Below are 71,021 nucleotides of genomic sequence, written 5' to 3'. Positions count from 1 at the left end.
GGCATTTGAGTTAGTGGAGCTCTTGTTGTTTGTAATCCACGCAAAGCAGTGAAAATACGGCAGCCCCCCCAAAAAAAGCCAGCTCATTTACGGAAACGCTGCGACAGGGAATGAAAATATTGCTCATTGTGTTGACACGCGTCTGGCATCTTTGTGTCACATGCAATAAATAAAGCATCCATTATGTTGCCCGGAATAAGGTGGTGATTGTTTTTTTTGAGACCGGGCACATGGCCATAAATAAAAAAGCTGGCTAAAGAGCTGACCCCGGGACTCAAAACTGAATGGACGGGAGGGTAATTTATTTTTTCTTAGCAAAATGAACCGCAGTAAATTGCCTGTAGCGGGTGTGGGCATGAATTTAAACAAAAACAGGAGATATTCCTGAACTTCAGCCAAGAAAGCCTGTCTTGGCATTCGAGGCGTCTTCACTTTATCTGAGTTTACACGCTATAGGCATGATGGTGTGTCTGCTATAACGTCAGTCTCCCCAGAGAGTGAAGGGAAACATTGCAGCTCCAGGCCTTGTAAATGAGGGGTTTGAAGGAAGTAACCATGTGAAACGCAGATGATGAAAATCTATACAACTCCGTGAGGCACAGCTAACAGGGGTTGCCTTCGCAAAATGGAGGGAATGGAGGTGCAGAGCTATTTCCTGGTAATGGAGAGAGGGCAAAAGTCAACAGAGTGGGAAATGATTTGTGCTCCACACACTCCACCCCCCACACACACCATCCCCAAGATCCTATTTGGGTTTACCAATGCTTTTTTTTTTTTGCTTTTTTTTTTTACTTCCATGGACTGACGTAATACACACGTGTTTGGTTTTTTTTGCTCACTGTCTACACGGTGAGCACCTCCACCACCAAATACAGTCACGGCGGTGGCTTCAAGACAGCAGAGGATACATGCTGCTTCTGTGACAGCCCGTAAAATCAAAACAGATCTACAAGATACGGTAAGCTCCAGGCACAGTTTAGAGAGAGGAGAAATAAATCAGATGTCTTCGGGAAGATTTATTGCAAATCCTCCATTTTTTTTTTTTTTTCATCATCATCTCAAAAATCAGTGGAATGGCCCTGCCAGCTCAAAATATGAAGCTAAATTGAGAGGCAAGTTTGAACTCCTGTGATAATTGATTTTCTGGAAATGGAACAACTCAATAATCCCCTGTGGATAGTACAAAGCAATATTATGCAAAGATTTATTATCAAGTGTTATTTTGCTGTGGGGTGGATTGCAAATAGACAGCTGCTGTGTTAGTTATTTGGCCAACCAAGCAAAGAGCCGAATTAGATGTTCCAAGTGAAACACTGAGATTTCCTCATAATAATTGCCACTTTGGCTGGCGCGTCTTCATCTCATTTCACTATTAGACAATAGATCGTGGAAGTCGGAGAAGAGGATGACTGCTCACCCAGAGGGCTTGTGTTGTGATGTGCATTGTGTGAACTCAGCGAAAAAAAGGCAAAGAATTGACCTTCTTTTCAAGTTATTGATTATCCTCCATTCTCTTCTCATCATGGGAGACATGTGTGTGGGTGTGTTTCATTGACGTGCAGTCTACTCGGCGGGGGGCTTACCTTGTCCGCCATGATCATGGACGATCCTCCATGGATCCCAAGGATGGGTATCAACGTCTGGGAGGAAATAAAATCCAAAATCTGGGCAATGGCTTCCTGGTCGGTGCCGTCCCCAAACACGACCCCGTGGATCTTGGTGCCCGACATGAGGTCGCACATGTGGGTGATGATGCTCTTTGGGTCCGTCTCGTTCACCAGCAGGGTAACCACGTTGACGTCGATGGGGTCATCCTTGCTCCACAGGGCCCGGATATCCCTGTCGGAGATGTAGCGCGTGCGTCCCAGGATCACTGCAATGTTCAGTATGGGCACCTTCTCCGCCTCATGAGACAGGCTGATCAGGGCCAAGAGGGCTGGAAGGGTCAGAAGTGCCAACTTGGAGAACCCCATAGTGGACCGCTTCATCCCCTGTGGAGCGGAGCGCAGCGCATACACACACACACACACACACACACACACACACACACACACACACACACATAGACGCACATACACACATACAAACATTAATGGTCGAGGTATCACAATATTTCACTCAAGCAGACACTACCATCATCGACCCAATATGCCTTTGACCTGATAAATATTTGAAAGTAAGTTGCCTGTGCAGGTCGTCGCTATTAATAGCGTTTGAAATGTACATAGTAACAAGTGAAAATCTTCACTTCAGTGACATCAAAAATGACCATTCTTGATGCAGACATGATCATCTGACCCATTCTCCACATCATACTGCAGTGGCGAAACCCAGACGGCTCATTTAAGGCATTTTAAGACCATTTCGTGTTTAGTGGCACTTTTTAATTCACTATCTGGCATATAGGGATTGCATTTGGCCTGTAGGGTATGTGGCCTCTTTCAGCGAATGGTTGGTGTTTCTACACGCGTGTATCTCACGGAGGAACTTGGGCAATGAACGACTGGTAATGAGCCCGATGACGAAGATCCTACGTGACATTACGTCTGAGCAGCAACCAGAGCAGAAGAGAGGAGCGTTGACATCATCTCTTTCCGAGCCCTCCGCTGGAGAGTGGGAATGGACCGGGGAGGGAGCGGTGTGTTACAGGCAAGCAGGGCAGCCTAGATGTTTACAGGGGCAAGCAAGTGGAATGTACTGTAAATCAAGGCATGAATAATTGCAAAAGCACAGCATATGGCACAGAGGCAGTTGGGGCCTCATGTCAAGGGATTCCAGGATCCTTCTTACAGTACATACCTTCTGTGTCTTTTTTTTCTCCTGATGGATTATTTCAGTTAAGAGTGCTGTGCTCTGATTTGGATGGAAATTTGCTGTTGTAATTGTAGGTCTAGCCCATTATTTTACTATAGAATAGGCTATAGATTGGGTTCACTTCGTGGCTAAATCATAATATGACGACAACAAAAAGGTTGCTTCTCATCTCTGAACGACCACTGCCATGTAAGAGTGTAGCCTACCTTACCTACATAAAGCTATATATCTTCATTTGCCACACAGTATAAACTGTCCTACTTTTAGACGAGGTAAACGCCAAACACCTGAGTTTAAACCCCCATTGTCGGCAGTAAACTGGCATGGATTTTGTGCACTTGTGGTGACAATAAATCATAATTCAGCTGCGCCAACTATTGAACGCTTCGCCCCTTTCCACCTGTCTCTCTCTCTCTCTCTCTCTCTCTCTCTCTCTCTCTCTCTCACACACACACACACACACACACACACACACACACACACACAGCCCCATGTGACGTGTGTGTGTGTGTGTGGTTTCATGCGCGCGCGTCTAGGTGCGTGTGTGGTGCTACGAGGTAAATGCATCCTGTGGGCTAGTTATGGTTCTCTAAAAAAAAGGTTTCGGGAAGCTTTTGGAGCAGATATACGCAGACAAGCTATTTTTAAAACGATCAGATGTTGAATCTGCGCTACTACAACGTGACCGCATTCAGCGCATGGAAGAAAACCTTTGGACGTAAATTCGTTGTGATTCCTCATTAACTTCTCTCAAACGATCATTATACAAGTGCGACCCCTAACGGTCTCGTCTTCGCGTTGTCACCCCCTACTGAAATATTGCGCCCAGTTACATTTCAGGGCATTTCTTCAATGTCACAAAACGTGCTTCAATATTTTGTATTTCACACAGTTAGATGTACGCGTGCTTTTTACAAACATAAGGTTTGTGTTGGGGTTTTTTTGGCAATGAAATGTGTATAGTGGATCTAAAACAACATTAATGCGTTTTGCGAGATCTTCGCTGCACAGCTGCCGGGATATTAAAGTACCAAAGTTGATCAACAAATGGAGAGAAAATGGTTAATGGCAAATGGTTAATGCTTTATAAATACACAAAGCAAAATATGTGGGCTACATTTTCTGTGCTTAGTCCTCGTAATCTAGACCACACGATTCACTCAGAACAGAAACCCACGTTTCTACCGCTGTAGTTCGTCGGTCCTCACATAGGATAATACTGCACCCAGAAACCCCGGCAGCATGCAGGGCAGAGTGACTGAACCAAGCTCTGAGATTTGGCGCTCACATGATCATGACACGGGTTTTCTCTGAGGTAAAATGTGCTGTTTAATGTTAAATAAGAAACGCAATGCTAAACCGCCGCATTGAATGAGTATGCGTAAAAGGACGAGAACCTATTGGGGAGTCAAATGAATAGTTGTGTGGAATAGGTTACCATTTCAGACAGTGAAAAAAAATAATGTCCATAATGCAGACAGCACCAGATCAAGGAATGTATGTTATGTTCAGTTGACGATTTAAATTTGAAGTACATGAGACTAAAACATAGATCGTGGCGCGTCGTGCTGGAACAGTATCCACATTTTATGTTTTGATGTATTTTCCATCATCCCGTACTTTGGAGAGTGCGTAAAAAGGGACCTTGCCGCGGAAAAAAAAGACGTGTTAAATAAATAGATATACTTACAACATCCCCCTTCCACAAAGATGCAGAACTGATGTTTGAGATGACATTGTAACAGTCCTCCTCTCGCCAGCCTTTTTGGAAATATGGGTTAAAAAAAATCCCACCGATGGATGCCCTAACTTCAACCCCAGCCACAAAATCACATTAATCCAATCGTTTTCATTTTCTTGGCGTTATCCACGACAATTCCTTGGACAAGCATCGTGATTCCCAAGACAAGCAGGAGATTTGCAGACCACGGTGCCAATGAAATCCACGAGAAATTGCGAATATGTTGTTCTGCTGCAGGAGTGCAGGACAGAGCCAAACAGCCCTTGTTCCACTCTGCGTTCCTCGTAGCTTCTTCGGAACTGAGGGGTTCCGTCAGTAACACATCCTTAAGGTGAAAATGAGAATTACACCCTATTTCAGAGCAAGGCACCTCCTGAGAACATCATAATTCGAGCATTTCAGTGCGATAAAAATGTCATTCCAACCTGGTAAAACTTTTGATATGGTGAATGTTTTTAGACGGTGGTCGTCAACATTATCTAAATGCCACGATAAATGCCACTTCTTCAAACTTGTCAATTTGTTAAAGGTCGAAAAAAATGTAACCATGTATTAGAGGTATAAAAGAACAATGAGATAACAATTAACTTGAAATTACCTCGTTGTCAGATGTGCTTTGTTGCAGTGTAATTCCTCGGCATTGTCTGTCAGTAATCTGAACCATTTCGGGTTGGGATTGCCTTTCGGTGACGTAGAATCATTTGAAATTCCACATGCCACCGCCAAACCTTACTGCAGAATCCACTGTTCTATGCAGTTCACTTTTGATCTGTAGGCTACTCTGGAAAGACGTCAGTTCGACAAGCTTAGCTTATCCATATTTGACCATGTTTGTCTGCGCGTCAATTCTCATTTTTAGGAACAAGATTTTGTCCTGCTGAATGTATCTGAAATAGCCCAATCGTGCCGTTTACTTTAAAAGAAATGCTACATGAGTTATATTCAAAACATTAGCGTAAGGAATTATTGATCAACCATTAAAGTAGCTATGCCTAGCCTATGTCTCTTGATGGGTAGCCTAAATGCCTTCAAACAACAGTCTTTGTCCGTTCAAAGACAATTTGTCTTGACTCGAGATACATCTGCTATGATACATCACGATGTCGCTGTTCTTTCAGCACCACTTTGTGCGTCAGACACGCAAACTAGAAGAGATCAAAGACTAGGCTACTGTTCAGTTAAACATCTGTGAATATCTAGAATAACGTGCTTAAAAGGGACTTGATTAGCCTACACGTTAGCAGTGCACCGAAAGAGTTATCAGAATAAAGATTGGGCTACGAGTGGTTTTCTGAAAGAAAGCCTGAGGATACAGGCAAAAGCGATAAAATTGATAGAAAACCTTTAAAAATATATATATCGTTCACTTTTTTGCGTGAGGGTCCACTCATTAACGCACATCTGGGTGTAGAATGTTTTCCCTTCCTGTCTGTGTTGGCATAGTTCAGAACGGGACAAATTTGGCAAGAATCCAGAATGACCAGAGGGGTGATTAGAGTTGTGAAAGCCTGGCTAACCAATTGCAAAATGCTGGTTATAGAATTGGGTATCTATAATTATAATATGAAAGATAGTTGAGATAAAAGGCTATGCAGTAAATCAGAAATAACAGATAGTGCTTAGAGCCAGCAGCTGGCTGTTCTACCAGTTCCACCACCATTATCGATATCCCCCATTTAGCATATCAGTTTTTATTTCTTCGTATGTTTATGTGTTAATGTTGTTTATGTGAAATGGGCCAGTAAAGAGTGGATTCTGGAATCCATGATTCCAATGGAATTGAAATCTGTGATGCCAACTCACCTAAAAGAGAGGACTTGCATTATGTAACAGTTAACCTTGATACCTGTAAGCCATTACCTCTCAGACACACATACTGTAGGCTACACTGCATGCTGGCATCCTGTGCAGATCACAGAACACACCGGCTGATTACTGTTTTGAGTCTTTTAGCCTGCATGCTCATGCACACATGCCCAACTTCTCTTGAACCGACTCATGTCATTCCTTATGATACACCAAACTGAACAGAGTCACCTATAATTTCACACAATTTCCTTTATCGATAGTTGTGTATTCTGGACGCAGGAATGGAATGCACAACACAATTTAAAATGTCAGTAATATTCCACCTTCGCTTTGCAGTGGAAAATAATTTTCCCCACACAGATAGCCTGTCCCCAAGTGACAAGCTCAGGAGCAGAGCCAGTGGTGGCTGTCCTCTCCAGTCCATCACCTCATGTCAACAAGCCAGGAAGATCAGGTGTGTGTGTGTGTGTGTGTGTGTGTGTGTGTGTGTGCACCTTCCGCTCTGCACACACATGCAGACAGCCTCATGCGTGTGTGTATGTGTGTGTGTGTGTGTGTGTGTGTGTGTGTGTGTGAGAGAGAGAGAGAGTTCATGTGCACACATGCATATGTGTGTGTGTGTGTGTGTGTCAATAGGTGTGTTTGCACACACTCAGACACTGGCGGCACGCATACACAAATTTGTGCGCACTCACACAAACACAAATGCACACAGACATACACAGACATACACACACACAAACACATACACACGCACGCACACGCATACTCAAACGCACTCGAACACACGCACAAACACTTATACACACATACACATGTATACACCCAAACCCACACACACACACACATACACAAACATCTATACACTTATATACACACACATATACACATACACACACAAACCCACACTCATCCCTACTTTCCTGCTCTCTTTCTCTTTCCCTCACTCTCTCTCGGTTTCTGCCCCTTAACCCACATTGCATAAATACATTGGGCAGATCAAGCTAAACAACTCAAGCAATCATTCGAGCCCAAACCAAGGATCTCTCGGCTCGCCCAAGGGGATTTGTATTCCCTGCCAACATGTATGCGCTGGGGAGGAGAGCAGGCTTTAATGTCAGGAGGGAACACTGGCTGTGGTGTCACATCTCTTGGAACTAATGAGAAGTGAGGGGCCTCTCTCTCAGGCCTAAGAAACTAAACATTCTGCACCAGGCTGGGTGACTGGAGATGAGGTAACAGGACTTAACAAGATTCCCTCTTTTCTCACAGATCCACACGGAATGATGATCCTTCCCCCTCACATCCATCCATCTATCTATCTATCTATCTATCTATCTATCTATCTATCTATCTATCTATCTATCTATCTGTCTGTCTGTCTGTCTGTCTATTGTGTGTGCACATGCACATTTTTGTTTGTGTATTTGTGTTGTGTGCAACAGCAACAGGATAGCAAAATCACACAACAATAATACCATAACAATACTTTACTGAAAAAATGTCACCAGCCTCTGTGTAATATAATGTAGACACATTATTCTATGTATACCCTGCGTTATTCTATGTTGATGCCGATGATGCTTAAAGTTGTATGAAAAATCATTAGTGATAAGCTGATACCAACATGCACTATCATAATGGCTAGTGAGAAATTCTTGGCCATTACGGTTATAAGGTGACCCTGTTGTTCAGTGTAGCCACTGTTGCTATGTGTGTAATATCAGCAATTGAGCAGATTGTCCATGGTCTGAAGATACTGTAGGTGATTACGTGCTCACTCAGACATTGAATATCTGGACCTTTTCATGTTTTAAATAATTCTCGCAAAGTCTTTAAATATGCCCAATTAGAGGTAAGTACAGTACATAGGTCTTTTGTTTTTCTGTTGAAGTACCTCATGTCCCTTACTCTAAATGTGCTCACCTAAAATCCGGGCTTGCACAACGCCCCTGGATATGACATCCATTTGTCCACTTTCCAGTTAATAATTAACCTGCTCTCGAGCATCTTTTATTTGGTTGACACTGGGTAAATTATCACCTTGTTCACGTCACAACATAATTGTGTTACATTTGATGTGTGAGCTGTCTTCAAGTTTGACATACAGACTCGACCATAAACACTATGGAATATTATTTGACTGCCTGAACTCTGGCTATCACTGAATAAAGATTTTTCATTATGTGACAGCCATCTCACACGATATGGTCCCAGTATGTCTTTAAAAAAATCAGGCGTAAATAGATGTGACTGTGTCACCATAGTTACGACCATCTTACCAGTTTATGTTAAACTGTTGCGTTGGGGGAATTCTAAGAACCAGACTGCCCTTCACTTTGAATGAAAGGGGTACCCTCTACATTGACAAGTGACACCAAGGGGTCCTGACCACGCAGCCATATGTGGCAAATTGGGAGCGAGACTGTGTATGTGATCCAGGAACATTTGACACTTAGAAGTTGTCACACTTAGAAGTTCTTCAACTACACACATTATACACACAGTTTCTTACGATACTGAATATGGCACAGTATCTATCTCAATTAATTCATTAAGTTTGTGTTTAAACCGAGCCGTTAATGACGAGAGCTGAGAGGAAGGGGAGCAGAAAAGGGAAGAGGAGGATTATGTTCATCATGAACCTCTGGCTATGGTGAGAAAAACAACATTGTTCCTAAAGAACCCTTACTTTTATTCCTAAGAAACTATGCCTTCATTTACCCAAAAATGTCATGTTAAAGTCACTTATTGAGTGTATCGGTATGGGGATGAAGCACTTCCAGGTTAAGAGGGCCATACTGCCCTCTGTGACAGAGTAGGTCAGGCTTGAGTCATGTGAAGAGCAAGTTTGAGGTTCACCTCTATGGACAATGTGGCAGATGTGGCCCCAGGTGTCAGAGTCATTGTTCTTCTAAATAATGCCCTTTGTTCATAGGATCAAAAGGTTCCTGTATATAGGTTCACCTGCTTCTCTCAGACAGTCTGGGTGCATTAGTGAGATCCTGATGCATCATAGAGGAAACCTTTCCTTGCCATTTAGCCTCAGAGATGGACAAAGTTTAGTTTAGGTCGTTGGGGCGAGCCTCTTCATGTCAACAGTGATTAGGCCGCTGACAACCGTCACCTCCAACAGATGCTTCATGTAGGCCATGACAAGTAGCCATGAAGCTGCATGGGCCCGTGTTCTCCAGCCATGATGGGCCCCACCCCATTTGGCCTATCAGAAAACTCACACAATCATAGATATATATAGGCTATATATGTCTATGCACACAATCATATTGTCATCATATATTCATAGGTACATCATTATTACGCCAAGTTATTGTTCTCCAAGTAATGAAGAAATACTAGTCAGGTCAAGTGAAGGAGCATTCCTCCTCAAAGCCTATGCTGGAATCATTGCTCATAACAAACATTAATTTAAGTGATAGCTAGCATCTTGTAGCCTAATATTCACTTAGTAGTGCAATAGCTCCAGACTAAAAGTAAACACTGTGAAATAGCGTAATTCCAAATGGAAATCTGGATCAGAGAAAAAAATATATCTTTTGCCTTGTGGAAGGGGATGAAGGGGCTTGTTCAATCCAAGCAAATGTGAGGGGTTAGTGTCATACTCGTCTGCATTGAAAGTTAGAGTGTATTTTTTGCAGAAGAGTTCTTTTCTCTAGCATTAGGCCTACATAGGCCTAATGTTCAGTCGCCTTAGTGCTTCAAAGAGGGGAATCATCAATTAGTGAACAAGAAAAGATTCACTACAACTGTCCGTGTTGGCCTACCACAGGGTGGCGCTTCATCTCCCAAGGATCCACAAATTAACATCTGGATATTCTTCATGCAGCAGGAGTTGTATTTCACAAATATTTACGCAACTATTATGTAATTCTTGGTATATTATCTCTACCACCACCATGTTTTTTTAATTAATTTATTTATTCTTAACGTAAACTGAGCCCACTACGAGTAGCCTAAAAAAACGGATTTATTTTAAGAATCTGCAGACCCCGCCCCCCCAGATATCAGACCAACTCTTGTGAAGAAATTGCCCACGCTGTGCGAGTCCACAGATTTCCAGTCATCAGTCAAATGAGCGGTAAATTCAATTGTTTTTCAGAAAAAGGTATTTGTTGTAGGTGAGAGACTGTGCATATTAACCATGTCTGTTACAAGAAAAAAGTGTAAGTAGCCTACTTGTGTGATAACGTGTGGCTAACGGTTAGCTCGCCATGCTAGCTAGCCCCTACATTGAGAGCAGTTTGTTGTTAGTTAGATATCATGCTAGTCTACCTCTCTGTCTGCTGGTTTACTGTTGTGGATTAGGGCTACAGCGTTAGATTCTCCTTATGTTTATGTTTGATCCGTATATTCATTATGTGTGCACATGCTGTATCTAGCTCCACATGTTGGAAGATATTAGGGATAGTAGACACCGTTGATTACCATGTTGACGACTTCCTCGCTCTATGGTCTTTGTTCATTAGAGTTCATTACTAACTTCGAACAACTACCGGTCTGTGTTGCTAGTGTTGCTGTGTTGTAGAATTTGCCCAGGAGTGTCAGAAAGCACGCTAGTCATGAAGCATTAGCACAACTAAGTTTGTCACCGTTGTTGGGATGCGCCAGAGTTTATGGCATTTAACCCATGGCACGTTACTCCCTATCTGGTTAAACCATTATTTTACTTTGGAGCATGTTGAGACATAGCCCTAGCACTGGCAGGAAGTGTCAAACCTAAGCTATGTCAACACCAGAGGCAGCCTTTGACAATCTAATTTATTATTTTCCAAAGGTTAACTAGTATTCATCCAATGTAGAACTAGCCTGGCATAGCCATACGTAAGCTTCCGCTCAATTTTCATTTCCCTTCACCTCTGTACGATATTAGTACGAGGGTATGGTACAACCAGGCTAATGTAGAACTGACACTCCTGTAACACTGCATTAGTGTCCTGTCACTGGTAAGCTCACACAGAGCATCTTTTAGTTCCTCTCTGCAAGAGGCGCACATAGAAATTGGAATTTGAACAGAGCATCCACTCTTGGAGTAACATTATGAAAACACTGAATGATCCTACATCAAGGGCTACTGAATATCCCAGTTTTTAAACATGTTGGGTGAAACATCTCATTTCTACTGCAAATAATAGCCAAATATATAACCTCCCATATATTTGGCTACCCCTCTGGGGCTCCTGGCCCCCAGCTTAAGAACTACTGATTTAGAGTTAGAGTTATCAAAGCCCCATGCCATTAATGTGACCTTTGGCTGAAAGGTGGCTATTGGTCTGCCCTACACCACTGTACCCTATTATAATAGCTGACACCTGATGATTTCACACATTTCTTTGTTTTAAACGCAGACCTCTATTCCATCTGACCAACAGTTTATTTGGTTTTAGATTATCATTCAATCAAGATGTCATTCCATTCAGTCAGAATGTCTTCCTTTGAATTGTATTAGCTGTGATACTTTGGAATGGGATCATGTGTTAAATAACCATGTGGATTCATGCCTTTAATGACCATGGAAAGTGCACTCACTGACGCCTTGAAATGCTCACAGATCACAGACTACCAAGCGTACTGTAGTAGACAGGGTCGGCATTAATATGAAGATTTCACCGAATTGCTTCAGTAGAATTTCCATTTTACAATATTATCTCCCAGGTGCAGTTGTGTAAAGTGAATTGGATTTCTTGATGCAGGTATTGAATGTGCAGGGCATTATTTATTTATGTATTTGTTTGTTTTATTTTAGCCATGAAAAGAAAAAGGTCCCCTGAAAGCCAACTGCCCGGCCCTCAGACGTTGTCCAAGACTGATGTAAGTGCCACATCAGACAAATTAAATCCATTCTGCTGAAAGGCATGCCTGGAAGCCACCTCAAATTTACCCTGCCTAAATTTGAGGGCAGGAGATTTGGTCTGGAGCGGCTCCAGTCTGTATGCTGGTTAAGATGTGTTCAGGTCAAATGAAATCGTTTGAGTGGGTTACATTTATACAATGATGGAAAGATGAGAAACAGATTAAGCAGTCATCCACATCACCTGAGCTCACCTGAGTTGATTGGTTTATGACAAAATCACTGCCACTGGAGAAGTGTCCTATTATAGAAGATGTTGACAGCTCCAAAACTTAAAAGATGGCGATTGACATACAGTCAATCGGATCGCCTGCTGTATCTTCTCAAGGAAAAGTAGGCATCAACAGCTATTCCGATCAAAGATTCTAGTGCTTGAGAGCACCTGATCGAAATAGAACGTACCCCATGTAAACAGACAGCACACATTTTTCAATCTGAATGACAAAAAAAACTGGTCATGTAAATGTGGCTATTGTCAGGTGGCACCGCTGCCTCTGCTCCACCATGGCCCTAGGTAGTAGACTTGCACCTGGTGGTGATGTTATTTATCAAATAGCATTTCCAGTGACACTTACAACATACAGCACACATACAATGAGAGTGTAAAAAGGGTTCAAAGACCTTCAGGTGTGATTTTTTTTGATTAAATTGTAAATTAACCAGCCTATGTTTGCACTACTCACTAGAATGTACTGTAACTGACTGATGGCACAGTCTATGTCTGTTCCATCTACATCTAAAGCTGAGAATGAAAAGGCTCTTCTACCCCCAGATTGAAGACATGGTGAACAGCAAGGTCCGTCTTGCTATAGAAGAACTGGAGAGCACAAGAAAAGAACAACAACAAAAAATGAAAGACTTGGACGCTGACGAAAAACACTTTGACGAGAAGCTGAAGAAACTCAAAGTATGTAAAGGGATGTTTTGGGGATCATTACAGAATAGCATAGCGCTTGATGCTGCTGACACTGGGAAATTGTTGGTCTTATGTTGTCCCAATTTAGTACTTCCATCAGGCATAATTTGCAGTAGATGGCTATCTCCTTTTGTTTTTGTGCATACATGTACATCTTGTTTTCTACATGTTGACTGGATTTAGAAGTTGTGAAACTGAAAGACATTTAACGAAACTGATGACTTTTTGTCGTTCTCACGTGTAGGCTCACATACAAAAGGTGAAGAGAAGAGGGGATGCCGCCATGGCTTACATAAGACATCGCAGTGCCCCTGGCAAGACCGTCTCTCTTGATCAGGTAAAGCTACAGCCAGTTGTCATTTTTCCGCACATAAAGCCACAAAGCTACTCTTAAAAGTTATAGTCAAATTTGTCTTTTGGTTTCTGGTCAATGTTTCTGTCAAAATGTTAAATATTTCTTGTATGTTGAGCTTATACTGGCCTTAATTACTATATACTTTGCCCTAGTCACAGTTGATATATAGATCCACTATCTTTGGAGTAATTGGCTACCATTTTGTATTTGTTTAAAGACGCTTCATCCATTTTTGGGCTGTTCAATTTGTTTGGTTTTGCCCGTTTTCAGAAATCTGGCCTGCTGCGATCCCTCTCGACCACCCCTCCCGCTGAGAGCTGTGCCCCAGGGGTTGTCACCAGTTCCAGGTACCTCACTGTCTCGCATGTCTCTCTGTTTGAGGGTTTGTGATTGAAGCCCACCATGGACGTCTCTTGAGATTTGCCTTTCAGGAACCGTAGACAGGCCTTAGACAAGAACAGGGACAGTGATGCAGACAGCCTTGAGCAGAGAGAAATGGTGCTTTAGCTCTCTGTCAGTCATGTGTCTGTATGCTGATATGTATCGGGAAGGCTTGCCAAATGTCTACAACAACCGCATACGGACTATTTGAGATTGGTGTCATATTCATGTCTACAATGAAGGCATATGTTAGCGACAACATTTTATGGCCAATGCTATTGAGTTTTGATACTCCTCATAAAAGTCAATGTTCGTCTAATTAATTTGCGATTATAATTATCTAGGGCTGTAACTATCGATTAATCGATTCGTTGTTTCGTTAATGAGCTAGCTAGCCCAACTTGACGAAGTTAAATAGAAATGATATATAGAAAAGTAAAGATGAAGAGTCAAGTCTTGACTGCAAAAACAGGTATAAGAAGAGTTCTTCAAGTGGCAATAGTAAAATGGACGTAAACCCCATTGTAAATACAAAGAGGTGTGTAAAATGATCATATGAAATGTGTGCCCTTAAAGGGACACTTCACCATCATTCCCTCAGTTTGCCTTAAGATGGGAAAAATACGGATTTCAATGAAACCCATGAATAGGACTTCATGCTTTCAATGATGTAAAATGATGATTTTTACATCATTGAAAGCAGGAAGTCCAACATTGAAATCTATATTTCTCCCATCTCAAGGCAAACTGAGGGAACGATGCACGACCATTCAAAAACATGACTGGTTTTCTAAAGATACAAAGCTTAATGCTAATCGGTGAAGTGTCACTTTAAGCATCTGTGAAATACTTAATAAATAGTGTCAGTATAAGAGGCAAGTCCCCCCACTCAGTGGCTATCTTGCAATGCATTTTGGGCAGTTGTCAGGCAGCTATTTTGGGCACACTGCATGTGTGCAATAGCCTGACGAGCCAGACCCACATCAAGATGTAGGGTCTGGGAACTCACCGTAGTCAGGGCTCAATCAGAGGGGTGGGATAAACAGTTGTCTTTCAAATTCCCTCTCCGCAATAGGATAACGCTAAACGAATCATCTTGTTTTCAAGTAGCAGGATGCGTAACCTTCCCTCTCCACGCTATAGGATAACGCTAAACGAATCATCTTCTTGTTTTCAAATAACAGGATGCGTTACCGTCGCAACTTCTGGTCGCATGTCAGTCACCATTATGTTAAGTCCACCCGCCGACTTTATACACGCTGTGATTGGCCCGCTTGATTTTCTAGTTCTCAGCTCCTAAGCTCTATGGATCGTGCCTAGACTGCCCCGCCAGCCAAATTACATTTGCTGCCGCTAGGGGCGTCTAGATTTCTAGGCTATGTGTGCAAGGCTTCACGACACCAAGCTACGAGATCACAACAACACATGATTGGTACGATGTATTCACAACATAACACATTATTGACACGATGATTTCGCACTTTGACCACCATCTAAAGTAGGGCCCATAGAATTATACATAATATTGAAGAGTGAAATAAATAAATAATAATAGTAAATAAATAAATCAGACAAGCTAATTACAAATGGAATAAAATCATGGGTAAAGCAAATGTATCCCATCTAAAAAAAAATCTCCATTGTTGCAGTGTGCACAGTGAATAACAGCAGTGTTTAGGGTGCTCAAAGTCCGGAGCAGACTTTGGTCAGATCCAAGCTGAGCCACTCAGAGCCAGCCTGAACCAGCCTCTGCAGTGCCTTCCTGTCTGCAGCAGAGCAGCTGCCATACCACACGGTAATGCAGGAGGAGAGGATGCGCTCCACTCCGCACCTGTAAAAGGAGAGGTGCGCTGAACTGGACCCTCTGATGGCATGTTGTCTTGTAGCGCCAGCCCAGATCATTTGAGCTGTGCATCCCCAGGTATTTGAAGCAGGATGCAATTTCAACCTCTGCACTGTGTCAATGGGGAGGTGGAGGAGGGGCAGGCTATAAGCCAAGTCTACAACCACCTCCTGGGCTGGTCTCTCAGGCATGGGGGATAATGGTCTCTTAGGGACTGGGATAATGCTTTTAAAGACTCGTTGGTACAGCTTCTACAGAAAAGTGCGGCGTTAAAGATGTCCATCAGCTCCTCTGTTTGCTGGTGAGCGTGGTGCAATTTGAAATATATGATCTGACCTGCACACACAGCTAAATAAGGAACTAAATAAGTTCCACATATTAAAATTGACAGCCGTGTGATGAAACTGTTCAACATATTTAAGCTTCCCATATTAAGTTGAAATGTGTGGGTCATTGGTGAAGTCCACGCTGTTAAAAAAAATAAATAGCTGCATACTAAGTGCATAATCTTCAGCTTATTTAAAAAAAAAAAAAAAAAAATGCTTACTTTAGAAATTATGCCAAAGATGTTCAAGGTCCATTATCCATGATTCTTTTTCTCTTTGGTTGGGCAATAGGAGAAATTAAATTGTTTTCCTGCTCAGTCCATTCAGTCAAGCCTCAGAAGGCACATCAGTATGATGTGTGTGTGAAATGGGGCCCCCTAGTGATTGCCTGTGAGAGAGAACATGTTTTAAAAAGCTCATGTCATCCGTGCATTTATTTGGTTCTGAAATCAGAGAAAAGCATGTAATGCCATAGTTTGCAGTATTGGGAAATGAACCATGTGCTTTGGTGTAGCTGCCTTTACTCAACCTCTTGAGGTATTGTATGTGATTGAGCAAACAAGTTGTTAGACAGTTTATCATGTAACTGATGCATCTTCCAATAGTTTTCCAATAGTTTTCCAATCGTTTTCAATTTTGTCTTGCACAGGAATTCTGATAGTGGAGATGGATTCAGTGATGGATGGCTTTCTCTAATCGGTATGTGTATAACAAACAAAGAAATGTGTCCACAGTATAATGAATTTATTCACTTGTTTATATATATTTAAAAAGCTAATTACTTCAACAGTTGTTCAAAAAGTGTTTACACCACTTAACATTAATTCTACTGGGCCCAAAATGGCATTTTGTATCACAATACTCCAGGCAGCCAAAAACAAACTTTCTGCTCTACGGATGGTACAGTAAGGTGTATGTGTTGTTAACAAAATAGTAATAACCACCTCCTCGGTCCCACTGTAGAAAACGACGTTGAAGAAGTTGGAAGCCAATCCAAAAGGAAGGCTGTTGAAGGCTTTTGGCAGGGTTGGGTAAGACTTTCTCAGAAGTGACTTTTCTGTAGACACTGAGAGAAGACTAGGGGATAGAACTGAGTGATGCCAGGTGAAAGGTGAAATGTTTGTAAGTATGTACACTAGGGTTGGGTATCGAGAATCGAGAATCGATTGGAACCGGAACCGGCTTTCCGATATACCCGGAATCGTTTAAAAGTTTAAATTTCAATACCTAGCATCGATTCTCAGTACGCTGACCGGAAGAAGAAACCGCTGAACACCAACAAAGAAGCATCCACCGGAAGTGTTCGCACTGTAACTATATAGCCAATGGACCTTGCCCAAAACTTGTGACAACAGGCCTTACCCTCATAAGTTGCTTTTTATTGTTTATTTGCTATTCTGCACCAGGTTAGCTGAGTGGGAGCAAGACAACATGTTTAAGTATCTGCAGCATCATACACACATGTGTAGCCTAAATGTGTTTTCATGAGGTTTCATTACATTATAATATTTATATTCAAGTTCATAGATTTGATATTTATATTGTAGTTCAAAACAGTCCTGTGAGAAATTCATAGTAAAGTTAAAATTGATGGATAAGGTCAGCCTATTTCATTCAGAAAGACCGTTAGCTAGCTTATTAAAATACTGGTGTCCTAAACTTTTTGACCCTGCCTCTTAAAAGAATCGGAATCGAGAATCGGTAGGAACCGGAATCGAAACAACGAATCGGAATCGGAACCGGAATCGTTCAAATTCAAACGATACCCAACCCTAATGTACACACACACAGGCTCATGTTGTAGACTGGCAGTGTGATGTAGGAGGCAGGGTTTCGAAGCACACAGCCAGTAACACCAAGTCACTGGGTTTCAGTGCGTAACTGTTTCGTAAATGGATTGGGATGGAAATGCTTGCTGCATGGCTATGGTTGTACATGTCAATGAATGACGTTATGCAGTGCATTCATATATTATTTTGGATACGTCTATCAGTGTGATATTCCAGTTTATCCTTTTTCATTGAATTTGCAAACAAAAAAGAAAATCTAAAATGCTGTTTTAGAATGTTGTTAGAATTGGTATTGAGTGTGCATTGATGAAAGAGCAAAAAAACCCCATAAGGCTGCAGCATCACAAAATGTGCAGAAAGTGAATACTTTCTGAATACTGTGTAAGTGCAGTGTACAAGTAATAATCATTTAGTTTTCTCTGTGTGTGTTCCTCTCTAGCGGGGCAGAATGCAAATGGTGGATCTCACAGCTGAGGACATTCCCGGTATGTTCATGTGACCCTTATGTTAAGGCAGAACTTGAGCCCCCCCCCCAGGCCCATTTTCTTAATTTCTGAGAAAAGTTCTGAGACATTGTTATGGTATGAGTTGGGTGATGGAGGATGCTGATCCTGATCTCAAGCAAAACCTAGCTGTGCACTGATACAAGGGTGGAAGTTATATTTCAAAAAGCAAAAGTATACATTGACCAGCCACTGGCAGATTTTTGGTGATTGTACCAGCCACTCAATTACTTTAGTGTCTGTAACCTACCAGCCAATTTCATATTTTACCAGCATTTGGCTGATGTCTGGTGCTAATTTCCATCCCTGAACTGATATCCCCAAAACAATTTTAGTTTGGCCATTACCGGTATGATCTCGACTTCTAGGGGATTGGTTTTCAAGGCTGGATCAGCTTATTGCAAATGCATTGCAACATTGTTTCCCCTGAGAACGGCCTTCCATCTAAAACAATATTCCTATCATCTGCTTTATTGCATCACTGCAATAGGAAGTGATGCCGTTTTCCTTCTCATTAGCTAAACCTCTCACCATTGCATCTTAATGAGTAGGGCAGGCAATCTTAAGCGGCAGTCACCATATATCAGAGGATTTGTAGACTATTCTTGCAGCAAACTCTGATCTGGTGAAATATTCATGGGTTTCACTTTCATCAGGTCCCTTTCCACAGGTGTATTAATCAAGCATCATGCAGTCTGCATTGATAATCAATGCTTGATTTTATACACCTGTGGAAAGGGACCTGATGAAACCCATGAATAGACTGACAGCAACTGTGTATTGTGACGAAAGGCAAAGTATGGCACTTTTCCTCACTCTGTGTCAAGAATATATACAGCACTGTTAAGGTTTATACCAGACACTTGTTACACCAACAAACCGAAGCTTCTCAGTCCAGTCATGTTAAATCAGCGCAGTCCTATTTTTGTATTGAATCATTTTGCAAGGAGCTTTTCTTTCAATGATATTCCTGGAAACCATGGAAACAGATTCAAAATAGTTTCACAACTATTTACTTTTCCGACTGTTTTGAGCATATCAATGAGTGAAATAGAAAGACAATAGCCCTCATATTGCCTTTGGTCAGTTATGTTAGAAATATGTTCTGTTTTGCTCGTTGCTAGAATAAATGCTTTTCCTAAATGTAAAAATCTCTGTTTTGTTTGACCTCACAGTAGACTTACCTGTTCTGAGCCCCTCTAAGAGTACAAATGCAGCATCTCCGACTACTATCGTTCCAAAGGAAGTAAAGGTAGTCATTTTCAGACTGAATTCACATGAATTAATTCAAACCGTTGAAAGTCATAGGGTTGCCTCAGTGTTTGTATTTTTGGTTTTCAGGTTAAGATGGAAGAAGGTCAGAGTTCCTCTAATGGTCATTTTTCACAGAGTACTTCATGTAAGTGTGTGGGTTTGCTTTCAGAGTAAATGTTTTAATTTTACTCTGTAAGGCCACCCTAGGTTAGTTCAGTGAAGCAGTTCTCCTTGGAAAAAAATGCTCATATTGATGTTTTGGTATGAAACACTCACCTTAAAGATGCTGGTATTGCACTTTGATTCATTCACCATCTGACTCTCCTCAGGCCCACCTCAGAGGATGTCTCCACCCCCACCTTCTCCACAACCTTCCCCATCACCTCCGTTACGCCAAGTAAAGGTAGACCATTTGGCGTAGTAGTTGGCATAGTAGACCTGAATAATGCAAAATGACGTGTCAAGTTATCAGAGTTAAATTGGTAGTTACTGATCTCTAAAAGAGTACCGGATCAATTATCAAAGGTTTCAAAAAGGAAATGCTCTTCTGATACCAGTGGATACTCTGGAAGTTACCTGAAGAAGTGCATCCTTTTGTTGAAATGGGTACTGTAGATCCAGAAATGACACCTTTTACCTCTTGTTTCATTTGCAGGCTGAACCAGAATCACCCAAGCCAGTGAGCATAAAGACTGAAGAGACACCGTATGGTAATAGCTGGAGCTTTATGGCTCATTGTCCATTCACAGGCATTCAGATTGATTGCTTGCTGTTTTGTCAGAGGAATTTTAATTCACTCGTGTTATGTTTTGTTTTGTTTTTTTCTCCAAAGACATTTCAGAATCGGCGGCGCAAAAAAAAGCGATGGTAACACTTTTCCTCCATATACACGTAGTCATGCCTGAGAGCCATGTTCTTTAGTCTTGTTGAATCTGTTTGCAGTGCGGATGTTTGCTGATGTAGGGTGTCTGTTGTTCCACCTGCAGAATACTTCCCAAGTGACCTCCACCATCCCCACTCCATCCAGTCTACCAGCACAGGCCAACACAACTGACAGCAAAGAAAATAAAAAAGGTAAGACGCCTCTCTCTCTCTTTCTCCTCTCTCTCTCTCTCTCTCTCTCTCTCTCTCTCTCACACTCTATCTCTCTCACCCCCCTCCCCTTCTTTTAAGTCTGATGTTGCCTGAGTCACCACTGAATCGTTATCTTTCTACTGCTAGCAGGAGCCAATGATCCAAAGGTCAAGAAAATCCTTGTTCGCGATGCCAACGTACATGGGGTAAGGTGTTATTTCTTCCTATTTCAACCCAGACACCTCTGTGTCTGTCAACTCGGTATCCGTTGTTTCAGTTATCCACGGCTCATCACATAGATCATTTTATGAAAATTAACGGTTTGTGTTTTAAATTTGCTTTCCTTCACTCCGCACCATTACGCTTAACTTTTGACCTAACATTACAGTTACACCCATAACTACTTTTTTTTGTAATTTTGCCTCTGTACACCACTAGAATGAATCCGAGACAAAGCATCCAAAATTTGCTTCAAATGTAGGCTTTCAGCTTAAATATTGCATTAGCCATTCATTTTTTATGCATTGTCACCCTATTTTTGAGCCTCAAAGGTGGACAGTTGCCTACTTTTGTGGCCAGATGTGTCATGTCTCCTCATTATTCCATGACAAATCAAGCAGATAAAAGGTCTGGAATTCATCCCCAGCATTTCCATTTTCATTGAGTAGCTGTTCATCTGCACTTTCAATATGCAATGTTGATGCAAGTGAAGGAAGCCATAATTTTGTTTTAAAAAAAAAAAGAAAGAAAGAAAAATGGGCAAAAAATATTTAAATCATTTAATCAGTAAAACAAATAAAGAAGAATAAATAAATCAGACAGGTTGCATGAACTTTGAGTGGCCAGATCAACAATTTGATGCATTTTTAGCAAGAGGTAATGCACTGTTGAGCTGAACAACCGTCTTCCGTTGGAGGAAAAGCAACTATGGTGAATGATCACTGAATTCTCTTCTTGGTGAATAATAAAAAAAAAACCTCCCATCATCTTGCCTAAGTCTTGAGAGGATAGACATATCATTAGCAAAGTCTTCCATCAAGATACACCTGCATGAATTGAATACAAAGTTTTACAACAAGGGGAAAACAACTAGCATCATTCAAGAACTGGAGGCCAGCACAGACTTGAACTGGAACTGGAACTCTTCGGACAGGTTAAACCAAGATGAACAGTTTTTACATTTGTACACGTGTCAATACCGATACTGATACTTGATACTGATGCCACAAAAATAACTTTCAGAATAGCATGAACATGCAATGAGTTAGAAGACGTGTTTTGCTTTCTTTTCTGCTCTGGTTTAGGCTGGGTGAACCCTGCCTGAGCTTCCGGCGGAATTTGGATTTTGCCCGGTAGCTCAGGCTGGAAACCTGCATATCTATCTCCTCTGTTCCCTGCCAGAACCTTTGGCTCCAATCAGAAACTAGCTTATCCAAAAGACACACTGGATCGTTGGTCTAATTGGTTGAAGGACTATCCAAGCGTACGGAGTCATTTGAACGATGCCCATTGATCACACCTCTTGTGCAGTAGAAACAAAGCGCAGACTCCCCAGACTAATGTTCAATCTTAAAAGATTGAGTTTAGTAAGGTGATAGCCAGACTATCTCTGGTTGTTACAAGCCTAAAAATAAATAATAATGAGTATCAGATCAAATGTATAGTAGCAGGCTATTTCAAACCAAAAAGAAAGAAAACTTTCTGTGTAAAGCAAGTCTCTACACTGGCACTGTCAGTTAAAAAAAAAATATATATATATATATATATATACAGTATACAGTACCCTCCAGAATTATTGGCACCCTTGGTAAAAGTTGACTAAAAATAGGTCTAAAAAATAATCTTTAGGTGATTTATTGTACTCCCACAATGAAAACAATGAGGAAAAATACACCCTGCAAGGGAATCAAATTTATTCTGAGAAAAAGGAAAATCTCATAAAGAAATAAATGTTTTTAATAAAAACACGTCACTCACAATTATTGGCACCCCTACTTGTAATACCTTCTTAAACCTCCCTTTGTCAATAAAACAGCATATAATATTCTTCTCTGACACCCCATAAAGATTGATTGAATACAAAGTAAGGGATTTAAGACCATTCATCTTTACAAAACCTCCCCAGATCATCCAGATTGCTAGGTCCACACTTGTGCATTCTTCTCGTTGACTCATCCCACTGTTTTTCTATGGAGTTTAGATCAGGGGACTGCTATGGCAATGTCTGAAGCTTGATTTTGTGTTCAGTAAACCATATTTGTTTTGATCTGTGCATTTGTTTTGGTTCATTGACCTGATGAATGATCCAATCATTACCAACTTTTAGGGCCTTGGCAGAGATTGTTTGATTTCCTTTGAAAATGTTCAGGTTTTTCTTGGTGTTCATGATGCCATGCACCTTAATTAGGTTCCCAAGGCCTTTGGGAATTAAAACAGCCCCACAATAGCACAGCCCTTCCACCCCTGATGGAAGGTTATTTGCTACAGAGTAAGGAATCTCCTGATTACTCAAAAAAAAAAAAAAAAAAATACAGCCACCATTAAAACCTGTAGATAGATTACAACCTTAGTTAATTAGACATCAACCTGCTTTTAAATGTTTGAGGTTTCCTGGACTGATTAGGCATGGGGTTCTTTTTAGTATAGTCATTCTTCTATGTACGCCAAAGACACCTTAAGTGTTTTTAGCAAAAGAGCATAATTTTATTTTCATCTGACAATAGACCACACTCCCAGACATGTCATGGTACCATTCAGTAACTCCTGCCATGTACATTGTTCATTAAATGACTCTACTGGCTTTAACCTGACATGCTGTCTTAATAATCTATTAGCAGTGAGGTCACTTTTGAAGATTTTTTGGGGGGACTTGGTGACCCCAAGATGATAGCTTTGTCTGTAACTCTCAACAGTGGTTCTTATGGATTTTTTTGCCTATCATACCATCCTCCATACTGTGCGTGGGAGCAAAATAACCATGGGTCTTTGTCCAAGCATGTTTGCCACATTTCCAGATGATTAGAACCTTTTAGTCATCATTTTAACTGGAAATATAGGCATTTTCAACAAAATACCTAGTTTCCATAGACATTCTCTTACTTACAAATGTCAACACAATTTCTTTTTGTTTCAATTTAGTGTATTCTCTTGTCTCTCCAATGTTGAAAAATGACTAGAGGATTTAGCCTCTGAGTGACTTCATTTTCATACCATAGTGAAAAAGAACGTCATGAACTACTTCTGAAAGTTCACAGACACTCTGATTTACTTTAAAACGTTGCATTTACATAGGAAAATGCTCCTGTTAAATGTTGTACATAATATGTTTCAGGGGTGCCAATAATTGTGAGCAAGCTGTTTTTGTTAAAAATATTTATTTCTTTATGAGATTTTCCTTTTTCTCAGAATAAATTTGCTTGCCTTGCAGGATATATTTTTCCTCATTGTTTTCATTGTGGGAGTACAATAAATCACCTAAAGATTATTTTTTATACCTACTTTTAGTCAACTTTTACCAAGGGTGCCAATAATTCTGGAGGGTACTGTATATATCAACTATTTTGCACATTTTGTCTCTAAGTCTTTCTCTAGACACTAAAATCAGATAGAAAAACAAAAACCGACAAGACACCCTTGTCTGACAGCAGACGGGGGTATCACTGTACTCCTAAAGGCGGTGCTGCCACTAAATGACTACAGGTGGAATTAAATAGGAATTAAGGCTGCCAAAGGCCTTAACGCCAGACTACCTCAAAATCCCCTTCGGAATCAAGGGTTGAAGTAGTCCTTGGGATATACTAATCTGACATGTTAACTGGGTCATAGAGAAGACTTAATAGGAGTTTAACTGAAACTTCCAATGAGGACTCCATTTGTCTTAAGTAGATATGGATTATATGAATTAGGAAGAGGAAAATTGATAACGCGCATGTATAGTTCAGCATTGGTCATTCATGTGGAGAGCTACTTGTCAAGCCAGATAGTTATGCTGTGATGTTAGCTGCTCTTGTAGTGTCCGTCTATTCCGGGGTGTCCAAACTGCGGCCCGCCACGCACTTTAATGCGGCCCGCCGAGCATGTATTAGTTTATTATAGATATGGCCCACCACACTTATCATTGGCTGTTAGCTATTTCTTTCCAGCAACGACGTTGTGGTTAACATGCTTTACACTCTTCTTAGAGAAGGTTTACAATGTCAATATCAAAACAGCATGTTACATAGAGATGATACTCTTTGAGCTATTGCAGCAAATCTAATTTGTGTTATGTTATGGGGGTTATGGCCCACTGGTCAATTTCCAAGACCCAATGTGGCCCTTGAGCCAAAAAGTTTGGACACCCCTGGCCCTGGTCTATTCATTCATGAAACTGCAGGCTGTTGTAAACCAAAGCAACCAAGTGGTCAGGCTCGACATGTACCCCGCCCCCGCCCCCACCCACGATGACTGGAAGAAACAGGTGCACCCTCTGTCGGGTAGACCCTTCCCCAACACTCTCCCACTGGCCATTGCCTCCAAGAACGTCCCGCAGGCGTTGTCGGTCATCGCTTAAAAGCACAGGCTGTTTGTATACCTTTGTTGATGTGCGAAACAACCGACTGTCAGGTTTTATAATCTGCCTCCGCCTTGCTCCCCCTTCCCAGGACAACTGGAAGCAAAAGCTGCACCCTCTGCCGGACACGCCCTTCCCCTTGGTGCTCTCGGCCGTCGCCGCCTCCAAGAACGTCCCCCAGAAGCTCATGCTGAAGGTGGTGCGGATGACCGACACGGCGGCGCCCAGCATCTGCCTGATCTGGGCGGTCCAGGAGGAGGACCCGCACGCGCCGCCCATGGACAGCTACTACATCTACGTGGCGCAGGAGAACCAGGCGGGCGACTTCTCCCGCTGGTCCCAGATTGGCCACGTGACCGCCACGCCGCTCCCCATGGCCTGCCGCCTGTCCGACTACGCCAGCAACCGCCGCCTCTGCTTCGTCATGGTGGGCAAGGACCAGTTCGGCCGCTACGGACCCTACAGCGAAGTGGAATGCATCTATGCTAAATCGGCAAAGCCATCCTGAGAGGCCATAGGATCGGGACCAAAAAAGGAATGTGCAGCTAGTAGGCATAAGTAATCATGTACTCTGATAGAATGATATAGCCGTTATTATAAAATGCCATTCGCTTGTGGACTGTTTTTGTTCTATGCCGCCTCGAATAAAGTGGATTACCAGGTCAGTTTTACTTTTCAGCTACCTCTATGGAGAAAATCTTCTTTGTAAGACTTGTTTGTTTGTTTGCTTGTTTGTTTGTTGGTTTGTTTTCTCATATTTCTTTTGTTTGTTTAGGTTTTCTTCTTTCATAGGAGTTGAGATTATTGTCCGACATGCAAACTGTTACTGTGAACTCCCCTAACTCCCAGTATATGCATTGCTGTACATATGTATGATATAACTGTATGTAACAAACATTGTTATACATTATACATTCTTATAGCACGATGGAAAGAGATTAAAGTGTTTTAAAGTTAAATAAATGTGATATTAATTCCAGATGTTCATTCATATCACGTTCATAGACCATACATAGATGGAGCAGGTGGTGTAAATGTCTGTATTTCTGTAGGGAGACAAACACAATGACGCACTTTAATGTAAAATGCGTTTTAATTATGACCACAAAAAAAAAACAACTTTTCGAGCCCTGGCTGGGGGTCTGTCTCTTTGGAAATACAGGAAGAGGCGAGAGGTTGAGCAAGTGAGAAGATATAAGCAGAGAAAAAGAAGCTGCCTTTGGCTGAGATTGCATCCAATTACAAACATTTGAAGACCCTAACCTACACTACTTCATATCATATGCCAGAAGGAAATTGGTTTCAAGCTTTTGGGTCAAATACTTCATTGCAAAAATATTAACAGCAACACAATGCATTTACTACACAATAAATACAGTCTTTGTCAAAAGTTGCTCAAATTTGTATGTATTATTTTTTTTATATATATATATATATATATATATATCACATTTGCTACTCTTTGCTCGTTATGAGAGGTGACTTGATGAGATTTGGTCTGGGATTCATACACAATCCTCACCTCCTATCACTCAATATTCCAAATAATCCTAAAGCCCCAGGAGGCATTGGTCTCTAAATGTATAACGCATGATCTACAAAACAATAATGGATTTACTGATGCATTTAAGCTAAAATAAGGCGAAGTACAACAAAACATGCAATACAATTCAGAACTATGGATAAAACTCTAGTGAAAAAGACTAATTCACAAGAACAGGCACAATTATGCAGCTTCCCCCCCCCCCCACCGTCAACAATTTACTCCGTTTCAAGTATAGTCTAGTGCCCTGCCCAAAAACAACCTGACCTTATTTAGTTTTTCCTTCTTTGGCTTTTCACCCATCTAATGGTCAAAGATGCTGCGGAGACTGCAGCCAGATGGCCATGTTTTGGAGTGGAGCTGTGTCCAGGTGAAATATGACTGGACCATGAACCTATAGCTAATGAATAAACTGCATAGTGGTTTTTGTAAGTGCTTGTTCTTGAACAGGTTGAAGCATGGAGCATCTTTGGTTTCAAGTTTGCAAATTCATTCCCGGGTGTAAAGCTCCTGAAATCACAGCATTGCATATTTTTCATGGATTTGGTTCAACAATGATTTTTTTTTTTGGAGGTTTTGTATTTTATTGACAAAAAAAGGGTTAAAATTCTACATATCATACCATTTTCCTAATGAAAAAAAGATTCCAGTATACTACACTTAATAATAAGACGATTTCTTTTGATTTTCTTTTATATTTTCGGCATTTGGTATTTAAAACTACACATAAAAATAAGAATATTTACAGAAAAAATTGCTCAAGGCAATGTAGCTTCTTGGCAATGGTGAGGTGATGAGTTCTGTCTATTTGCGCTTTCTCAAAACTAGATACATCAGACCACTGATCAAAGTCATGGGGAAGGCGATCCAGGCTAAGACAAAGGTGTAGCCGTAGTTGCCATTCTCCAGACTCTTTCCCTGGAAGGACGTGCGCTGGGCCGTGTAGATGGAGGCGCCAATCATCACGCACAGCGCTGGGAGGGGAGAGAGAAGAGAACAGAACAGAAGCGAAAAGAGAGGGAATTTTGTCATTTTAGATTGACTTTTAGCAGGAAAAATAGCTGGGTCTAGAATGGATCTGACGTTCACAAAAAGAGTTATTGGGCGCCTCTCAGCATCTCTCCTCAATCCTCGATGCTCGGTCCTCCAGGCTCGTTCCCACTGATCTACTATAACTAACTCTGGATAGACTATCCCATTGTTGCCGCCCCATCATTCTTGATGTTGATCAGTGAGGACGAAGAGCGAGGAAGAAAGGGAGGATGTGGAAAAGACGCATGAGAGGCACCCATTGTGTGCCCATTCCACCTTTTGGCAGGTACAGTTTCTTTTACAGAAACTTGCAGTAAAAGAATGTAGGCTAATGTCCGCAACACTGCTTTTAGATCTCATATTTATTCATTTTGTCTTTTCTTTTAATGATCCTGCTGTAAGATATTCTGCTGAAAGACATTCTTTTTGCCTGAAGAAGACCCAGCAGGGTCAAAATGTTACCTATCTAAAAAAAAACACAACAATTATGTGAGCTAAAAGCGGTGTTGCGGACATTGCATTATTTTTGTAGAGTGGATCTGGCCATAGTCTCTGAGCCACTATCTGAGAAATAGTTGGAATGTGTGCAAAATGTACACTGTATTGCCAAAAGTATTGGGTCGCCTACCTTGAACCCCATATGAACTTCAGTCACATTCTATTAATCCATAGGGTTTGATATGACGTCAGTCCACCCTTTGCAACAGCTTCAACTCTTCTGGGAAGGCTTTCGACAAAGTTTAGGTGTGTGTTTATGTCTAATTCACCTCAAAGGTGTTCTGTTCGGTTGAGGTCAGGATTCTGTGCAGGCCAGTCAAGTTCATCCACACCAAACTCTGTCATCTTTGTCTTTCTGGACCTTGCTTTGTGCACTGGTGTACAGTCATGTTGGAACAGGAAGGGGCCATCCCCAAGCTGGGCTTGTCCTCTTAGTTCCAGTGAAAGGAACTCTAAATGCTTCAGCATTAACCAAGAGATTTTGGACAATTCCATGCTCACAACTTTGTGGGAAGAGTTTAGGGATGGCCACTTCCTGTTCCAACATGACTGTGCACCAGTGCACCAAGCAAGGTCCATACAGAGATGGGTGACAGAGTTTGGTGTGGATGAACTTGGCTGGCCTGCACAGAGTCCTGACCTCAACCAATAGAAGGCCTCAATCTAATAGAATTAGAGTGCAGACTGAGAGCCAGTCGCCTCGTCCAATATCAGTGTATAACCTCACAAATGCGCCTCTGGAAGAATGGTCAGAAACGTCCATATAACACTCCTAAACCTTGTGGAAAGCCTTCCTAGAATAGTTGAAGCTGTTATAGCCGCAAAGGGTGGACCATCGTCATATTAAACCCTATGGATTAAGAATAGACTGTGACAGAAGTTCATATGGGGGTCAAGGCAGGTGACCCAATACTTTTGGCAATATAGTGTATGTAGGTAAAAATCAGATTCAAATCATTAGAACATTACGACTGTCTTTGACGATTGTGCTATGTGTTAAGTGGGCTTCTGTTTGATTATGTGTTGGTGTATAGATTATGTTATGTCATATGTGTTAACTTGTATTGTCGCAAATTACCCCTTAAAAACAAGATCATTTATCTCAATGGAAATGATCTCCTATAGAGATTGTTACAACCAATTCTAATGCAACGGCAGCCAGCAATAACTTCGGTGACTCTGTGTTCTACTTTAAACCGCTGTCGTAAACACATGTTTCTCGACCGTCGAGAGTGAAGACTCACAAGACAGCAGCTGGATGATGGCGGTGAAGACGAAGCGTTCGCCCTGCTTCAGACGGAAGAGCTGCAGGATGAACACGAAGAAGCCCACACAGCACAAGATGGTGGACAGGATCATCGTCGCCTGCACAGCCTGGAGGTAGCCTGTTGAGGAGGAGGGGGGGGGGGGGGGGGGAGAAGTACAGTGTGTCTCATTTTGATGTCTCCAGATTAATTATACAGTATACTCATGCCTGAACTCTCACGGAATCCTGGGAGATTCTACGCACGTGGCCAATGGAAGGCAACAAAACAAAGGCTCCTACATTATTGACAGCATCCTTCCCCTTCCCCCCCACCTCACTTGGAAACTGTGTCCAGCTTTACATAAATCAGTGTGTATTATGCATGACTACAGATTGGCACCGACTCATTCCCGCATGCATAAGTCATAGGCGAGCGCTGCTGCTCGTGTTGGATACCTGCTTCGGTGGATGCGCTGTTGGGTATGGGTCCGCAAAACGTTTTATTGCAGATGTACCAGAGGTCAGCATATAAGGCGTTCTCGTTTCCAACAACCCACCAGGCCTGGGAGGGAGGAGAGAAAAGGTCAAAGTTCAAGCAGGATGAGATTAGGACATAATAAGATGGACAAGACAGATACGAGGAGTCCCAGTAAAAGAGGAAGAGGGAAAGTGGCGATATAAACTTAATTATACTTGATGCTTTTATACTTTATTATACTTATTATGGGATATACCATTAAGGTAAGGCTGCCTGTTTCATACTCACATTGTTTATTGTTGCTATGAATAGGAGGATGGCAGAGACTATGTGGAATAGGATGATGAAGGCCAGTATTACCAACATGGTGGTGGTGAGAACTCAGGACTAGCAGCGAGGAATCTGGAGACAAAAGAACAAAAAAAATGATCCAAACATCCTTCCATGAGACTATTTATATCTGCAGAAGACGTGGACTGCAGCTGTAAAACAAAACAAAAGACACCGAGTGACTTGTCCTGGAAAAATGAAATTCCTCAGGGTAAACTAAACACTTTTATGAAAATATAACCCCCAGACTCTTCCCCTCTTCCCCAAAATAAGAGCTGACTGTAAACGTAGCGGTTGCCATGTAATATGTTTACTTATTGATGTATACAACAAATGTTATAAATGTAATAAGCCTGGAAGTTACTGCACGGCCATAGTCTGAGCATAGAGACTGTGGATAGGGTTTTATGAGTCAGTTAAGATACTGGAATAGTTATGTTGATGCACACTGTAAAACACCCAAACACATATGCATCAGCTCAACTAGAGGAGCCCGATGCCAGGAGGAATGAACTCTCTCTCTCTCTCTCTCTCTCTCTTTCTATCTTCCTCTCTCTCTTTCTTTCTCTCTCTCTCTCTCTCTGACAGCATCCAAGGATTTCCCTCGTGTCCTGATGCGTGCAGCTCTGAGCCGTGTGTCCTCATGTGTCCCAGGGGAAGCGGAGGGGAGTGAGGGATCCATCCAGAGTGCAGCCCAACGCGCCGCACGTTTGCCTGCTCTATCGATGAGGTAACGGCGCGGCAGCGGCAGCCCTGAGCTAGCGTCTGCTCCTCTGTACACCATGCAGCGGATATGACCACGGGAGCGAGAGCCCGATGGACTCAGAGCCCCGATGGGCCACACTGTTCAGGACTGAGGAGTTGGGGAGACTGTAGCTTCTGAACACCTCCCCCCCCCCACTACACACACATACGCACACACACACACACACATATACACACAGACACACACACACACACACACACACACACACACACACACACACACACACACACACACACACACAACTCCACATCATCCTAACCTCCAAATCTTGAGTCATTCTGGAAGCTCCAAGATTTTTTCCTACTCTTGTGTGTGTGTGTGTGTGTGTGTGTGTGTGTGTGTGTGTGTGTGTGTAGAGAGAGAGAGGGAGAGAGAGAGAGAGAGAGAAAAAATAAAAACTGAGTGAGAGAGTGGGACGGGGTTAAATATGTGCTCGTTCACATTTGCATGATAGCACTTCATTTCCTGCTCTCTGAATCACTCCACCACATCCTGCGACACTGGCCAAATAAAGACCATAATATTGTGTCGTGCCAAATCATCTCACGATGACAAAACATGTCGATTTGGGGCTCCGAAGTGGCAGCGAAATGGGACTTGAGATGGGGAAGAGCGAGCGAGCGAGCGAGAGGGCATCTGAGTCACTCAATGACTCAGTTCATTACACGCGAGGAGAGAAACGGCTCGCAATGACAGGTCATGGTGGCGCACTCGTCAAACCACTTGACTGGTTATCTCCGGCTGTAACGAGATCATTCCGAAATGCGGCGCCTAATCATATGAGAGACATTTGCCGCGGCTCGCTCCTCTTCCTCCACTTCACTCTCGTCTAATGTGCCTGAGTTTAAACTGGGCCGGAGCCATCTGCTGCGAGGATCAGCGCCATTCATGAACTGCGGAGCCCATGATTAAGCAGATCAACGTTTTTTCAACGTCTCGCCCAACAACAACACAGACGAGAAGCGGCCTCCTCTTCGTGCATCCTCCGCTGACCCCTCTGTGAATTCTCCTCGGCGTGCGAGCCAAGACCCACTCCCTAACTACTGTGACAAATCATACCGATTGAGGGTGTTAAAGAGAAGCTTGGCAGCTACAAATGGATTCATTCAAAGCAAGATCGCCTGTTGATAGGTTCTGTTCACAGTAAAAAATGACTCACTCAACACACTCCTTTAACAAAGCATCATGGAGACTTAAGAGCTAGACAAAAACATTGTCATGATGCTAGTGAATGTGCTTAACCCTCATCTTGTCCTTGGGGTCAATTTGACCCCAAGCCATGTTTAACATCATAAAATATATGGTTCACTTTTTTTGTTTTGCTTCAAGTTTCATGACTTTTCCTCATTTGAAGGGTACAACAGAGTAAACATGAAATTTGCACAAAAATATGTTTCCAATGTCCTGTAAAAAAAATAGTTACGTTGGTGTTCTTGGGGTCAATTTGACCCCATTTTTATGAAACATGAGGTAAATGAATATTTGACACAATATGAATATTATTATTGTAATAGTATGATAACATGTACTTATTATCATTATCACATAAACAAGTACATATTACATATAAGTTTTTATGGCAGGTCTGAAAAAGGCCAAAAACTCAGCCTTTGGGCTGTTGACACTGGATTGGCCATATTGCCAGCCAGGGTTCCAGGGTTCATAAAGGGGTGTAGAGGGGTGGGATTGTTTTTTAGGGCTGTTGATGGTGGTTATTACACTCTTGTTAAGTACCTACCACAAAAAAAACTGGGTAAATGATTTCAATTTCAATCATTTTTTGAGAGTTTTGTTAGCTGGGGTCAAATTGACCCCAAGGATAACGAACGTCGGTAAGATTTGAGGACAACATGAGGGTTAAGGTAATGAGTGTCATCCGTGCGGCTCAGTAAGACTTCCCTGATGTAGACAAGGACCTCATCAAACACCTTCTGTGAATGCTGCAAAAAAAAAGGTCTACCAGTAATTCCTCTAGAATAAACTATTTGACTAACACGTGTCACTACTGACAGCCTGACATTAAATCATGGCTTCCTGTTTACCAGCCTGCTGACATCGAAAAGGTGATTCCCGCACGAGACGGATGAACACATTTTCTGTGAAATGGGCACGCCCCGTGTTCCCCATTTTGGCACACGCGTGGCGAGCCTGCCAGCCCGGCCCGGCCCGGCCCATCCCAGCCCAGTCAGCCAGCCAGCCAAGCCAAGCAGGCCTTAAGCTCCCGCCAACATGGAGTCACAATAAAAGCAAACCACATCAGCTGACAGGAAGCAGGCTCCCGCACTGGCCTCCGAGGCTTGCAGGAGGGAAGGGAAGTGCCCGAAGGGGAGCGAGAGAGAGAGAAAGACCGAACCGTGGGTGGCGGGTGGACATCACACACACACACACACACACACACACACACACACACACACACACAGCCAACCGCACTTATCTGGCAACTCGGCGACGCTCTGTATACCATATCTATAGACCAAACCAAAGGTATGTGTAGAGGAAGGACGCAGGCAACTATTTTTCATTAAAAACAAACAACCCCCCATCCAGCTTTTCTCTGCAGTGGGCATGGGTAACGGGGGGAAGGGGTGTTGAGGGCAATCAAAGCTGTTCCACCATCCAAGAGAGCCTTGGCTTCCCAGCTGCTGCTGCTTCTGCTGCTGCTGTTGTGCTTTTTCCTGAAGTGTGAAGTGGTGCGGTGGAGCTGGGTGGGTGGCTGGTTGGCTGGTTGGTTGGTTGGACGGAGGGGCGGCGGCGTGGTCCCTGCTCCACACATGGTTCTCATTTTCTCCACAGATGCCTGGCCCTGAGACGGGGGGGCGGGGGCGGAGGGGGGGGCGGAGGCTGGGCTGGGTGGAGCGAGGGACGGGCAGGAGGAGGAGAGAGGGAGGGACAGACAGACGGCTGGAAATGGAGGGAAAGGAATCTCGACGAGAGGTGGGGAGGAAAACGAACCGAGAAAAGACAAAAGGGAGAGAGGAAGAGAGCGAGAGAGAGAGAGAGAGAGAGAGAGAGAGAAAGAGAGGGAGCAAATGAAAACATCCAGAAACCAAACTTTGCTCCTCTTAACCAATCACTTCGGAGTGTTCTGGAATGACACGATGCTAGCGCAGAGGGGCTAAAGAATCGAAAGTGGATGACTTCACTAGACACAACAGTCTACGTCTGCGTCAGATACAATCTATGAGCACTCCAGACAAGTTAAATACTTCCCTTTTTTTAATAGACTGTCAAGCAGTCCTGCAAGCTTTCACTTATCTCAACCATCTCCAGTCAGTGCGCTCGGCTGTATTTTGAGGGCCACACAACAGAAACACTGTTCTCCATAGATCTTGGTGATACAGAGGTCCCATTGGAGCTTGACTGTGCAGTGGTGGTGGGGTCATGTTACTTTAAGTCAGCTAAGACATAGGCAATTAAAAGAAAGAGGCCCAGGGAAACGCGAGAGGCCTGCTGCACGTTCACTTTCACACATTTTCACACCCCTGACTTGACTTCAACTCAGTCCCGGATGTGTCCTATCTCCTGCTCTTGGTCCTGTGCACACGCCCTAAGGACTCTGGTTCCCAGGAACAAGCGGTCATTGTGGAGGTTTCTTTTTTTTTTTTTTTTTTTCCCGCGGCTGTTGATAAAGAGCGTGAAAAATCGGCTTTATGGACAATTCCACACAACTCTCGCAACACGTAGCAGCTGTGAGCCAGTGCTCACCCAAGCATTCTTCAGATAAGCCCCCTGTTCTTGAAGCGTGTATTACATGGGATATCTCATGTCATCTCTGTGCCACCACCACTGGGGAAAAAACCTCCTTCACCACGACCGGATTCTGAGAAGCACACATGAATTGGTCTCATTCACACACACACACACACACACACACACACACACACACACACACACACACACACACACACACACACACACACACACACACCGCACACAGCATTGCCCTGATGTAATCATGGCAAATAACCACAATTGATTGCAAAAATGGCGGCAATTAATCGCCAACGTAAACGGCCCCTGTCACCCAGCGCCGTAATTGACTCGCAATTACATTTTATGATGAATGAAATTTGTAGGGCCCGTCCATACATCAGAGTCAATCACCCACCCACTGTGGACCCTTAAGCTCCCGCACATCTGCAATGCAGCTGCTTTTGCTCATAAGAAGGTGGAGGAAGGGGGGGGGGGGGGACAGGAAGGGGTCATTCCAGCTTTTAGTTGAGCCCGGTAATGGGGTACGGGGCTATGGATCCTGTAAAAGTTAATGTGCGATGGAACATGAAGACCAGCGAGCGTTTGTCTTGGAAAAGGGGGCAGGATTACGCCGTGCTGTAAAGGGCTCCCTATCTGCAGGGCTGCGGTTTGGTAATGACAGTCGAGTTTCCCTCTCGAAGGTTTGTGGACCTATAAAATATCATTAGCAAATGAATTGGAGTCAGCTTTTTAGGGAGAGCTGCTGCTACTGCTGTTACTGTTACTGCCCTCTCTTTCTCTCTCTCTCTCTCTCTCTCTCTCACTCTCTCTCTCTCTCCATCTCTCGTACTCTCTCACTCTCTCTCTCTCTGCCAAACAACCTCATCTTGGTTCCCGCGAAGCTCGATGGAAAACGCTGACTTGAGTTTCACTTTTTTAATGTCTTTTTTTTTTGTTTTTTTTTCATAAAACAAAGCCACAGTCGCCAACATGCTTCCAAATCAGCCACTGTTGAAAACAGACACTGCAGTCATGGAACAAATGATGGAAAAGCCAAAGGGAAAACTCCACGCTGCAAACGCCACCCTGCAAAGCTCCGTCTGTGGCTTTTAGAGAAAGAGAGAGAGAGAGAGAGAGATTTACACGTGTATGTATGTGTTATGGGCAGTCAGTGTCTGCCTCTCTCATTCACTCACTCACTCTAGCTCAGAGTTCTCCCTCGTAGGTCATGTGCCTGGTGCAACCCTGTTTCCAGCTGCTTGATTGACAGCTTTCGACTCAAGACACGTGACTCCCAGGGTACAGCCTTTCAAAAGGCTCTTGCTTTATCTGTCTGTGTGTGTGTGTGTGTGAGTGTGTGTGTGTGTGTGTGTGTGTGTGTGTGTGTGTGTGTGTGTGTGTGTGTGTGTGTGTGTGGAAGATAAGTGGCACTTTAATATCAGACCACCACTATAACACGACTATCATGTTGTATCATTTAGTCATTTACCTCAAACCATGTGGCAGATATTTACGTCTCACAACTCGTATTTCACTGAAGCTATACATTCCGCCAGTACTCAATGCTAGCACATACATGCTGCTCCCACTGTGTGGTGACCTGCCCGAGACCCAAGAGGTAAACCACAGTTAAACCTTAACAGTGTGATTTCTTACCCCGCGAGCAGCAGAGGTATGGAAAAGAGAGCGATGAGAGAGAGAGAGAGAGAGAGAGAGAGAGAGAGAGAGAGAGAGAGAGAGAGAGAGAGAGAGAGGGGGGATCCAATTCAGCCTGAACAGTGGCCATCACACATCCATCACTCCGCACAGGAAACGTGTCTTTGACTCGGGGCCAGCGGCTGGACGGCTGACGATGCGCTCTCGTTTGCCTCTGGTATTTCCTCGTGCAGTTTGAGCTTTTACGGTCGGAGCGGCAGTTCTGCTGCTGCTGCTGCTGCTGCTGCTCACTCACAGGTCTCAGGTCTGTGCTGCTGCAAACACCACCGAGCTGTAGGTTCTGGAATGCAGCAGCCCCTGACCTGAAGCTGTTCTGGAGTCCATAGCTACCATACGGGTCAGAAGTTCACAAGCCTTGCCTGTCTGTCACAGCAGTTGCCCCCCAGCTGATTGATCAGCTCATTTTTATCACGGTTGCCATTGTTGTCTTTGAGGTCTGTTTTAGTTATGATCACTTAAAGCTGTTTGTGTTTAGATAAAAATTGGTGACCCCAAATTAACCCCTCTTGCCCAACTATTTGGAGCAAATTTACACACACTTTTAACCTCTGACTGTCTACTTCCAAGGCCTTTGTAGCTCCTCCAACAACCTGTAGCAAGCCTTTTGCATGAGCCTTATCTCTGCACATTCATGCTACACTATAGCTTTGAATGAAGTGGAACAGCCAAGACAAATACCCAGGTACTACTCCACACAAGCAATTTACAGCCAGCCTCAATTATATAACTTCACCTATGTTTGTGTAAGCAGAAGTTAGAGAAGGGTTCAATGGCCGACAGAGAGATGACAGCCCCTTGCTGCTTCTGCGAGTGGGAGCATCCCGGCAGGATTCTCCATCTTCCTCGTCTGTCACGGACAGGATGGGAGGATGGAGGTTGCAGATAAGCTTTTCTGGCACTGCTGCTGCACATCACTGGAGCCAGTCCGACTACAAGCAAGACCCATCTGCTCTGCAGGGAGGGAGGGAGGGAGGAACGCGCTGGCGGGCCCCCAAACCCGCAGACAATGATTTAATTACGATCAATATTCCCCGACACAGAGCAATCTTTTAAAAAGCCGCAGATATCTCGTAATGCATTTACTTTCATTTCTGCGTCTCATTGTAAACAGATGTGCCACACAAGGAGGGAGGACAACAGTAGCGACGGAGCTCCAACGCTTTCTTCTTCTTCCTTTTTTTTGTTTTGTTTTTTCCCCCCTTTTTTCCGTTTCAAGGTGTTTGTAGGCCGGCGAGCTGGCGGCTACTTTTCAATTTGCTGTGTCAAATTGATGAAAATGTCCCTGCGGCACTCATCTTGGAAGCACTCTGTCAACTCTAATATTCTTCCTCCTCTCGTTCCCTCTCTCCTTCGTTCAGTCTCTCCAGTTTTGGGGATGAGAGAGAGAGAGAAACAAACAAAGCAAAATAACAATCTCAAAACTGTTTAGTCTGAATCGAGGTGATAGCCATTTTTTCTTTTTCGACTCCTTTGACAGCCCGCTCTTTGTTTTCCAGGCCGGACTGAGACAAAGGGCCATTTCAGCGAGCGCGAGTGGGGCTGCTCAAGAGACGCCATGCCTGAGCTCAACACTGAGATATTTATACGGGCTTGTTTTTACTGCATAGGCGCAACTCCAACCACGCTTTAACACATTATTACTGCGGATGAATGGGCTGGAGGAGGAGGGTGGCGGCGGGATGGAGGGTGCAGTGGGGACAAAAGCCTTGAAAACGTTCAGTCCAAAAGGGAAAAAATCAAGACCTTCGTTTTGTGCTGCTTGGGATGTGCCCTCTCCCCCGCCTCCTCCTCCACACCCCCCCCCCCCCCCCTCAACTCCCTCATCCTTGTTGGCCTGTGTGTGAAACACAACCCATCCCCTACGCCATCATTTGTGTGTGCACGTACAACAATGGCGGTGGCAGTGACTTTATTTTTAGAGAACACACAAAGGCCTCAGTTCTTCCCTGGCATCAGTCCAGTGGGAGGGGAGGGTTTTTTTGTCGTCAAGAGCCTGTGTGCTGTTCTGGGTACAGTCCAACGGAACGATATAAGCCCCACCCTGTGCCTGGCCTTGCGCTACGCTGCACTCCAGCCACTGTAGCCCAGACAGGCCAGCCGAGCTGACAGACAGGTGGCGGAAGGCTAAGTGGGACGTAGAGGAAGCACCCTCAGTGAAGAAGAATGCCGTGTCAAACAGGCATCCCGAACTCCAGTCTGGAGGCAGCGACTTGGCTGACAAAAAGGCTCGGACTAAAAGAGAGAGAGAGACAGAGAGAGAGAGAGAGAGAGAGAGAGAGAGAGGTCTCAGACACACTGAGACATTCGGACGGAATGATGTGATGAGCAGAAGATAAACGTTCCTTAAGTAGAGTTATGCCTCATTAGTCTTCTGGATCCGTAGTGTTGGCACAGACAGACAGACGGACAGACGGACAGCAGCTATCTGAGGTACTCCTCCATCTCGCTCATTCATGACCAGGCAGAGGGGGAGGATGACGGAGCTGTTGGGGTCGTGACCCCTGTGAAGCTGAGGGAATTCCTACAGAGTGTCTATTTCACAAGCACTTCCAGACATGTGTTCACACACACAAATACACACACATAAACCTGCTGTTACACACACACACACACACACACACACACAAACACACACACACACACACACACACACACACACACACAAACACACACACACACACACACACACACACACACACACACACACATTTATGTGTTTATATTTAGTTTTTGTGTGTGGATTTGGAAGTGAACTATCCAAGTATTTTTTTTATAAAGCGTGCTCATTTTGCTGCATTCCTTGTTGCCAAAGATGCCGAAAAGTTTTGCAAAGTACAGCACTCATACACACCCACCCCTCCGCATAAACAGAGAAAGAAACACACACACACACACACACACACACACACACACTTCCACTCTCAGTCGTCTCGCTAGCTGCCTGCTGAGTTTAAAGCCTATCACCTAAAGCCTGGCAGCCCTGCACTGCTTTCATCTCCAAGGTATCTGCCACCAGAGGGTTGGACGTTCGGAAGTGTGAGCCCGCTGAAGGTTTGTACTACTCACTAACCCCCCCTCACCACACATGCACACACACACTCACACATACATCTCCAAACAACCCTCCACCCCCCGAAGTGCGCTCGCCCTACAGAACAGCAGAGTCCACAGCCGAGCTGGGTCCGTCCGGCTAGTTCAGCGGACCGGCACCAGGTCAGGGCCAGTGCGGGGCCAGACGCTAGCCGGGTCTGGCTCCGCTGCCCGTTGGCATCTGGGCAGGTGCTACCTGTCTGCCTTGGTTTTCACACAGCATTCCGCGCTTGACGGGGCACAGGCATGAGTAATGGCTCCCACATGGAGGCCCCAAACAGACGTGACGGAGCCCAAAGAAAAAAAAGAAAGAAAGAAAGAAGAAGAAGAAAGAAAAAAAACTAAACACACACACACACACACACAAGAAAAGAAACCGTGAATGCCCCAGGGAGGCGGGTCTGTTTCACGTCGCCAACGCCAATCTCCCCTCTTTCTCACACTCGCTGGGTCCTGGCCAAGTATCTTTCATCTCTGACTAGAGCCTTTACGCAGAGAGAGAGAGAGAGAGAGAGAGAGAGAAAGAGGATGTTTTTTCCAGCTCATGGTCCATCCCTATCACACATCAGGGAGAGCGAGAGCAAAAGAGAAGAAAGCGAGGTGTGTTTGTGTTTGCTAAAGCTCTCGCTTGCTGAATCGGCGCAATGCAAGACTAAACATTTTTTTTCGGCTTTATTTCGCTCGAGAGTGCGAGCGGAGATGGGCCGTCGGGGGCCGGGGGGGGGTTGGGGGAGGCCGCTCCTTGATCTACGGCCTCCTCGGTGGCTGCTTGGCGTTGGCTCCGATCGCTTTATGCAAGGAGCAGATGCCGCAAGAGTGCATTGCATAGTAGCGCCAGCAAAACTGACCAGGTTTATGGAGAGCCTGATAGCAAAGCCATGTGTGTCTCTGTGCTCCTCCTAAAAGAGTGCGGGTGTTTGTGTCAGCCCTCAACCAGACACCACTATACCCCTCCCCACCCACCCACCCACCCCACCCACCTCCCTTTGCATTGTAGTCTTACGGTGCAGTGCACCAGTGAGTGACTGTCTCCTTTCACTCTGTGTGTCTTTCCTCACGTCTGAAAGAGCTAGACAAATACCTCCTCCCCATACACACAGGCACACATCAACACAAACGTCTCTGCGGCGCGGTAGGATTGTTTGAAGATGCTGAACCTTGCCCTTCCCCCCCCAGTGTATACAGTACATAACATGTGTACGTCTGTGTGGTTATTTGAAGCCATGTGCGTGTCTGTTCTTGCTTCTCTACCCTTTTGTATTTTACTGCCCCCTTTTAACATGTTTGTGTATGTGTTTTAGTGCGTGTGTGTGTGTGTGTGTGTGTCAGTCTGTCTGACTGCTGGCAGACAGCGTTGAGGCTGCCTTGACCCGGCGGGCTGGGATCGTGCACGTGAGCAGCAGTTCCACCTCCATGCCGCTCTGAATCCAACAAACGTTTGCAAGACATCTGCAATTTATCGCCTCACTCCTGGGAACCACACAGACTGCCCAAAACACACTGTGCCAGATTAAAGAGCTCCAGACAGCCTCTAACTTTCAGCTTCTCTCTCTCTCTCTGTCTGTCTGTCTATCTCTCTTTCTCTCTCTGTCTAACTCATTCCATCTCTATCCTATTCTGTCTATCTGTTTATTTAAGGCCACTGGACACTGTTTATATACTATATTCGTATACCCTCTATAAGTCACACGCACACACACACACACACACACACACATAGCCACCATGTAAAGACATGACGAACATCAACTGACAGAAGGTCAGGGTTCAGGCAAGAGAGAAACAGAGAGAATACAGAGTGAGAGTGCAGCACATGAGGAAACCAAAGATTCTCTGTCATCACCTGTTCCACTGACTGTGTGACTGTGACTCAGATATAAAAAAATAATAATTTCCCCTTTCTTCTCCACCTCCTCACACACACATCCATCCACACACACACACACACCCTTGTGACCTCTACTCCATGTTCATTAACAACAGATGGATTGTATTCACATTCTTTCTCTGACTGGCAAAAACAAACTCGAACTGGTTGACACAAACGTTTAGAGGACACCAAAGAGAATCCAGACTTTGCTTGAACTTCCCCTCCAGTGTGATAGCATTCGTGCTCACCACTGAGCTTCAGATAGTGAGCACCACTCTCGATGAAGCTCATGGTGTGGACAGGGGCATGTTGAGGGGGGCCTCAGTGCATGCTGGTGTGGCTCTAAGGTATCTATCTCACAGCAACATATCATCACCCTATTGTCTGGTGGGGGAAAGACAGTCGCCGGCATGCTGTCCTGAGATCTGTTGTGAAAGCACAAAACAAGACAAACAGAAACTCAAAAAAGAAAAGCTTGCATGCCTGCATTTTCCTCGGGCCCGGTATTTGCACTAACGGAGTCCCCCATCCCAACACCCCCACCACACACACACACACATACACACACACCATACACACACACACACACACACACACACACACACACACACACATACACACACACACAGAGTAAAGACAACAGCGGTGATCAGGCCCTGAGTACATTGGCTGCTCTGCTTTGCCGTCAGCTTTTAGAATCACAAAAGGGCCGCAAGCTCAGCCTGGCTCGCAAATAGAGGGAGAGGCTCTTTCCTGATCCCGAACGTTGACAAGCCCCTCTATTCTGCCCTGCCTGGCCAGGCGCAAAACTCGCCACCTAATCTCAAAAAGTCCTGCAAGCAGCACTTTTATGCACGAGTGTGTGTGCCTTTCGCTATGCCACTGGGAGGTATGATTTCATTCTCTTTTTTTTTTGCAAACAGAAAGGGTGTGTAAGTTGTGGGGATGCATGAGCGGCACGAGTTTCACATAAACCAGAGAACACGAAGACAGAAGAACACTTAGCAAAGTGGCGTGACGGTGGAAGTTGAAGAAAAAGAGAGAAAAAAAATCCCACACATCATCACACGTGTTTTAGAAAATGGAAAATTAACACATGGAAAATCAGAGTCTGCCTGTTAGCTCATGTGAGCCATTGGTCATTTAACTGGCTACATGTCACTTTTACGTTTGCCATCCGCCCGATTTCACAGGGAATTGCAGCTATTTTCCAATGCTGGCTAAAAGGTCTCTCTCTCTCTCTCTCTCTCTCTCTCTCTCACTCTCTCTCATATCTCCAGGGATGCTCTCAGCAGCAGAGTCAGGCCTGGTGTTAAGGCCTATCTGTGAGTGGCTCTTGGGTAATGTCTGGGATAAAATGCCACAGAGGCGAGAGGAGCAGGAGGAGACGTGCGATGCAACATAAATAGTGACACCTATGGAAGCACACACGTAGCATAAGGGCCCTCGAGAGATTTGCCTCCAGCAGCAGCCGCTAAGACAGGGCCTGGAAAGCTGCCAGCTGAAGATACAATGAGCTGCTGCCACACGGCCCGGGGATAAGCATCAGGCCGGCACGCCGGACCGTCGGATTGCGAGGCCATAAATCACACTAAAGAGGGACGTCCAGGGGAAAGAATAAGTGCTCCTTTCTTCCCCTGCTTTCTTTTGCTCCTGACACTTTTTCTGTTTGTTTGTTTGTTTGTTTGTTTCTCAATGCTTGTTGTTAGCGTTCATTTTTCTGCCTTTAAGTGTGAGAGAAACATGCACGTCGTCTGAGGCAGAGCTCTGCATGCTGCGCGGTTTGGTGTGGATCGTGGCGGCCGTGCTGGCTTTTGTTTGTGCACTAATCCCAGAGGAGCCAGGCCTCCGGAAATCCACGACGCTGCGAGGGCGAGACCACTCATGAAAACACAACACGACTCCCCAACCCCCAACACTCACTGCACACATGTGCCAGGGAGAGAGAGGGATGGAGAGAGAGAGAGATGGAAAGAGGTGACCACCTCACAAACACGTGAACAATGATGATACAAGAGAGTCTATCAGCAGAGATTGTATAGCCTATAATAATTTTTTGAAATAGTTTTGTTTGTTTACACAAATGAAATTGAATGTGCTCTGAAACCACACATGGTAAAAAGAGTCTACAGGTCTATGAAAAAAAGAAGACATATACTCATGAAGTCAATTAACAAAGGGCAAATGGGTAAACAAAGCAAAGCTGTTACTGAATGTTGGCTTTGCCTCATTGAGTTTGATCACACCACTTACTATGACGACCTTGTAAATTGACACCAGGGGGCGTCATACCAGACACCAGGGGAAGAAAAAGTTCATGTGGTAGGCAAAAGTTTGAACTCCCGCTATTTCTCCACTAAAGTAGTCTAGACAGTCGATTTATGTTGTTTATTGTAGCTCAGCCAGATACGTTATTCGAGCTTATTGCTCTTTCTTTAACAAACACACTCGAATGACAACACAGTATTCTGATGAGGCCTAAATAAACGCTTTAAATTCCTCAGTCTAATAATAGTTTCACCAGACACTGCAAACTATAAACACAGCACCAGACAAATTCCTATTGCTTCGGTGGTTCAATTAGCGCCATCAGCGCGCGCGTCCCACACGCTCACGCAGTTGACAACGCCCCTTTCACCGCACGCTCTGAAAACTCCAGGCAACCTCAAACTTTTAATACCACACAGGAAACTATGCCGGGCTTCCAGTTAAGCTTTTCATATAGTGATATTTATCCCTAAAGTAGCCTACCCCAAAAAAGTAAACGGTTAGCAGAACACACAGTCTAGCCTTAATGGCAGCCTATTCCAGACCCAAAATAAATTAAGTATGTTGAGTAAACAGATGATTAATACTTACAGATCAGAAGAATGAAAGAATTCAAAGTGTGGCCTTCTTTTTGGTCAGAATGGTGAGACGTGGAGCCTGAATGATGTGTAGTGAGTAGCCTAGAAACGTGACCAGGGGCAGGGAGCACTGTAGTAATAGTGAAATGAGCAAAAGTGTGGGACTCCTCCTCTCCCAAATTGTTCCTGCCCAGTGCTGGGTGTGGTCTGGAATTTAATACTTGTTGTGCTGCAGATGGAGAAGTGGGAGGGGATTGGCATCAGACCAGTTGGTGTGTGAATGCTATTCAGAGTGACAAAGTGATGGAAGAACGTGTGTGAGACCTTGGGGGAAGTATGCTTGTCTTTGCTCAACTTTTTTTTCTATCTTTCTTTTATTAAAACCATGCCAGACTTAAATTGATGAAGTGTCGAGCTGCGTACATTTACATGATAAGGTTCGATGTTACTGTATGTTGCGAGCTACACCTTCAAAAAGTTTTGTTATGTTGGTTGTGCGTGTGGTGTGTGGATGAGAATCACTGTTTGAGTTTGTGAGCGGGCTTAGGTGCACTCCTGCAAATGCACGGCTGTTCGGAGGAGGAGAAACTCGAGTGCAGAGCTTATCCTGTTTCTCTGTCCTCCTGAGCAGGAGGCAAGGAACAGGAAGGGACTAGAAGGAGATTTACTCACAAAGGAAGCAGTTAAATCCTGCTGCTTCGCCCCCCGAAATTCAACCACTGAGAACCCTTTTCCCATTTCTGCCCACTCTCTCTCTCTCTCTCTCTCTCTCTCTCTCTCTCTCTCTCTCTCTCCCTCTCTCCATCCACCAAACCCCTTTCCTGTCCATACTTTTGAATGACTTGAAGCATGCAACTGTCATGCTTTTACAAAGTGCAGAATAACAGTATTACAGCAATATATACAGTTGTCTATTCTTGAAAACTTTCTCCTCGAACTTCCCGTCGAACTTCGCCATGGCCTTTTTTATCCACAGTTCACATCTGTCATGAAGTCGCTCCAGCACTGTGCCTCTGTAGATATCGTATCATCTGCAGCTTAAAGGCTGGGTCTTTTCATTTCCCTTCCAGTGCTCCCTTTTGCATCCATAGGTTCCTGTCATCCCCACCTCCCGCCCTAGGTTTCCTGATTCCACAGGCTTTGCTCTCTCTCTGTCTCTCTCTCTGTCTCTCTCTCTCTCTCTCTCTCTCTCTCTCTCTCTCTCTCTCTCTCTCTCTCTGTCTGTCTCATCTCATCTGATTTTTTTTTGTTGTTGTTGCTCACGGTAAAGACCGGCATCATCCTATTTCCTGTCAGCACTAGTGCCATCTCATTGTTCCCTGTGCCTCTTGGAAGCATTTGGTACATTCTCTGCTGTGTTTAGAGGGAGCAGTGGATAAAAGCGAATGCATTGAAAAAGCATGGAGGAGAAATGCAGAGGTGCTTGTCTTTGATAAAGGCTGTGCATCGAAACGAAACGTTGGTCATTAATACATGTATTGAGAGATCAGCCTGTGCGGCTACCCTGTTTTTAATTTAACAGGATATTGTAGGAGCAGACAGCATGTGCTATAGCTGAGTGTTAGAGTGTTTATTTGAAGCGTACCCCCCCCCCCCCCCATCCCCCCCATACACGCACACACACACACACACACACACACACACACGCTGGGAGCATCTGTTGCCATCGATCATTATGGCAATGGTGATGTCCTGGAATGTGAAAAATGCACTAGATGTATGCAGAGAGCCATGAGAAACTTGTTTTCATGCAAGTTATGTGTTTCAAGTATTTTTGACGATGATCTGTGGAGGGAGCCTCCCCTTCTGTCTTTTGTTGATTTCTGAAATCAGTCTCATCATGCCATATGGGTAGACATTCAGCACCCCCCCCCCCCCCCCCCCCCCCCAACTCTACCCTTCCCTGTCTCCGGCACATCTGTCTGTACAGTATATTTATTCTGTTTTGTTTACAGTCGTTTGCTGTCTTCTCCAAATTTCAAACACATGTTATTGTTTTTCTCTGAGAGTACACACATTTAGATCAATAAACCCTTTTATTCTCTGTCTAAAAAGCATCTCATCAGAGTAGCTCAGTGTTTGCTGACCATCGCTATGTAATGCAGATGCTTTGTTATTGCATTGTACTATTTGAAAACTGAAAATGCACCAATGATTCGCACACTGTGTGTGTGTGTGTGTGTGTGTGTGTGTGTGTATGTGTGTGTGTGTGTGTGTGTGTGTGTGTGTGTGTGTGTGTTTATATAGTTCATTCTCAGAGTCAGCGAGTTTGCACAGGAGAGATCTCTGCACTCTCCGCTCCAAGTGCTCCCTTTTCCCTTTTGTGTCTGAACTGAAGGTCAGGGTGGAGGTTGAGTGAGAATCCCCTGCAGTCTGGCCTATGCAGGTGGTAAAACAGGTTCTGCTCCTCCCATACACTCACATCCTGCTCGGATCAGGTGTGGAGCTTTTGTTCCAGACACCAGTTATCAAAGGCCCAGGGGGAGAGCGGGAGAGCGGGAGAGTAAAGGAGCCTGGCACTCTTACTGCTGACAGCTACCCAACACCCAAGCAAACACTCAATGACTGTGGGCTTGTCAGCCCAATGTTGGCCAGTCTATGGGATTGTACACTTGCAGAGAATTATCAGCCACACATATTTATATATATATATCAGTGGCTCTCTGTAAAACTTGCTATATTAATTAATTAAGACTTTCAAAGGATGTAATTAGACCCACATATTCAGACAAATTATGACCCTTGACTCTTACTGTAATTGCATGTTGTAATAACATGTCGGTCTACAAGAAGGGCATTGAACTAATTAATTAGATCATTAAAAATGAAATGCGCAGGCGACCAGGCGGTGGTCCCACAGGTTTGGCAAGCTCAATGTCTGTAGGAGATGCAAATCAAATATGAAAATAAAATTCCAAATGAGATGGCGGTATGGAACCAAAATTCCCATGCAAGTGCAGTGTCCACCTCAACAGTGGAGCCTTTGAAATACTATACAAAAAATATAGTAAAAACACTAATAAGAATACTACTATTATTACCCGTACTACTAGTAAAAATACTACTAATACTATACTATAAAAAGAGGTGTAAAAAAACATCTTTAAGCAATCTGTGTGCAATGAGTCCTTTCCAAGACAAAGACAGATATCCTCTTGTGGACTGACTTCCTTGATCACAATCAGTTTGACTGGGTTATTGAATATATAGAAAATAGAAGCGTATGTGCCCTCTTGTAACTGGGGTTGATGGCAAATAAGCTTATTTCCCCAAATTGGATCAGTAGATTGTTAAAAGTTGTGTCAACTTGCAATGATACGGCATGAGCTAAATTAGTAATGGCGACTTCTGTACACTTACCAATCTGATGACTTAATTAGCCTACCATTTGGGTCATTTACCCAAAATAAACTGAAAAAATAATATCTTAGAAAATGACAATTTACTGAGGGAGATGTCATGATAAATATTTTGGCCAGGTCTGACCACAATATTATGTTTCAGCTGGTCAGGGGTGTTTTTTGTGACTCTGGAGGTGATACATGAGACAACTTGTTGAGCAATGTTGCTGGGCAACCACATCACCATTTCCATGTGTTCTTAAAAGATGATCATAAAAAATGTCCCTGCTCATGATTAAAGCACCACAGAACAGAAGTGCTGTTCAAAATCAATGGGAATGTACCAGAACAACAGCACTCAGAAGCACTACCCAGCAATACTGCTCAAAAAGTTGCTAAAAAGCGTTCTTTAATTACTTATGCCACTGTGAAGTGAGGATGCTGCTTCTATTTCAGTTTAAGACGAATAACGATGAATACTTGGAATATATTGGACATATAAAAGGGAAGCAATTAACTCTGAGTATCAATGATAATGACAAGTCTGGAAAACAAGTTGTCGTTAAAATACAAAAGAATTGAGACAACCTTGCATGAAGTTTAGAGCCTTTTGTTTAACCCTATAGCTACAGTATGCCTATACATTTCAAGAAGTCTTCATCAGAGCATGGAAGACAAGTTCTCATTATGGGTAATTCAACATATACTGTGAGTAATTATCAGTAAGAAAATAAGAGACAATAATGAAGAAGCTCTTATCAGCTGGAACTATGGCAAGCATGCACAGTAAGGAGGCTGGTAAGAGAAACAGAGTTCCACAGGGATCTGTGTTGGAGAGTTATATATATATATAAAAGTAGCATCTCAGGGTCACCAAGTCTAAAAACAGACATGCCAAGAAAAGCATTTCACATTGACATTGTTAATGACATTGACATTGTTAATGGCTACTGGGAGGTTGCCCTGAATCGTGTTCAATGGTCAGATGACATGAACATTGAGTTGTTTAGCAGTATGTACTCAATGTGGCAATAAATGCAGAGAGCACAGTTATAACAGTATCCCCAAACATTATGTAAATCTGCGTTATTAGATGAGATGTGCATTCTGCTATTCATGGGTTTCATCAGGTCCCTTTCCACAGGTGTATAAAATCAAGCACCTTGATTATCAATGAATACTCAAATTTCCTCACAGTGACGTTGAGGTCTACCGGGCATTCTTCTGTTCCATTCAGTGTCCATACAATGTCATGGAACAAGAGGGGTATTGCCGTCCCCATGTCACCCCCACCAAGGCGTGCATATGCATAGAGCAAGAGGAGGATTTGCATTGTAATTGCCCCCAGAACCACCCATTACGGAGCTTCTGTTTTGGAGTTTTGGAGTTTTCAGTGCGGCTTGGTTAGGTCGTGAGGTGGATCCATTATCCAAGTCACCAAATGCCCTGACACGGACTGGAGGGTTAGATGTGTTTGTTTGCCAGCGCTGCGCTTGAGGCCTGGGATTGGGACAGGTCCCATTCCGTATGGTGTCGAGCAACCTTGGCCCCGGTAACAGCTGTGAGGTGAACAGGAGCGCTGCCAAGGTGTGAGGAACGAGGAGGGGCTCACCAGTGAGGGCGCACCTGGTCTAGCCATGGCCTGTACACACACACACAATACCTCAGGATCTTTTGCACACTGGTCATTCCTCAAGCTATTGGGGTGGCACAGAGTGGGACTCAGGATAACTGGAGAGAGGTCAGGATAACTGGCTCTGAACCTCAGGATCCTAGGAACGTAGGAATTTTTTTTTTTTTGCACTGGCCATTCCTTCTATTACTGACATAGATGGACAACATTAAATGTGTATTTGACGACTCTAATCCCATACACTTTGTTTGCCAATTTGATCAAATTGGTCCTCAAGGTCCTGTGGCTGTCTGTTTAGTGTATGCTAGATTGTCTGTTGATCTCAAATATCGGCACTTTTCATGTGTTACAGCGATGTGATGTAGAGCGACCATAGCACTGTATGCAAAGTGTCTCTCTCGTAAAACCAGTTTCTGACTAACGCTCTGTTTAGCACCTTGTGTTTGTTTGATTCACTTTGTTTGTAAACTATAAAAGAGCTTAATGCTTAGTCAATTTCGCCTGAATAAACAACATGATGGTGAGGAAGTTCTTTGTATGTTCTCCAACCAGTCTGATAGCTCTGAAAATAAACTTGGAAAAGATCCAACCACTCAACCAAGGAAAAAGAAGAGTTCAGCTCACTGGTTAATAGGTCACAGTTTTCCCCCCCCCAATATTTTTGTTAACGTCTGAGGACCACCTCACTTGTTCAGGAGAGAAATCTGGATGAATCTGGGTGATAAATGGTAGGGGTGTGCAGTTGAGTGTTGGGATTGAGGTTCAAAGTAGGTTGATGCCCCAAGCAGGTTTTACAGAGTGGCCCAGATGTTTGTCAGGGACTGCTCTCTTAAAACGAATGTGTTGAAAACAACACAATTTGCCCTGTTTTTAACACAACTATATGGGACAACACAGTTTGTGTTGTTTCCAAGACATTGCTTTTGTTATTTTCAAGAATTTAGTTTCAAGAGTGAACACAGTGTGTGTTCAAAAGGTATCCGCCGTTCATTCCGACATACCAGCACTCCGACATTGACGTCCAGTTGTCGTAGTGGAGGCATGTCTCTTCATGGGAAAAAGTCTCACCACTCCGACATTTTTTTTTTTCATGGTCGCAGTGGCGGTATTTAACTTTTTTTTCAAACAACGTGCCTTTCCGACATGAGGTCATTAATAGGCTATTAATGTCATAACTATATCCAACTGTGTAAAATAATAAAGATTCACATTTAAAATGTCATTGTGAAGAATTCTTGATATATGGTTATGTGTCTGTTGCGTGCGCGACTCGGGGAAGTGAAAGCAGTTCTGTATGGCAAGTTCTCATTAATCGCGGACTAAGTGAAGCTAAATTAAGTTATTATTTTGCTGTCACTTCGTTTGTTTCATGGCCTAGAAGGTTGTATTTGGTATCTGTGGATAGCTCTAGCTCTCCTCTTTTATCTGACATGCAAGCCATATCTTTTTGACCAAGGTTTCACGAGTAAATCAAACGAAATTAGCGGTAGCCGAAGATATGACATTCTTATTTGTTTGTCACTTCGTCTGTTTTTATAACACAAAAGGATCGATGTGTTTGGTATCGATGGAAAGCTCTGTTTCTCCTCTTTCATTTGATATGCGTGTCATGTCTGTACGATGCCTGGTCCCGGAGTAATTCAAGCGAGAGCAGTGGCTGCATGGGTGAACGCAGAGCAATATAGAAAGTAAATATGATATACTTTATATTAAATTCATGATTATATTTTATTTTCATACTTGATCGTACAGACACGTGTCTAGTCTCGTTGGAAAGCCCCGGTTCTGCCCTTTCATGCAATATAGGTCTCATCTCGATGTGACTAATAATCGTGGAGCAATGTAACAGAGAAGAATGGGTGTGTTTTCTGATGCACTTTGCGTCCGTCGGGCTCATAGGGTCCGTTAAATTGACTTGAAAAAAAATAGGATTTGTAAACTGTCGGAATGGGGGTACTAAAATGTGTCGGATTGGCAGCATGTCGAAATAGTAGCATGTCGAAATAGAGGCATGTCTAAATGGAAGCATGTCGTAGTGGTGGCATGTCTGAGTGGCAGCATGTAACCGTTAAAAAATAGCACAACTTATGCTGTTTTTAACACATTTCCATGTCCAGATAGGGACAACACAGTTTGTGTTGTTTCCAACACATTCGTTTTAAGAGTGTGGACACTGGCTCCCTGGCTCAGCAGTCGGTTGACCAGCTAAATGCACATATAGAATTTTCTTTTGGTCATTTAATTCAACAGCCCAGGGTTTTCTGTATGTGACTGAACTGAGCTAGTAAACAAGGTACGAAGAGACGCTCCTTCTTCACCATGCGTGACAAATATGTCATCATTCACAGATATACTGTGAGCAACAGAGATGGATAAAAAGAATGGCATTAAAGGAAGATACACAAAAATATTCATAATGGCAGAATCGTGGTAATCTGTCTGACGCGATTCACTGAATTGCTAAACCCATTTTAAATGCTGATTCATTCTTCAGAGAGAATGAATAATCTGCCACAAATTCCATCTCTTCCTGTCAGAGTTAAAACATGCCTCCTCCGATCTGTCTTGAAACCTCACGTTGGCCCCTGAGCTGAGGCTCACACACACACACACACACACACACATACACACACCCTCCCACCTCCTCTGAATCCTGTTGAGAACTCCAGCTCTTTGCCTCCCTCCCTTCCAGTTCTGTTTCACGAACGAAAGGAAAAAAATGTTCAAGGTACTGGAAGGAGACTCCGCCTGTTCTGTTTAAAACATATTTTTAAAGAAGGGCATGTGTGTGTGCGTGAGTGTGTGTGTGTGTCTAGGTGTGGGAATGAGTATGTGAATGTGGATGTATGTGTGATTGTGTATGTCTATGTGTGTGTGTGTGTGTGTGTGTGTGTGTGTGTGTGTGTGTGTGTGTGTGTGTGTGTGTGTGTGTGTGTGTGTGTGTGTGTGTGTTTGCATGTGTGTGTGTGTGTGTGTGTGTGTGTGTGTGTGTGGGCGTGTGTGCTCAAGAGAGGGGAAAGGGATGGTTCTGCTAATGCGGCTGTTAAAGTATTTTTACTCCCTCCTCCCTTTCCTCTGCTTTGACTGAATGGGGTTGAGAAAAAAAAACGAAAAAAAAAACGCCTATAAAAGGTCTCTCAGTGACCCAGCATTTGCATTGCTCTCTGCTCTCATTTGCTTAGATGGGGCTCCTTAGTCCCTACCTGGCTCTGGGAGGTGAGGCAGGTGGGGTTGAGCGATGGAGGAGGTGTTGGTGTCGGACAGTGCAGCTGTGTGGTATGAGTACTCCTCCAGCTCCAGCTCCAGCTGTCCCAGGCTCTCATCCTGCCCTAACACTCTGCAATGCCAAATAGCATTCCTCAATGGTACGTTTACATCAAAGTGCCATAGAATTACGTAAACAGTGACATCTTATGCGTCAGAGTGGATTGTGGAACACAAACAGTGCCAGAGTAGACGTGTGGGTATTTTCAAAACAATGTAAACTGACCACGGTGCCGTCCAAAGTCCAGGTTCAACTCAGACGAACACAGCCTCGGATTGATCCAGAGGGGCTGAAGGGATTTGGTCGGTTGAGCAAACAAAGGTCACGCCTTCTTGACCAATAGGGAAATGTTGCTTAATCTTTGCCCTTCGCCTGATTAGGGCATACAGTACATACCATTATCATCGACCCACATATACCCTGTGTGGATTGGTTTCTAACCCATTCATGACTTTCTGAGGAAAAGAGGGAAAAGATATGCCTGTCCTGTCCTAACTAAAAATGTCGTTGAGCCTAATGCAGAATTCCACTGTTTGATTTAGAGGTCATTCATATGACCACTTGTCCTCTTTTTCTTTGCTGAAATACTTTCTGTTTCCTGCCTTTCCCTGTGCGTGCGTGTGTGTGTGTGTGTGTGTGTGTGTGCACGTGTGTGTGTGTGTGTGTGTGTGTGTGTGTGTGTGTGTGTGTGTGTGTGTGTGTGTGTGTGTGTGAGGTTGCTACTAATACGCCCATCGCTGTCATGGTGTACTGATGTGTGTGTGTGCGCGTGTGTCATTTGTGGGTCGGGAATGTGTTTGCACAGCTGTGTGAGGTCACACTGGGCTCTCCTCCCAAGGGATCCCGCGCCCGAGCCGACAGTCCGAAAACTTTGGCTACTACAGTATGTCTAAACGGCACGTCCAGACGAACACCCGGCATCAACACCACCGCCACCACTGTGCTGGCTCCATTCGTGCGGCTGTCACTCCGAACCAGCCCCACTATTCATAGAATAAGAGAGGAAATGGCTATCAAAAGGAAATGCACGTCTGGCTTTTTCCCTTCGCTCCGTGAAGGGTAAATTCTAATTTGTCACGAGTGTCGAAAAATAGCGCAGGATGTCCCTTCCTGCAAGTTATTTTTAAGCCGGCCGTTTTTCCTGTGAGGAGATCGTTCCACATGCAAGATAGGTACCTGCGTGCATCTATTCTTCATGATCAGGGAGTGACTATTACAGATAGACACGTCCTATTTCACCTTTGACCTTGTTTGGCAAAGCTGAGGTCACATCCCCTAGTGGACATGACTGTCTGGAAATGGTGATGTCACAGATGCATTGTTTCTTACTGACATGTTAAGTCAGATGACTGTGACTTATGAAGAAATGAAGGCTTTAGCGCAAGCTCTACCAGGAGAACTAATGCAGTCACTCATTTATTAATTACTCGACCTATCACCTGTATTCACTTCTCTTACGATGGGTGCCTCTCAACAATCCTCCTCGATCCTCCAGGTTAGTTCCCACTGATCTATAACTAACACTGGATAGACTATCCCACTGTTGCCGCCCCGTCATTTTTTAAGTAGATCAGTGAGGACGAGGCCCGAGGAAGAAAGGGAGGATGTATAAAAGACGAATGAGAGTCACCCAATGACTTGTGCACCAAACCTTTGGTGCCGTCATTTCTGAGCCCCCCCCCCCCCCCCCCCCCTCCCCCACCAGTTTGGTCCCTGTTCATCTGTCCAGGGGGAGGGCTCTGCTCCTGCCAGCTTATATCAGGCAGGATATGTTGGAGCGGACACTCAAAGTCCTGGACCAATGACAGAGCTGACTTTTAATTCTTTCAACTGTGTGTCTAATGTACCTTGGGAGTTTCCATGTGAATTAATCCTTTGAATCTTTGAATCTTACATGAAGTATTTCTATATGAGGTCAAAGCACAGTGCAGAAAGGCCAAGTTGAGTATCGCAAACAAGATCCTGAAACCAATATTGACTGTGGAGCAGTAGGCAGGGTGAACAAGGACATACACGGTCTCAACAACACACGACAAACTAATATTTTCAAGAAATAATCTCACTTTCTGGTCACTTTCTGGTTTGAGACAAACCAAATTTACAAAGGAAACACAATTAATCTCCAGAATATAAAATGACATCACAATTTATTACATGTTCTACCTACATAAAACCATATAACGTACTCAAAACACACTTGTTTCTTAGGAAGTTGCAGTAATTTACTGGTACCAAGAGTTCTTTTACCAGGGACATTTCACAAAGCTACAGTATAATCATCTTCACAGGTCTCCTTGGCGGAAACAAAATGTGCTTTTAAAAGGTCATTTCTGTCAAATACAGCAGAGCTCTTGTTGCTGGCACAACAACAATGTTGGCCATGGAGTTTAGTGCAAACACATTCACCTTGCTCCCCACACAAAAAAAGAATGTGTTGAAAACAACACAACTTGCATTGTTTTTAACACATCTCTGTGTCCAGATAGGGACAACACAGTTCGCGTTGTTATTGCATTGTTATTATTCTTATTATTATTATTTCTGTGTCCATATAAGGACAACACATTCCTTTTAAGAGTGCACTGCATGGGTCTGCATTGCTCCCCCGACAGCCCGAGGTAAGAGTACCAGAGACAGAGAGAACAGAGAGACTTGTGACACGTCCCTTCCTTTGTTCACTTCCAAGAAGCAGCACTTTGCATTTTTCCCCTCCAACTGAAGAGACACAAGCGGCCTCCATCTCCACAGGCCTTGTGCTTGCTCTGAGCACGCTCAATTTGCTTTGCCAGGGCCAGGAGGACACTGTTTTGTGCCCCACCTCCCAGGAAAAAAACCTAATTTTGAAAAGTTCTGTATTACTCTACTGTTCTACTATGCTGAGAGGAAGGGGGGGGGGGGGGATCCTTCAAAACCAAGAGGCCAATTTGTTCTGTCCACATACTGGCAATTTTCTGTGCTTTAATTCATTCTTGCTAACTTTATAGGATGGAAAATAGACATAACCTAGATGTTGTCATACCAGGCTTTTACATTACATTACTGCCCACTGACACCACTGGTATGATAACAGATCAGGGAATGGATCAATGACAAAATGTTCTATAACAACCTGAACTTTAGGTGTCCACCGGCCACGCTCATTTCCGCGGGAGTTACACCTGGATCGCTTGGCCCAGTTCTGAGCAGATGGGTGGGGGTCAGGAGACAAAAAACACAACGATGACGACAACAGCAGAGGCCCGCAGTAGTGAAATGATCAGATCAGGCACATGGACAGGGATTTGCATGTGTTAGGTGAAGCCCACGGCCCCGCTGTCCTTTTCCCTCTGTGGTGGAGAGAAGGCCCGCGCTGAGAGACGACTCCGACCCTGGCTGGGCGCGGACCCGGCCCGCGCCTGCGCCCGTCTGTCGGCCCGCCTCAAGGCATGCGAGGGTGCTTTGCATGTCACATGCGCTCTTCTGCTGTGCGGTCGGACTGATGGATTGTGTTATGCTGTTGGCGACCAGGGGGAAGGGTGCTTTCATCTCACATAAACACCTAAGCCATTGTCTCATAATGGAACCTGATGGATATCAATGACAGTCCTGATGAGCAAAGACAGCTCTGGTTTTTTACTAACCCTGAAGAAAAGACTGTGGGTTTGCTTGTGCGTACAAGGATGTGTGTGTGTGTGTGTGTGTGTGTGTGTGTGTGTGTGTGTGTGTGTGTGTACAAATGTTGTCTGTTCCTACACGTGAGTACTAGGCACGAGCACTGAATAACAATCAGGTGTTCAAGTCACTCTAGCAAAAACTCATCTTGGCATGTGCAAAATCTCCCTAAAAAATTGGCACATTGACAGAAACGCAATCATCATTGTTGACTGCTTAAACATTAACAATAACATTTCAGACAGGCAACTGCAGGCCGACCAAATGCTAAGTGGGGTCTTTATTAGGATCCAGATGGGGTCAGTCTGTGGAGCTGAGCTGCTCCGGGTTCGGACCGGTCCTGGCCCGGTTCGGCTTATGTGTAGCCCACCAGACGCGGGTTGCTGGGGAAGACCTTGCGCAGGCCCATGCAGCGCTCCTGGTCGATGAAGAGCGAGTGGGCCTTGACGAAGAGCTCCTGCTCCAGGACCGACTTGGTGTCGGCCAGCTGCTGCAGCAGGGCCATGGCCTCGGCCAGACGGTGGCCCAGCGTGCTCACCGTGCTCTGGATGTGCTGCACCTCGCTCAGGAGCCTGGGGTCAGGTGACACACACACACACACACACACACACACACACACACACGTACACTGAGTTACTACATCCAAAGATCCATACATTAATATGGTGTGCCTGTTTTTATACTAGGTACCTGTGCTAGCTCTATTGCAACGAACTATAGGCTACCTCTGAAGGCTCACTTCCACTTAACTTGTGCCTTTGGTGACTGTCACATTAACTTACATACTCTACACCTTATCTTTTCAGTTGACCTTTTCGCCTCTTCTCTCCCAGACATTGGGAATAACAGCCACTCAGACACCGTCCTTAGCCATACACACACATCTCTGCACACTCACACAAACTCGCGTTTATGAGTACTTATGGGTAAGGGATGACTCCCGGAGGCTCGTGCGCTCGGGGGTAAATCAGCGCGAATTTGAAAGCTGGCAAGTCGCGCCAGCCCAAACACAGCCGCGTCTTCTCACAACAGCGAGCAGCTGGCGTAAACAACAAGGGGGTCAAAAAACGGGACCCCTCAGAATGGAGCCCTGGTATCCCACAAATGCGTCTCCCGAACGGGACTGACAGCTGAGAATGTGACTGAGCATTTAGTGACCAAGAGAGGTTAGGGAAGACACACAGGGCCCCAAAATGCCACGGTCAATCCTGGCCATGCTCAAAATGCCTTTCGGCGTTACAGAAATGCCTACGTCCAGGGACAGCATTCTTTTATTCCCCCAATGCCTCTCCATAATGTCATCGTTACGAGCTCCCCTTCTACAAAGAAGCGTTTTTTGGGAGAGGGAAAGGAACGCGTAAGTGCTACGTCTGATGGAGATAGAGGTTTATTTACTCTCCTTTTTCTTTTCTGCTAGTCGAAACTATTCAGCCATTCTCCAGCTTGGCCCGAGAAGTCAGAGACAGTTTCACCTCTGAACAATACCATTACGTTAAAGCATTGTTCAATCACAGTTTTTTTTTGTTCTCTTCGATTATGTGTTCAGTGTATGGACAAGAGCAGGGAAATACTAAATATATTCAGTAATGTTGGATTGCATATTAAATTTGCCCTTGGGGATCAATAAAGTACCTATCTATCTATCTATCTATCTATCTATCTATCTAAACATTAGTGTGAATTAAGCTTAAACTGAGAGATGTAACTGTGGAGTATATAGTAGATGTGGAGTATAGGGAATATTGAATATGGGGACATGGATATCAGCACTCCGGTCTTTCCTGGGACTCTGGCACTGCTTACATGTTGTGAGGAGGATCCTTGCAGAGCTCCATGTTGGGCCGCTTGGTCCTTTCCTCCAGCCGACTCTGGGCCACTTTGAGTGGGAACTTTTTGTCGTTGATGGTGCGTTCCAGTTCAGCGATGGTTCTGTCCGTCTGGAACATCTCCTGCAGGGTCTTTAAAGAACACAAACGAAACACAAACAAACCAAATGAACAACAACAACAACAACAAAAAAACAATAGTGGACTGGCAGGCCATTCATCTTGATGATTAATCAGATTTCCAAGGGGCTTCTGCCTACACAACCGCCACATGTCACGCTCAAGCATACGATAAAAGCAGACTTTTTTTTTTACAATCACACGCTTACTTGTGGATTGGCCACTGCTGTGTAGACACAAATAGGAACTGAGTGTCATGATTTCCCCCCCACCCCCCACCCCCATCCCCATCCCCTCCCCCCGAATCAGATCAACATGTCGTGGCAGGCAGAGAGTGATGGCGATGATAAGGATGAGGATGATGATGGTGATGATGAAGTGCGGGCCGCCAGTGAGTCACTCGCTCTCAGGCATGGCCGCCTCGTCGACTCCGATTCCCGTCAGCGCGTCTCTCAGCCTCCATTTCTCATGTCAGCTCGCTGCCAGCATCTCTTATCTTATCGCAACTTAACATGTACATGTACACACACACACACACACACACACAGAGAGACACACACACACTTCACGTGGCAGGTGCCAACGGGGCGTAAGCAGCAAGTGTGCTCCAGTGAGTGCATTGTGTGTGTGTGTGTGCTCGTGTGTATGTGTGTTTGTAAAGTGTGTCTGTGTCTATTTATATAGGTGCGTTTGTGTGCACTGAACTGCGCTCCATGTGTGTGTGTACGTGTGTATGTGTGTGTGTGTGTGTGTGTGTGTGCGTGTATGTGTGCCTGACCTGTCCTTTTCAATGAAATCTCTACCCATTTTCTCCATATTGCACAGGACCAAAACACTTTTGCAAATCTCATGTTAAAACACGGACGGAGAGAGAGCGAGTCCTCTTAACACGCCATAAGGCTAATGCCACCTCATATTCCCCAGCACACACTGAGGCCGTGCGCCAGTGGTGGCCACTGATTACAACCAGCAGTGCCAGTGCTGTGCTGCCATAAGCCCTCAGCTCCATGTACTGTAATGCCTTGTGTCGCTTGGAGCTGCCAAACTAATAATGCGCTGGGTTAGTCTGAGCGAAACTGGTTTGAATGCAAAATATATGCCTCCGATTTTAGCTGGAAAGCATCCCACTTGCTCTGAGGTGGGAAGCCGTTGTGGGGTCACGATATAACACAACGTGAGTCAATATTTCCCATTATGAAAATGACAGTAACAGACTGACTTCAAAGGGGGAAACGATTTCGAGCACCCTGAGAGGCAGCCACGGAAACCGAAAACATCCCTTGAGCATTACGCCACAGGAGAGAGTGGGTCTCTCCTGTCCTGTCTCACAGCACCGCATTCTGTGGACACACTAAAGTTCTAAATACCAAGAGCAAGAGACAACCATGTTAACAGCACCCCCCCTCCCTGCCTCTTAAACCTCTTGCCCCAACAGAGTTCATGGCTACAGCTCTATATTGGGAAATGGACATTAACAGATGTTTGGGTCACTCACTGACATCAGGGAGTCTTGGGATATTGGCTGAATGAGGCTGAAGAGGAAACAATCTATGGGGCAAAAATTATATTCTGCTTTTTTCCCCCCTCAGATACCAGGTTAGAAACACCATCTAGGATTTCATTCATTTTCACCCTCCCTCTGTTTCACTCCCTGTTACTCTCTCACTCTCTCTCTCTCTCTCTGTCACTCACTCACTCACTAACACACACACACACACAGCTACCCTGCAGAGTACTAAGAAAAAACCCCTACGACTTCAGTTCAGCGTGACCTGTGCCCCTGCGAAACCATGTGCACTCTTGTTAGGTCACCCAAGGTCCTGGTTTTTTTAAGCGAGCGTGCACCACCGGACTCCCGAGCAGTGTGGGAGTCCGCGAGTGGCCAGGCCTCTGGGCTAAACCGGTATCAGTAGCGCGCTCTCCCCTGCCTGGTGGAATGTGCACGCCGGCCACCGGGTCCGGCCTCACGCTGACCAGAGGCAGAGAGAGAGAGAGAGAGAGAGAGAGAGAGAGAGAGAGAGAGAGCGCAGGGTCCAGTCCGTCCGTCCGCTCCCGTCCGCTCCAGCAGACAGGACTGCCCAGTGAGGGGCCTGGCTCAAGCCTCACGGAGCATTGCTTAATCCCTTCAAGAGGACGACTTGTGTTGCTGAGGCTTGCTTTACTGCTTTCTTTCTGGTCAGGGAAAGAGAGAAAGAGGGAGAAAGAGAGAGAGAGAGAGAGAGGGAGAGAGAGGGAGTGTGTGAGAGAGAGATAGTTAGAGAGAGAGAGAGAGCAAGAGAGAGAGAGGTAGTGTGTGTGTGTGAGAGAGTAAAGCGAGAGAGAAAGAGAAGGAGGTTGGGAGAGAGAAATCTCAGCCTCGGGCGAGATGTAATCCAGAGCAGGCCTTCTGGGGATCGTGTAGGAGTTTTCACCCTCCGTGTCCTAATGTAGCCTGCAGGGCTTGGCCCTTAGCTTACCGCTAACCTCTTCATTAGCACGCTGGAATGCTATCCTATCCCAGCGCCTTGAACTGTGCATCAAAACAGCAATACCCCCCCCCCCCCCCCCTCCACACACACACACACACACACACACACACACACTCACACACATCCCACGCCCCCATCCTGGCCAGCTCGGCAACCCCTGCCTTCAGGCCCTCCGGGCCTTCTGCACAACTGCATACTGCACCGAAGCAACATAGGAGAGAGGGAAATGTCTTCCCAGGGTGCACTCTGTGGTTTTGTCTAAGTGATGAATTTCTCTTGTCAGCCGAGGGGAGAACGCTTGCAGTGCACAAACACTGCGCATTTGCCAGCAGCTAATGGGGAATTTATCAGGGTGTGTGTGTGTGTGTGTTGAGCAAAAGAAAAAAAAAATGAAAGTAGGACCAGAAAGTAAACACACTGCGATGTCTGCCAAACACACTGCCCCACCCTTGCATCAAAGAGCTGAACTAATTGCTTTTCAAACCCGCTCCTAATTCAAAACCCACACTGATTGATATAGCCAATCAAGAGAGATGCCACCAAATTCTGGTGCAGACAGAAATACTGGAACAGACTGAACTACATAACTCTGCTTGGTTGTCATTGGTGGTGGTTGTAGTGAGCCTCACCACCCCCACTATAAAGCAACTTTGGGTGTTTAGAAAAGAAGTATATAAATGTCATATGTCTGTTGTTATACATTTGGTTAGAGAGACGCTAGAAGGGAGTCCCGATTGGTTTGGTGCCGCAAGGCTTCCTTACCCTGGACAGGTGGTACTGCAGCCGGTTCTTGGCCTCGGTCGTCTCGGCGATGCGGTTGGTGAAGGCCACGTTGACGCAGTGGAACTGGCTCCACATGTCTGCCGAGGTGCCCTCCATCACTCTCTCGGCCTCCTCCATGACCATCCTGGTGTTGACGCGCTCGTTCTGGGACCGCGTGATGTTGTCCTCGGAGAACCGGGCCCACGTCTGAGGCACTGAAACACTGTGTGTGAGAGAGGTCAGTCTTTGTTTAGTCCAACGGCTGGTTTGCACCGGACGTGCAACGGATGAAGCGGATTGTTCGTGGAGTATATGCAACAATGATTAGCTTCCACTACAATCAATGGAACTCGCTACACCAGATGGGACAGTGGTGCTGTGGATAGTCTAAAAAAAAAATAAACCCAACTTCTTTTTTTGTGTGTGTGTGTGTAGCACTTGCGCTCCACTTCAGCTGTGCTTTCAATGTGGACTTGGGGTAAGAGTTATGTTGAACTGAGAGGTAAGGGTATCCAACTAAGAGATCACGATAAATATGACATTTTTGTAGAATGGAATAATTCTTCACATTTATGGATTGTGATACTAGGAATAACATATCCAAGATACTTTGTTCGAACAGTGTATGAATTTTTTTTGTCTGACATTTACAGGGTTGATAACAGAACTGATATGGCTGGCAAGGGAATTATAGTGAGGGATGATGGCAGATGTGTCAAATGACATGCCATTTGCTGTCACTCCAAGAAAATGGCCATATTAACCTTTGCTTGGCTTATGAAGTCGTATGAACCCTAAAATATTTCAGAGCTGTGCAGAACTTTATTCCACGTAGGCAGCATGTTTATGACAGAAGGCCTTTGTGTATCCTTCGAAAGCAAGATAACCTGAGGCCTCTTTCGCTTGCCATTGTAGTTGCAGACTTTCCGATGAATTACACTCTGGACTTGCTGACAGTAAGCTTACGCTGCATTTTTTCATGTATAAAATGTTGTCAGACAGACCCACTTTCTTCCTCCGAAATACAGATAAAAAATAAATAGTTTGGCCAAGAATGCAAGCAGATAACAGCTTGCTGGTGAGTGGTGCTGATGTCACAGATCAAAGGCTGTGCTTAAGCATGTCTTCGGATGAAAGTGATTTATGTTTGGTGCGTTGAGATTTTCTCGGAGACTATGGCTAATCTGGAGATTACCGGTTCAAAAGCAGACTAGACTAAATAGTGAGATTGTGTAGCCAGTGCATACTTGGGTGTGGATAGGGATCCAGCGTGGACCCGAGGGCACTGAAACTCTAAATGGAGGTGCTTATGTACCACACCTGTTCCTCCTGCCTCTCTCACACCTGTTCTCTCTGTGCATTGCCTTTTGGACAAAGCATACATTCCCCTTTTTATGGCAGCAAATAGAAATGTACACACACATGCACGTATTTGAACAAATACAACTACAGAGAACTATGAACTACAAACATGCAGGGGTGCTCATGATGGGGGCGGGACAGGAGCAAGGGGAAGAAGGTGGATCCGTTTCCTTGACAACCGACTGACATTTGTCTCCTAATTTGCCCCTGGCTCTGTGAGGTTACAGAGATGCCTTTGTGGATGCGGATTGCGGACGCAGTCTGTTTGTCGCGTCCTAGTTTCCACTTCCTTTCAGACTGGTCTAGTCTAATCTAATGAGACATAATTTACGATACGAAAGAAAACAACAGAAATTATTCCAGTTTTGCTTAGCTAGGTTCCAGATGTGGGTGACTGGAGCTGTCACTATGATCAAAGTACCTTCAAGGCTTTCTCTGCCATGTGTTTTGGGGGTACGTTTGACAGCTGTGAGATACATGTTTCCTGCAAATAATCGCTGTTGCATTGGCAGCGAGCCAACATACTGGCAACATGCCTAATGCTTGAGAAAGCTTACAAAATAGTCTAACGGTCAAAGCCTACATATGGAAAACAAATTAGCTTCCAACACCATCCAATAATAAAAGAGCTTTTGTTTAGGTTTAAAATTGTGTTGACCTCTCTGACACCCCCTGCAGGACTAAGTGTGGCAGTGGGCCATCAGGGGATAAATTCTGCAGTCCAGTGAATTCTGAGGGTTTGTCATGACAGTCATGACGAAAAAAAATACACAAGCGCCTCAGGGAAACAATTGCATGACCAGAACAACTAAATCAAAGCAAGGCTTGCTTTTATATCAGACTCCATGCAAATGACAGTTTGATACTTCTATATCTAATGCTTGATTTTCTTTTGGCTTAATTAGGATATCATTTGGGTTTTTTTTCAGTGTGAGTAACAATTCATGTTTTTAATCTTCACGCCAACATTTTCAGACATGTGACTCTCTCTGTCTGACGGAACCTGGGAGAATTCAGGCGGAGAGTGTGAAAGGGTGTGGCAGATTTAACGCATATCACATTTCTCTCCTTCAACGCTTCACAGTGAGAAAGGATAAATGTTTAGCCTTGACACCTTCACACAACAGCCACGTGACAATCCATTCTGGAAGCTCTTTTGGTATGGAGCTTTCCCACGGCACCCAGGGTAAATGATCATGTCTGATCAAGCAGTCAAGACAATCTGTTAGCTGCAGCAAACACATATTGAATACTCCATCACCGTGGCTAAGTTAACAGCAAAACCATGTGGACTGCAAAGTAAATTCAATAGCCTACAAATCCTTTTGTTTACCATGTCTAGAAAAATGGAGATTATTTCATCACACACACACACACACACACACACACACACACACACACACACACACACACACACACACACACACACAGCCACACACACACACACACACACACCCACACACACTTGCACTTTAACGCCTATGATTTTGGGTGACAAATGACTAGCCGTCAGCCAATCCCCTTCTAGTTCATGTTGTTCCCTGACATTTGAAAAGAAACCTCCATAGCGCAGCAGAGCAGGCCTTTCTACCCGTGAAAAAGCCCTCCAGGGAGGGACCACAAGGAAACCAGGCTCCAGCAGTGGGATATGCTTCCTCCGTGCAGTTCTGGCCTGCATTTTCACATAGCTGAGCACTGCAGCTCACAATACTTCAGTCATGCATTATTACTGAGACCGACTTTGAAACGTTACTTTCTTTCTTTTCTTTTTTTTAAAGACAACTCTTTCATGAATAACCACGACCAAAAGGAAATCCAAAACCAGGACTATCACAAACTTACCTCCTGTCCAGTTTGTTGAGGTTAGGGTAGAACTGGATGTTGCTGTTGCAGTTGGTCATTTTATGACATCTGGAATCAATCTCAAACGCTACGTGCTTGTCATTCAGGTCCTTCTCCAACTTCAGCTGGGCCAGGCGATTAGCTCTAGAATGGAAAAAACGAAAGCGGATCCTCATACTGTTCGAACTCCCTTCGAATTTTCAGATTAGTCACTGATCAGTAACAATAATCATGCCATAACATTGTGTAGTCGGAGTCTGTTTCTCTTGATTCACAGTTGTTATTAATCAATAATTACTGAAACGTAGGCCTATAACTGAATGCAGAACTATGATTTGTAAGCTTTGCCCGGTGACTGAGCGAGAACACTCCAACCAAGGCAAAAGGCCTGAACGTGATATAGGCCTACTGGACTTAACAAAATGCATGTTTGTCCAGCATGCACATCGTCCCAGCCAGACCTGCGTAGCGCTACAGAAACTCGAATGAGCCTAATGTAAGTTTGCACAGAGGATTTAAGGCAGGTAGGCTACTCTTCATTAGGCCACAGGGGATGGCCTTATACTTACTCAAGTTGCCTTTTCACTTTATCTCTGACTCTCTCCAACTGCTCCTGACAATTCTTTATCACAGCTACCTCCTGTGGAAGCAGGTTAAAAAGTAATTTAATCAATCAATCAATCAATCAATCAATCAATCCCTCATGGGCATCCAGATTGACTTATAGGCCTACCTGCATCAGCTCTTTCTCCACCTCATCATTCACTATATCAGCGCCCATCCTTTTCTGCCTCTGGCAAAGGCACTCTTGAGAAACCTATAATGCAATGTGAAATGGAAGACCTGTAAAGCAAGCTATGGAAAATGTACATTATTCCATCTATTGAGACCTGGCTACTTACCTGCAGTGGTCCATCTGTCTCTGCAATAGCTCTGTCAAGCCGCAGTTTTATGTGTCTGAGCATATCCGAGTCCCTCATGAGTTGCTCAGCCTCGTGTCTCATCTCGTTGCTCCAGAATGTGATGTCCTCGATCCTCTCACATATCCATTTGTTGCTCTCGTTTTGGGTTTTACACGTGAATTGATCTTTAGTCTGAATCAGTCTCAGTGTGTCTTTTCGAAATGTCTCCGCATATTTCCGGTTGTTGTCTGACCGCTTATAATTCGTCGCATTGGCCCAAGACCACTGCTCAGGTGTGAAGCCTGTGTGCGAGCGCATTGCCGTGGCTGGCTTCAGAGGAGGCATCCTGGTATCGGCGGTTCTGAGCCGAAAGGCCTCTCGCCTGCCACTCATCTGCCTGGGCTGGGGCAATGGGGGCGGCAGGTTTCCTTTGAAGCTGTCCTTTGTTGTAGATCTTAAAGTAGGGAGAACAGTCCCTATTGCGGTGTTGGGTCGATAACATGACTGAGTTGATTTCATGAAGTCCATTTAGGCAGCTGTCAAGTTCTCTCTTGATGTTACAACACGGCCTGCCCTACTTCGCAGCTTCAGGAACACAACTGATGTGGATCCTTATGAGCAATGAAAGAATCCACCATTACGTCATTTAGTTTATTTGATACGTCACTGTCTGTGACAACGATTCTAGAGAGCGCAACTTTGGCGTAAAGCTGAAGGCCGAAGGCTAACCATAGACAGTAAAAGGGCTAAAACCCAGGGTGCTGAGTTGAATGAGTTGAAAATGAGTGATAAACTAGGCTACTTCAGCTTCATCAAACGGGCATGGGCCTAAATGGAATACTTTCAAGCCTACCGTGGGATAGGCTAGTCGATCATTTTAATCCAGCCAGTCCAGCAGCGATTCTTTTCAAACTTGATTTTAAAATAAAATAAAATAAAATAAATGTCATGTGTTTCATTGACAGATAAAACAAATACAGCACATAATATTTAAGAAAGCCAGTATGGAAGTCCACTGCGGGTGGTTGGCCTTGTTTTCATGTGGAACGTTTGAAATGAAAACGTATTCTCTGTCGGTACCCGAAATGTAACACCATCGTTTGAAAGATGGCGGACGTTCCTAGTAATGCGCCACAACGTGAGTTTAATAATGTTGTAAACTCTTATTTGGTGAATAAGGACACTCAGAAACATTTCGTGTGCTAGATTATAGAATCGGTGACATGTACATCATACAGACAAGTTATTGTCATTTTAGAGCGCGAATGACAAACCTGTCTTATATCGCTAACTGAAATAGCATTTTTGGGTCGCTGCTAACCGGCTAGCTAGATGTTTAGCTATTTGCTTAACTGTGCCATTATCTGCTTAATCTTCACATAGGCGAACCATAACCGAGTGTTGCCGTTAGATTTCACCCACCAGAAAGTTGCTCTGAGGCTTGATTATGGTAACGTTATTCTCACGAAAACGCGAATATGACAGAAAAGTTGGAGTTGACTTCAGTGTCTTTTTATTTTAGTTTACGAAGTGTATAGTGATATAAGTGCATTACGTAATGCATTCGTTATGTAGTCAGAGCCATTTATTTGTCGATGTCTTCTTTCGTTGTCTTCTTAAGCAGTACCAAGTACCAAGACGGCTTGCCAGTCTGCATTGCATTTACAGTTGTGTATTTGTTACAGACTGTCCTGGAACCTCCAGTGACCAGGCCGGCAAGACGTCGGCATGCCAGGGATGCCCAAATCAAAACATTTGTGCTTCTGGTGCTGCCAATGCTCCCGATCCTGGTAAGGGAATGGTCTATTGACCACTCTGTTTCCAAAGTCCCTTTTCCAAAGACCTTGGGAGCAGGATCCTGATGTAGATTACGGAGTGGTCAGAATGATGACACTCCACTCTGTAATGGCAGCTCTAATGCCTTGAGTGTCCACATGTGTCAGTTGATGCACAAACAATTATTAGATTATTTTTTGTTTATTTTAGTTTTAGTTGGTGACCTAACAAATGCATGCAGTCTACAAGTTCACATACATTTTACAGTAAATGAATAAGCTTAAATAGCTGTTCTACCATATCACCAAGTCATTTGTCCTGTGGTGCTAAACATTCCCTTATTCATTTATGATGCGCAGCAATAGACGAGATCAAGGAGAAGTTGGCCACGGTGAAGCACAAGATCCTGGTTCTGTCAGGAAAAGGTGGCGTTGGGAAGAGTACGTTCAGTGCCCACCTGGCACATGCCCTGGCAGGTGATGAGACTAAAGAGGTAGGATTGTGCAATATATGCGCTTATTGCATATGGACTACATTTATTTTGGCCTTAAAATGATTTGAACACTTAATTAAGTAATTTCATGTAATAACAATGTAAAAACAATGATGTCATCAGGGTTGTAAGGCTGATTCTGTATTTCCGTTGGAACCTGCAAAGGTTGCAATATTTCTTACTGATTGTAACATTACATGACTATGTTTCAATGCACACCATATTCTGATTAAGGACTATATTTTGGTCATGGCAATATTCAGAATAAGTTGTTTCCATGTATAGTGTAGTCGAAATGGAATATTTCCCCTTAATCAGCTCATCATATATGCTGAATAAAGCAGCAACATGCAGTCAAATAGGTATCTGCGTCATCATGTCTGAAATGGTCTCTGTCCCGGAATTTCATTCATGACAGTAAAGTAGGTGAATTTGGCTAGATTAGAGCCACTAACGTTTTGCATTTTAGCCTTGTAATAGGCCGCGTTGAGGATTTTCCACCCATTCTTCATCTGTCAGAGCATGCAATGCTTTCACCCATCAACAACATCCATCTTGCCATTTAGACATTCAGATTTTAATTCACAAATTTACCTCATCTTCACTTGCCACACTTTCACTATATTCAGGGCATCAAACCAAGCTACCAAAATGCCCCTGATGACCTTGCATGAACTCATTATTACTCACTCACTCATGATTCCGAATGAAACCAGACTATGGTGTCCATGGAAACATAGTGAGTGTCATTTGTTTCCCTTTTTGAATCAGATTATTGCGTGGTTGTCATGGCCGTCTGGCAAATGCGGTAACTTCTGCATTTAAGCATCATGCATGTTTAAGACTGCTAGCTATGTTTGGATATGACTCATTCAGACAAATCTAGAGGTCAACCGGAAAATAATGTAGATGTTTCAGTAACCCTGCTTGACAACTGAAACTTTGTGTGGACATACTGTATGTTGTATAAAAAGTAGCTAAAAAAATCATTCTGAAAATGGTGTAATTTTAGGCGCTGTACCTCAGGCTGAAGTTCTGAATTGACCTCACTTCTTTACCTCACGAAAGGCTACATAGTGGCTCAGTTCATTTGTTATCCTGACAGGCAGAAATATAGGCAATTATAAGCAGTCCAAGTATGGGGGAAATGTGAGAGACACACTTGATAGAGCATTTCATGCAAACAAACCCTCCCTCCAGGTGCCAGCATATCTGATGAACTGAAGCAGGCTGCCATCTGTGTACCGATGTATGTGAGATTTTAGTCACTGGGTCGTCATGGTTGCAAATAGCTAAACAGTGCTCCCTATGAATGAATGCCCTTTCTGAATGCCCTTGATTTCAATAACATCAACAGTTGGCTAAATAGATGGCGCATCTTATTTAGCCGGCTTTAATACGATGGGCATGTCCATAAGATGATGGAGAAGCAACAACTTAACTGGACTTAGGTTGACAGTGGCAGCTGAAGGGAATTTCATTCACCCAGACAGTTTGTCTTGTATGTTGGCCCTCATTCAAGCGATGAAGAGGCCCATCAGACAGAATGTGCTTGTGTGAATTGGGTGCTTTATTTTTCCATTGTAGCTGATGCTGAAGTAAACGGAGCCGTTGTCAGCAGGTTGCAATTCTCACACAGTTTTCTCACTGGGGTTGTAGAATTGCCTTTGTACTATTTGTTGTTTAGTAGTAGTAGGTAGTAGTTCTTACAAAAGATTAGAGCCAGAACACTGTTTCACAGACTCTCGGCAACACACGACATGCCAGTCTCATCGTTTTTTCGTACCATGGCAGACTAAACTGAAATAGGTCTACACAAGCATGACCAATATTGTGAACAGCAAATAATCCACTCAGTTATCATCATCAACTCAACTTGCTCCACTCTATTTACACAACTCTTATTGGATACTTGGATACAGCACAGGCAGAGTGCAGTACAGCTTCAACCCATGCTGCAGGTGCCCAGGCCTGGTGTGTGTGTAGGCTTCATTTGTGGCCACCTCAGCTGTGTACATGCGCGTGTGTGTGTGTGTGTGTGTGTGAGAGAGAAAGTGCTACTAAGTGCTTTATTGATCTCCTCTCGGCTGTGCTTGCTGCAGCTCTGATGGGCCTGTCAGAGGCTGGGCAGCTACAGAGACGCACACACACACACACACACTCACACACACACACTCACACACACACACAGACACACTTTTACCACCTGGCAGCTCCGCGGCACCAAGCCTCTTCATATTCCACTGCAGTGAGTCGTGCCGTGGAAGAATTTCACGGGAAGGGAGCCTCAGGACCATAGACTCCTGAAGGATTCTTGAGTCTTGCAAGGAATTGCTGTTACATACTTAATGTTTTATGAATTTGAAGTATTGCTACTTCAACTGCTCTTGAGAATTGTTTCTCAACAGAAAGCATTGCCATCTCTGTCACCTTCTGTCATGGTTTATTTGCGTGTAGAGCAGCGGACTGATAATGCGTTTTGCTTTCTGTAAGCAGAAATTAGCCTTTGGCATAACTCAGGGTGGGATCTTCCAGTTGACCTCTAGACTAAACTGAACATGGACCTTTGGATCCACCAAGTCAGTTGGTGTTGACCTTCGTAGGGATTCCCCTTTGGCCTGGCTGAGTAGCCTACTGCAAGGGTAGGTGTGTCCGGCCGCGGGAAGCGCCTGTGTTTGCAGTGTCTGTGGAGTAGCGAGGAGAGCGTGAGGAGCCACTTCCTGTTATACGTCTTGTTTTGTTCTGTCTTCCTGTTGATAAAAAGCTTTGAGAAGAAGAAAACCCCTCAGCTAGTAAGTCCCGGTGTTTATGAAGGCGAAAGGCCGTGTGTGTGTGTGTGTGCGCTCGGTGTGTGTGTGTGTGCGCTGTGTGCGTGTGTGCGCCCAGGGAAAGGGGCTGGGTTGAGTATTTTGATTGGAGTGTAGGAGTGTGATCGTGTGTAAGCCATGTGTGAATGAGAAGGAGTGGGTTTGCGTGTGCTGTATTGGGAGAGGTCAGATGTTTTCTGCTTCTTGGCATCTCTTGAAAAAAATCGTCTGTTCTTCATATTGTTGTGGATGAACCTCACCCCACCCTGCCCTGCCCTGGATGACACTGCCCCCCCCCCCTAAATAATGCAGAGTGGGCCCTACAGCAGGGCTCAGAGCAGTTGGTGAACCACACTTCTCTCCTAGTCACAGAACTTGTGTGCGAGTGCAGGAATGTGTCGCTGTGTTGCTGGCTCCTAGTGTAACATTAAAGTATACTCA

At 44.3% G+C, this 71,021-nt stretch overlaps 5 protein-coding genes across 9 annotated transcripts in view; 2 read left to right on the top strand and 3 right to left on the bottom strand.

The window, feature by feature from the left end:
* The window catches only part of grin2aa (glutamate receptor, ionotropic, N-methyl D-aspartate 2A, a), a 148,950-nt gene extending 146,977 nt beyond the window's left edge, over positions 1-1,973 (bottom strand). The window contains exon 1 of the mRNA XM_062530987.1: positions 1,584-1,973. Coding sequence (XP_062386971.1) covers positions 1,584-1,973 — 390 coding nt within the window. The remainder of the gene's footprint in view (positions 1-1,583) is intronic.
* Positions 1,974-10,378: 8,405 nt separating this feature from the next.
* On the top strand, positions 10,379-26,203 carry atf7ip2 (activating transcription factor 7 interacting protein 2). 4 transcript variants are annotated; one of them, XM_062532622.1, is made up of 16 exons: positions 10,379-10,460; positions 12,126-12,190; positions 13,003-13,137; positions 13,391-13,483; positions 13,772-13,848; positions 16,701-16,750; positions 17,015-17,082; positions 18,281-18,326; positions 19,520-19,596; positions 19,686-19,743; positions 19,928-20,001; positions 20,254-20,308; positions 20,431-20,465; positions 20,585-20,672; positions 20,820-20,878; positions 25,316-26,203. In XM_062532622.1, the coding sequence occupies exons 1-16, from the start codon at positions 10,454-10,456 to the stop codon at positions 25,730-25,732; spliced, it is 1,404 nt and encodes a 467-aa protein (XP_062388606.1). In that variant the 5' UTR covers positions 10,379-10,453; the 3' UTR covers positions 25,733-26,203. The 4 variants fall into 4 exon arrangements, with proteins under 4 accessions (XP_062388606.1, XP_062388607.1, XP_062388605.1 ...); XM_062532623.1 differs by lacking the exon at positions 10,379-10,460 and adding an exon at positions 10,474-10,500; XM_062532621.1 differs by lacking the exon at positions 10,379-10,460 and adding an exon at positions 10,509-10,545 and having other exon boundaries at positions 20,823-20,878.
* A 95-nt stretch (positions 26,204-26,298) lies between these two features.
* emp2 (epithelial membrane protein 2) lies at positions 26,299-44,494 on the bottom strand. 2 transcript variants are annotated; one of them, XR_009938668.1, is made up of 6 exons: positions 44,346-44,494; positions 30,310-30,423; positions 30,000-30,105; positions 29,542-29,682; positions 27,514-27,741; positions 26,299-27,277 (listed from the first exon to the last, which is right to left on the bottom strand). XR_009938668.1 is itself a non-coding variant. In XM_062532625.1 (5 exons), exons 2-5 carry the CDS (start codon positions 30,385-30,387, stop codon positions 27,572-27,574), a joined length of 495 nt encoding a protein of 164 aa, XP_062388609.1. In that variant the 5' UTR covers positions 30,388-30,423; positions 44,346-44,494; the 3' UTR covers positions 26,652-27,571. The 2 variants fall into 2 exon arrangements, 1 of the variants encoding a protein (XP_062388609.1); XM_062532625.1 differs by having other exon boundaries at positions 26,652-27,741.
* Positions 44,495-56,501: 12,007 nt separating this feature from the next.
* Positions 56,502-66,242, bottom strand: LOC134076204 (tektin-3-like). Its single transcript, XM_062531208.1, has 7 exons — positions 65,505-66,242; positions 65,336-65,419; positions 65,172-65,242; positions 64,603-64,746; positions 61,399-61,621; positions 58,026-58,180; positions 56,502-56,794 (listed from the first exon to the last, which is right to left on the bottom strand). The coding sequence occupies exons 1-7, from the start codon at positions 66,030-66,032 to the stop codon at positions 56,578-56,580; spliced, it is 1,422 nt and encodes a 473-aa protein (XP_062387192.1). The 5' UTR covers positions 66,033-66,242; the 3' UTR covers positions 56,502-56,577.
* A 291-nt stretch (positions 66,243-66,533) lies between these two features.
* nubp1 (nucleotide binding protein 1 (MinD homolog, E. coli)) overlaps positions 66,534-71,021 on the top strand; it is a 29,848-nt gene continuing 25,360 nt past the window's right edge. The window contains exons 1-3 of the mRNA XM_062532619.1: positions 66,534-66,642; positions 67,190-67,294; positions 67,640-67,773. Of these exons, the coding sequence (XP_062388603.1) occupies positions 66,612-66,642; positions 67,190-67,294; positions 67,640-67,773 (270 nt within the window). The 5' untranslated portion in view covers positions 66,534-66,611. The remainder of the gene's footprint in view (positions 66,643-67,189; positions 67,295-67,639; positions 67,774-71,021) is intronic.

The sequence above is a fragment of the Sardina pilchardus genome, chromosome 3 (assembly GCF_963854185.1).
Source record: "Sardina pilchardus chromosome 3, fSarPil1.1, whole genome shotgun sequence".
Taxonomy (NCBI): Eukaryota; Metazoa; Chordata; class Actinopteri; order Clupeiformes; family Clupeidae; genus Sardina; species Sardina pilchardus.
The sequence above is the reverse complement of the archived record's forward strand: the minus strand, read 5'-3'. Positions and strand labels throughout refer to the sequence as shown.

Bases quoted from the DNA above. Each gene is read 5' to 3' on its own strand.
- atf7ip2 (XM_062532620.1), top strand. From the start codon at position 10,524: ATGTCTGTTACAAGAAAAAAGT. The intron at 13,138-13,390 runs GTATGTAAAGGG...TCTCACGTGTAG, and splicing joins AGAAGCTGAAGAAACTCAAA to GCTCACATACAAAAGGTGAA. The intron at 13,484-13,771 runs GTAAAGCTACAG...GCCCGTTTTCAG, and splicing joins AGACCGTCTCTCTTGATCAG to AAATCTGGCCTGCTGCGATC.
- emp2 (XM_062532625.1), bottom strand. From the start codon at position 30,387: ATGTTGGTAATACTGGCCTTCATCATCCTATTCCACATAGTCTCTGCC. The intron at 30,106-30,309 runs GTGAGTATGAAA...CCTCCCTCCCAG, and splicing joins TCATAGCAACAATAAACAAT to GCCTGGTGGGTTGTTGGAAA. The intron at 29,683-29,999 runs GTATCCAACACG...CCTCCTCAACAG, and splicing joins CAGCGCATCCACCGAAGCAG to GCTACCTCCAGGCTGTGCAG.
- LOC134076204 (XM_062531208.1), bottom strand. From the start codon at position 66,032: ATGGACTTCATGAAATCAACTCAGTCATGTTATCGACCCAACACCGCA. The intron at 65,420-65,504 runs GTAAGTAGCCAG...ATTGCATTATAG, and splicing joins AGACAGATGGACCACTGCAG to GTTTCTCAAGAGTGCCTTTG. The intron at 61,622-64,602 runs GTAAGTTTGTGA...TCTCACACACAG, and splicing joins CTCAACAAACTGGACAGGAG to TGTTTCAGTGCCTCAGACGT.